The sequence below is a fragment of the Patagioenas fasciata genome, chromosome 2 (assembly GCF_037038585.1).
Source record: "Patagioenas fasciata isolate bPatFas1 chromosome 2, bPatFas1.hap1, whole genome shotgun sequence".
Classification (NCBI taxonomy): Eukaryota; Metazoa; Chordata; class Aves; order Columbiformes; family Columbidae; genus Patagioenas; species Patagioenas fasciata.
The window spans coordinates 62,220,323-62,292,411 of record NC_092521.1 but is presented as its reverse complement, the minus strand read 5'-3'; the positions used below and the strand labels follow the sequence as shown (position 1 = coordinate 62,292,411).

General features: G+C 40.6%; 2 protein-coding genes and 1 pseudogene across 4 annotated transcripts in view; all 3 read right to left on the bottom strand.

Annotated features, from left to right (window-relative positions):
* The window catches only part of ZNF407 (zinc finger protein 407), a 347,047-nt gene extending 333,853 nt beyond the window's left edge, over nucleotides 1–13,194 (bottom strand). Inside the window, exon 1 of the mRNA XM_071804301.1 lies at nucleotides 13,114–13,194. The gene's annotated coding sequence lies outside the window, so the exon portion shown is untranslated. The remainder of the gene's footprint in view (nucleotides 1–13,113) is intronic.
* A 5,865-nt stretch (nucleotides 13,195–19,059) lies between these two features.
* Nucleotides 19,060–32,052, bottom strand: LOC136097761 (beta-Ala-His dipeptidase-like; annotated as a pseudogene).
* A 14,150-nt stretch (nucleotides 32,053–46,202) lies between these two features.
* CNDP2 (carnosine dipeptidase 2) lies at nucleotides 46,203–61,327 on the bottom strand. Of its 3 annotated transcripts, none has more exons than XM_065831789.2 (12): nucleotides 61,242–61,327; nucleotides 58,446–58,535; nucleotides 57,337–57,480; nucleotides 54,648–54,810; nucleotides 52,986–53,074; nucleotides 51,880–52,080; nucleotides 51,278–51,362; nucleotides 50,923–51,083; nucleotides 48,811–48,975; nucleotides 48,136–48,277; nucleotides 47,357–47,504; nucleotides 46,203–46,911 (listed from the first exon to the last, which is right to left on the bottom strand). In XM_065831789.2, exons 2-12 carry the CDS (start codon nucleotides 58,503–58,505, stop codon nucleotides 46,842–46,844), a joined length of 1,428 nt encoding a protein of 475 aa, XP_065687861.1. In that variant the 5' UTR covers nucleotides 58,506–58,535; nucleotides 61,242–61,327; the 3' UTR covers nucleotides 46,203–46,841. The 3 variants fall into 3 exon arrangements, with proteins under 3 accessions (XP_065687861.1, XP_065687860.1, XP_071660405.1); XM_065831788.2 differs by lacking the exon at nucleotides 61,242–61,327 and adding an exon at nucleotides 60,416–60,920; XM_071804304.1 differs by lacking the exon at nucleotides 61,242–61,327 and adding an exon at nucleotides 59,021–59,137.
* Between the last annotated feature and the right edge of the window lie 10,762 nt (nucleotides 61,328–72,089).

The following is a 72,089-nucleotide window of genomic DNA, read 5'->3' as shown; positions in this document are numbered from 1 at the left end:
TATCTGTGTTTTAAATGACTCAAATACCCACAAACATCTAAATCGAACTGAAGTCACTGGGAACAGGGCATTTGAAAGTCAAGGTATTTCTTTAGGTGCTTAAAAAGGATTCAGAAAATAATGTCAGATATCCAGATTTCATTATTCTATCACTAAAACTTGTTATTCAGAATTGAATAAAATGACATAAATCCCCATTTTTGTAATTAAAATTAGGGGGTTTTTTTAATTTTGAAAACTCAGCAATTAAGAATGCTTAGCTACATTAATAACTCATTCTCCAGAATGCTTCAAAAGAAAAATTAAGTTATATTAGACTATTTTTAATAACTTGTAGATTTTAAAGGTGCCCAATTATAACTGAAAAAAAGACTACAGAATAAAGGTAGCAAATGCACAAATTCAATGCTATTAAAAGGCAGACACATGAGATCTCATGTATCTTGTGCCATTTGTAAAAAGGTTGTTTTACTATCAGTGTAACTAATCACAATGAAGCCATCTCTTACAACCAAAGACATTATAATGAATTTTCTTTACAGCTACAGAGAAATGGGATTTGCTGTTCCACATCAAACTAGAACAGGCTGTATAAATTCTTCTTCATATTTATTGTTAAATGTAATTTTTATCTATAAAATCAGCCATGAAATATTAAAAACTGAAACAACAAAATTTATACCCTTTACTTAATTTACTTTAAACGGTCTATTCACTAAAGAGAGGGAAAAAAGGTTACATACGTATTATAGTGCGCCCTCCCCTCTTTCCCCTAAGCATTTCCATTATAAACCTCCTGGTTTTTGGAATTTATAACTCGGTTGTAAAAATTCGCTTCATACTTAGGTATACTTTTCCTTTTACAAATAGAAAAAAAAAATAAATCTGTTGCAGGAGGAGGGCAAGAAAATACGTGAGAGAAGGAAGAAAACAGACTAAGAACCTAATGCTCAGCCACTTAAAAGAGTAAATAGGGGCCATCTACTGTAATTCAGACCCACATTGCACCCCCAGGAACCAGTGGGAGACGATCAGCTGCAGTCACTGTCTCGGGGGGCACAAGGCCTGAAGTCCAGGGATGCTCAGGGCTGCCCCAGGTGATGCTGCACTCCTTCCTTTAGAGGAAGCCAAGGCAATGGTTCAAACGCAGCCTTTATTTAGTCTTTAACTTTATCCATCACAAAAGGAACTCTCATAACAGTTCTTTAACTGAATTAATCTGACACATACAGAAAGCAGAGGATATTTCCAAAATATGTATAAACTAAAAAAAAATCAGTAGAAAGAGATTATTATACTTACATACTCTTCTGCCACATTCTCTAGGTACATGAACAAAAAGAACTACAACGTAAGAATTTTAAGGATCTAGTAGGCATTGATATCATAGTTATTTTGATATAATAATTTTATTTGGAATAGAGATGAATAGTGAAGAGAAAGAATCAGAAAGTTGGTGCTCTGTGACAAATAAAACCTTAAAGCAACCATACTCAACAGCAAAGGCTGCAAATGTAAAATCAGTGACCAACTTATGGAGCTTATTCCAGGTCACCAAAAGGAAAACAATGAAGGAAAAGGGAAGGCTGAACTGATCAACAAGGATGCTCTAAGGCAAGGGTGTCAAATTAATTTTCACGAGGGGCCACATCGGCCTTGTGGTTGTCTTCAAAGGGCCGAATGTAATTTTATGAGCAGTTACATTTACACAGTCCTAAAATTACATTTGGCCCTTTGAAGGCAACAGTGAGGCCAATGCAGCCCCCGGTGAAAATGAGTTTGACAACCCTGCTCTAAGGGTTCAGGTGGCCCTATGGAACAAAAATCCCCACTCAGTTTCAAAAATTCCACAGTCCAAAATTACGTAAGCCTGTATCCACCAGGGATGTCAGGCACTACAGAACTGCTCAATGTCAAGCTTTAAAATGTCTGGAACAGGAAGTGAGAGCTGGAGTCCTGAGTTAGGTACTGGTTATCTCACACACGAGGCACAGATGGAAATAAAAAGCCAGTTCCTGCTCAAGCCACAGGGGACAGCCTCCCCAGCCAGAGGAGACAGAGAGCACAAGTCCTAACCCCAGAAAAGGAGAGTTGGTTGGTACAGCAACCTGGAAAAAGGGAAGAAAACACTGGCTCTGCTGAGCTACTGCTGCACTATTTACCTCTAGGGAACCTGGAAAGCCTTGTTCTTGCACCCCAGTCATGTCAGCTGCCCCGGGGTCCTGAAAGCCACCCCTAAGCAAAGCCCCCTCCTCCAAACCTGCTGGAGCTGCTCCATAACATGATGTCCCCTGCTTCTGCAAACAGCAGAGCTTCAAGCCTGCACACTTCACACAGGGATCAGTGGATGTTCACAATGATTCAGTAATATCCACTTTCACTCTCTGAGTATTTTATTTTTTACGTTAATGAGCACATAGGCACCAAGATTTTCTATTAGCATTCATTACATTCATTTACGGTAAAAATGTATCCATTACAAAAACAGGTATTGACCAAACATAAGAAAACACATACAAGTTGTTCTACCCTTCAGCTGTTAACTTAGTGGAAGGACACCAAGAGTCCATTAGAAGCACTTTGTAGAACTATTCAAACAAATAAGTATCTAAAAGAAAAACCTTGACAACTTTGCATTATATAATAAAGAACATTTTACCAAGTACTAGAATTTGGAGGAATAGTAGTCTTGAAAATGTGTAATAGCTTTAAATTACCCTTATTTAGAATGACTGGCATGACTGTATTATCTCTATGTTTTTACATCACTTTATCCAGCCAGCTGGCTGAATCATTAAAAATATACAGGACTGAGCTTCGCTTTGACCTGCAGTGACTTCTATATGTATTCTCAACATTAACACAAGCGCTGAATGCTACTAATCTTCAGCTTGTAATAACTGATCAAAGAATACTGCCCTGTAATTCACTACAAGCTAAAATCATAGTGCTGAACTGTGCATTTTCAAACAAGTGGTTTATAGCTCTAGATTTAAAATGCAAAGTTTCCATTATATTTAATAATTCAAATGCATGCTGTGTTATGGTTACATTTGGTGACTGGATTAGTAGTGCCCCAACTGAGCTAAACAATGCCTTTTTCCTATTAGAGTTCATATTACCATATTATCTATTTGTTTAAGAAAAGGAAGAAAAAAAGCACAGCAAGGAAGAAGGAATAAAAAAGAAATATGAATATCAAACATACTGAAAGACAGTGAGGACCAAGACAGCAAGAAGGCCTGGTATCAGCAAAATCTACTCTAGCTGAAAGCAGAAAAGCTGCAATATCTGTGCATTTAAAGTATGAAAACTTTCATAAGAAAGATAATATTTTCCCTTTGTCAATAAGGGTTCTCATTGAGTCTGTTTTCCTAGGGACAGTCTCTACAAATTTAGGGAACACAGATATTGCTGTCAAAGAGCGGACTCTCTCAGGCTGTCAACTTCTTAATCAGGGTCTGACTTCAGTAGAAAGTGTGAAACTATGTAATTATTTATGCTTGGCAATTCTGATGGTTTAGACAATTCCAGCACTATGAACATGTTCTTTACAAACCAAATTCTTACTGCAATTTTATTTTAGGGAATATACCACTCTTTTCCTCTGCACTTGCTAGGTGGTGTATTCAAACAAAACTGAAATGTTATGTAAAGTATTTCTCCTCTCTCAAGAAAGATACCATTGAGCTTAGAAATGTAATTTACAAAGATGAAAAATCATTAAAAAATAAAATCAAAATAAAACCACAGTCACAGTGATATCAGCTGAAGTTTCCTCAGCATTGTCAGATTAGTTGTCATTCAAAACTCTATAATTAGAAATCAAATGACCTTTGAGTACTTACAACAAATGTATACATAAAATATTATTTGATCCCATGAAAAGACACACTCCTTACATTTCTGCACTTCCATACAACATTTAAGTATAAACTTCAGAGATTAACTTTGTTTTCATGTAAAGTATCTTAATTATCTTCATATCAGCAGCAGATTTGAAGACAGGCTTGTGTGCCTGAAAGCCAGCCTACTTCTCCATCTTTAGTAGTTGGTGTAATTTATTAGCTCTGCCTGTATGCCACCTCCTAAGAAATCTACCCCTGACAGGGTATTAACCCATTGCATGTAAAATACAAAGATACCCATTCTCTGACAAAAAAAGTTCATTCAACACCGTACCCAAAAATACACTATATTGATACCAGTAACGTCTAAAACCATGACGATGTGAACAACGAAAAAGAACAGGTCTCCCTCCAGGTAAACATTCACCTGCAAAGCTCAGCATGTTTTACACCTGGAAAGGGAAAAGGAGCAGCTCCAACCAAGCTGGCAAAATGCATTGTCAGGTTTTCATTTGTCTTCTCTGAAGAACTGTCTACTATACCTAATAAACTTGTACCCAAGGAAGATTCCTTGGTATTGAGATAAGGAGCTCCTTATGTCTCATCAGGTGTCTGCTTTGGAGCAGCAGAAGGGACACCTTCAATGCCAGACCCACATCACCTTTCTCTTCAGTCTATTCTTCACCTTCCTTCCTCAGGTTGACATCCCTATTGCAAACTCCTTGGGCGACACACACAAAACCAGACAGAGAACAAAGACAACATGCAACCCTCTGCAGGTATCATCAGAGGCACACACAAAGGAGTCAAAGAAAATACTTGTCAAGAATTTTCAAGCTACTTAGACTTAGATTGGCTCTCAAATTCACAAGTCTGTAGCTTTGACAATTAAAGTCTAATCAGAAACAACTTTAAAAAAACAGTTTCTTCATAAAATACATCTGCACAGTTCCAAGTAACGACACTACTACAAAAACTCTGCTCAAAAACAAAGATCTATTTTTTGGAGTAAGATTTGGACCAAAAAAAAAAAACCAATTTTATTTCGTTGGCTTTGTATGCACAAATTAGGAGGTGGAGAGCTTGTGTCAGGTTCTGATTTTGATCATTTTGACACAAATTGAAAAAAATTCTGTTAAAGTAAATGGACATATTCTGATTTATAGCCAAGTAAATAACATCAAATTCTAGTCCCAGGATTTCTTTCCTTCCTGATTAAATTACATTAATGTACACTCAAAACAAACCAACTACTGCTAGTCATACTATTTTTTTTTCAGCAGAATAACTTCACTGTTAACAAAACACCGCATACACGTGAAATTGTGAGGGTTCAGGCCATCTATGCAAAGCTTTGCAATAACAAGGCTTATAGCAACATTATAGTATGTCAGCACCCTAAATGTAGAACAGAAGTGAACCTGCTTCCTGTGAAGATGTATAGGCCACTGTTTTTCCCTAAAATACTTTTTATTAACTTGATACATTGATGAGAGATCAAAAAACACAACACACTGTCTTCTTACATGGAATGTATGAGGAAAAGGCCCAAAACCTAAATCTTGCATCTTCATATTCCTAAAAGGTTTGACATAGTATTTATTGCCACATTACCCCTAATTAGCAGTTTAAGCTTGTTAACAAGAACAGTTCTTTTCATTTAAGGTAAACAGGAATTATTTTTCCATTGTATAGGTAAAACTTGTAAATAGGACAGCTCATAAATTCTAAGATGAGAGAAACTAGGAAATGATTCATTAAGGCTTGAGTTATAAATTCAAAACATGAAGCATAATGTGCTTAAAGAAGAAGGTTTTATTTTTAAAAGCATTCATTAGGCTCTCATCTCCAAGCCTCAGACTTGTAAATAATTTAAAATGAAAATGCAAACAACAGGGAGATAAAAAAACAAATGCAAGTCAAATCATTCCATTGTTGTACCAATAAAACTCAAAACAATAGAAAAGAAGTTGGCATATTTTGAAGATACCATCCAGAAAACATTTTTATGTACTGTATATTTGAACCTAGATATTATGCTAACACTGGATCCAATCCAAAAAAAACTAGCTCTGACTTATAACAAGCAGGCTGTGCCCAGTAAAGGATACACATGCTAAACTAGTAATTTTTTGTATTTATTGCACTTTGTTCTTCAGCTGCCAAAATGAACAAGCAAGCTGCAGCTTATGGATGCTTCTAGATATTTAATTTTTCCATTTTGACTTTTTAGAAATGTATACCTTATTAACAATTTATATAACATAAGGCAAGAACCCCTTCCTTTTAAAGAGTTAGATAAATCTAGGTTTGCCTCACATGGGGAGCATGAAAAGAAACAGCCTTTACTTCACTGGCATCAAAAATAGGAAGAAAACAAAAATAACAAATCAAACAGAAAATGTGAAAGGTGGAGAGGGACTTTTAAAAAGGGCATGCACAGATAGGACAAGGGGTAATAGTTTTGAATTGAAAGAGGGTAGATTTAGATTAGATATGAGGGAGAAATTCTTCATCATGAGGGCGGTAAGACACTGGAACAGGCTGCCCAGAGAAGCTGTGGATGCCCCAACCCTGCAAATGCTCAAGGCCAGGCTGGATGGGGCTTTGAGCCACCTGCTCTGTTGGGAGGTGTCCCTGTCCATGGCAGGGGCCTTGAAACTAGATGATCTTTAAGGTCACTTCCAACCCAAACCGTTCTGTGATTCTATGAAAACAAAACACAAGGATCACTGCTGTTGTTGCTGCATATCCAGTGTCCCAAATCCAATGTCAATACACCCCTGCAGAAGGTGTGTTACACAGCAAAGAACTAGGACAGAGCAACGTTTTGCCTTTATTAATTTATAGTGTTTGCTACCCTTTTCCCAAGTACTTGAAACAATCCAACTTATATGCAACATATGATTTCACTTAAGCATTCAACAGAAGCATGCAACAGGCATTTATTTCTCCTTGTTAACACACCATGTGGGATTGCAAAACGCAAAAGTGCAGTATTTTTATGCCAAGGTTCTTGGGAAGATAGGCATGTGTGCTGGGCATCACATGAACATGAAGACATACTCCTCAGAAGCCTTGAGCTTACTGCCCACACCCCACGTCAGGAAATCTGATGCTTTTCAGCCTCATCAAGCTTCCTGTGTGGTTGCAGACAGTGAGCAGGAAACCACAGAATCATAGAATGTTTGTGTTGGAAAAGACCTTTAAGATCATCAAGTCCAACCATTAACCTGGCACTCCCAAGTCCACCACTACACCACGTCCCCTATCACCTCACCTACACACGTCTTTTAAACACTTCCAGGGATGGTGACTCTACCACTTCCCTGGGCAGCCTGTTCCAATGCCTGACAACCCTTTCTGTGAAGAATTTCTTTCCTAATATCTAATCTAAACTTCCCCTGGCACAACTTGAAGCCATTTCCTCTCAACCTATCACTTGCTACTTGAGAGAAGAGACCAACACCCTCCATGCCAACAATCTCCTTTCAGGTAGTTGTAGACAGTGATAAGGTCTCCTCTCAGCCTCCTTTTCTCCAGGCTAAACAGCCCCAGTTCCCTCAGCTGCTCCTCATCAGACTTGTGCTCCAGACCCCTCACCCTTCTCTGCACTCTCTCCAGCACCTCAATGTCTTTCTTGTAGTAAGGGGCCCAAAACTAAACACAGGATTCAAGGTGCAGCCTCACCAGTGCCAAGTACAGTGGCACAATCACTTCTCTAGTCCTGCTGGCCACACTATTCCTGATACAAGCCAGGATGCTGTTGGCCATTTTGGCCACCTGGGCACACTGCTGGCTCATGTTCAGCCATCTGTCAATCAACACCCCCAGGTCCCTTTCTGCCAGGCAGTTTTCCAGCCACTCTTCCCCAAGCCTGTAGTGCTGCCTGGGATTGTTGTGACTCAAGTGCAGGACCCGGCACTTGGCCTTGTTGAACCTCATGCAACTGGCCTCAGCCCAATGATCCAGCTGGTCCAGATCCCTCTATAGACCCTTCCTAACCTCCAACAGTTCAACACTCCCACCCAACTCGTGTCAGCTGCAAACTTACTGAGCATGCACTCAATACCTTCGTCCAAATCACTGACAAAGAGATTAAACAAAACTGGCCCCAATACTGAGCCCACTTCTTACTGATCACCAACTAAATTTGACTCCATTCACCACAAGTCTTTAGGCCCAGCCATCCAGACAGTTTTTTAACCCAGCAAGAGTATACCCATCCGAGCCATGAGCTGCCAGTTTCTCCAGGAGAATGCTGTGGGAAATGGTGTCAAAGGCTTTGCTGAAGTCCAGGTAGACAACATCCACAGCCTTTCCCTCAACCACTAAGCGGGTCACACCATAGAAGGAGATCAGGTTGGTCAAGCAGGACCTGCCTTTCATAAACCCATGCTGACTGGGCCTGATCGCTTGATTGTCCTGTCCATCAGGATGGCACTCAGGATGATCTGCCCTATAACCTTCCCCAGCACCAAGGCCAGACTGACAGACCTGCAGTTCCCCAGATTCTCCTTCTGGCCCTTCTTGTAGATGGACATCACATCTGCTGACCTCCAGTCAATTGGGACCTCCCCAGTTAGCCAGGACTGATGATAAATGATTGAAAGTGGCTTGGTGAGCACCTTTGCCAGTTCCCTCAAACCACTGGGTGGATCCCATCTGGCCCCATAGACCTGTGTGTGTCTAACTGGTGCAGCAGGTCATTCACCATTTCCCCTTGGATTATTGGGGCTTCATTCTGCTCCCCGTCCCTGTCTTCCAGCTCAGGGGACTGGGTACCTGCAGCCCAGCTGGTCTTACTAGTACAGACTGAAGCAAAGAAGACATTTGGTACCTGAGCCTTTTCCTTGTTCTCGGTCACTATGTTTCCTCCTGCATCCACTAAAGGATGGAGATTCTCTTTAGCTCTCCTTTTGTTGCTAATGTAGTTACAGAAACATTTTTATTGTATTTTATGGCAGTAGTTAGATTAAGTTCTAGTTGGGCTTTGGCCCTTCTAATTTTCTCCCTGCAAAACCTAACAATATCTTTGCAGTCATGAAACTACCCGGCACCTCACGTGAGCTGCAGGTACACAGCAGGTGTGTGACTGGGCTGCAGCACACGCACCTTACAGCCAGATGATGCTCACTAGAGGCACCAAACCTGCCAGGCAGCACATGGGCTGCTGTGGCAGTTGCACCACCCCTGATAACATCCAGAGCTTTCAATACAACAGCTGATGGCTCTTTAGCACCTTTTATGTCCCACCATGGCTGGCCTCACATACTCACCTTGGTCAATGCCAAACATCACATCCTTCCTCCCTGGGGCAGGGTGACTCCAGTCACATACACCCCTCATTTGGGGGAGGAGGAGGGGTGGAACCACTGGTCAACAGACCAGGTGATCAGTCAATAAGGCGCAAGTAAAATAAGAAAACTTCCATGCATATTTAACACAAACACCTAGAATGGGCTATAGACTCTTCTGTAACTACAGACCCTTCACTGGCAGATGGCAGGAAGAGGATCACCAGAAGTCAGAGCTGCAGAGCAGAAAGGTAGGTATGGTTAAACATACAACTTCTTTCTCGAAAGCAAAAGAATTTCTGCAGGTGAGAAATTAGAGATTACAAGGACAACATCTTTACATTTTTTGCTTCTTCACTGGTTTTATATGCACAGGCTAATAAACACTTGGAGCTTATGTCTTAGTACAGGCAAAATTACACAGATAAAGTATCCAGTTTAGAAGAAATTAGGTATCTTTTGTTTAAGCTTTCATATACTTTTGTGTAATGCCATAAAAATGTTTACTGCAAAGGCAGACAGACCACAGATTAAACCACTTGGACATTATCAGAGAGATCTCACATGAACTTTGACACTCTGAGCAAGGCAACATTTAAGCAGTTTACCATGCGACCTCCTGTGCAGCACTACTCCCAATTCATTCTCTCCAAGACATCCATGGTTACTCCTATGACTCTCATTAGCACCAAGCATCACCGGAGAGGCACACTGCTGATTTCCTATACGCATCTGTGTCCACCAAGAACTGCTGTTGTTCATCCCGCTCAGAAGTAAGCGGCGCTTGCGGGCCTGTGCTGCCGATAGCCAGGCTCTGGGCATCTCTGCTATCCAAAACCAGCAAGGCCAACACAAAACAACACCTTTTGGGGTACAAAGGTAACCAAGAGTGCCCCACCGGCTGCCTGCTGACTTTTAACCTGCCAAAATGGAAGTACTGTTTGTGTTGGCTCCTTATGTCATACAAAGCACAGAACAGAGACCACGATGCCAAGTGGCTACTTTTGTGAACAACGGAGCAGCTTTTCTTTCCCCATCACCACAACCCTCTAATAAAAAAGTCACTAAAAGAGTAGTATCCACTACATCTGTTGAATCATGTCAACTTGTCTTCCCTCTCAGGCCCTATTGTTGGAGATGTGCTTTCAAAAGAATCACCTATATTCCAGGATGTGCAAACTAAAAAATGAACCCAGTAATTTTAACATGCACCATAATACCAAGGCATTAATTTGAATGAATGAATGAATGACTAGACCAGACATATCTTAAACCAGTGTTTTTATATGAGTGATGGGATCATCCATTCAGGGCAGCCTTTTTGTTTCCCCAAGAAACAGAATATTTAAATACTAAATCATCTTAGGAAATTTGAATGTAGGAGCTAATGTAGATCACCAATTCCAGTTCAACCACATTTCATATGCCAATCTGTCTGTAAATTTTACCTTGTGCACAAAACCACAAGTGTGTATACATTCAAAGATTAAAAAAAAATAGGTAAAGCTATGCTTTTCTTAATTTTGTGCACACTAATACAAAAATGCTGTTCTTCATTACAAAAGATTGCTTTTAATTGAGTACTATGACTGACATCCGCTTGACACACATTCTTTCTCCAAGTAATGTTTTTCTACAAAAGGAGACAACATACCTTAAGCTTTAAAAACGTTTCTAACAGAGAAAACTTTTGTGCAAATAAATTAGAAATTTTTGATGCTGTTAACTACACAATATTTCCTACAGAAAAATGATAGGAAAGGATTGGCTCAATGTTTTTAACTCAGGTCATTTGAATTACATTTCCCAAAATGCTAATAAAACTGACATGTTTGAACATACTGAAAAAGTCACAGTCCATCATCATGCTGTCACATCAGTGCATTTGACTTTTTTCAAAATGTATGGATTATACAATTACTGCCAGGCTCCATATTTTAAATATAAAAGCTACAATCTGATTATATGTCCATGCTAAAATAATTTATGAAATAAGGGTGGAATGACTGTAGTGTTACTTCTATGATTAATGTAACTTGCTGTGAATAGTCTAGGAGACTGCAGGAGACCAAACAGAAGCCTGTAATTGTCTTCATCTTTCATGAACAGGTGTGACCTGGGAAAAATATAGATCCCAACATCCAAAGTTCCAGCCTCATGTGAACATCTTGATACTCATGTTCTGATATAGGAATGGAAAAGAAAATTTATGACATTCACAGGCCACACCTTTAGATTATTAAGGTAAGAATCAGAGCAAATTACATGCAATGTTTAAATTATATGCTAGTCTATTATTGTTTTGCACCATCAGCAAATCACTCCTGCCACCATTACCCTTGCACTTTTGGATTCTCATTATTTACTACTCCCTAGGTGTTACCATCATGCTTTGTATGATATAGATGGAACATGAATACATGAAAAAAGCCCAAGGTCTTGCAAGTCTGCATGAGGACAGCTACACAAAGAAGGCAAGAGGGTACAGGAAAACAACTACGTGAATATTGAGATCACCTACAGCTACATAATAAAGATGACAAACTAAATGCTTTTTTCTTTTCTTTCTCCTTAACTGACATTATAGTTTAAGATGAACATTATGGTTCACAGGCCACACTAATTATTTGAAGGTGCAACAAGAAACTCGTCGTAACAAGGAAATTCAACCTGTCCCTCAAAGGCTACCTAAAACAGCTAGTTTTGGTTTAATCATCTTTCCCACTGAAGATGCACACTTTTTTTAGAAATGCATGAGAAATTGCCATGCTAGTTATGGGAACTGGTTTTCCTTACTGCAACCTGACAGGTTCCCTGAAAATCTGCCAACTCCCTAGAGAGGACAAAACCACGTCGAAAAACATGAGACCGCAAGACCGCTCTGTTAGGTGATTTAAGCAGAGCAAAGGGAAAACAGCTACAACTGTGTTTTGTTGGTTGGTTGAGTTGTTTTTCGTTGCGGGGCGGAGGTGTGCGGAAAGGGGGCAGGGTGTTTTGTTGCTTAGTTTTTGGTTGCTTGGTTTTTGCTTGTTTTTACCACTTGGCAGGAACTGCTTACAAAGCTCCCACCGTTACACGCGTTGCCACTCACTGGCAGCTGCACAACTTCTCTAGCTCATGTACACCCACACTAGAACAACCTTCGGGAAAGGAAAGTAAGGAGAACAGGAGTTTGACCAGCAAAACCCTTTCCTGGCAGAGCTGCACCGCCCCACAAGTCACACCCTCCTGCACCGCACGCAGCAGCCGAGCCCAGGCCGGGCCCCGCCGCGCCTGCGCACACGCCGCACTGACGGCGGTCACGCATACGCGCAACGGTGAAGGGAGCGCTGCCCAATACCGTCCCGTGGGGCGGCGCAAACGAGCCTCCGCCGGCATCCCCTCATTTCCCCCAACAGCGAGGGAGGTGCGGGAAGGGACCGCGGTCACCACAACCCGGCCGCCACCAGCCCCGCGGCCCGCGCATGCGCAGCGGCCCCGGCCAGCCCCGCTGCGGGGCAGGCGAGGGGGTTGAGAGGGCGCCCCTGGAACACACGTCGGCCGAAGCCGCAATGCAGCCAGCCCGGCGCTCCCCCTTCTCGGCCCGGTGCTCTGCTCTCCTCTCCCCCCCGCCCACCGCCTGCGGCAGAGCGGAAGGGAAGTGCCGCGGACCGGGCCGGCTGAGGCAGCCAATGGGCGCGCGGGGCGTTCTTCCCGCCCTTGGCGCCTCGGCCACTCGGCGGGCAGCGGAGGAGGAGCCAGGGACGGGATTGGCTCGGCAGAGCGCTGCTGGCCGCCCGCCCACCAGGAGCAAAAAAAACGACGGTAACAGAGAGGCCCAAAAAGCCCAAGGGGAGACGGCGGCCACACCGCCGGCCAACCGCGGCCCCGCGGTCACATAAGCCCCCCGCCAGGGCCCGAAGCAGCACCCTGCCTCGCGCCGCTGAGCAGGGGGGCAACGCGGCCGCGTCCCGTCCGGCAACACTTACCGCGCGGGGGGAGCCGTCCGCCTCCGCTTGTGATGATCTTGGTCACAAGTGGCGCGCCGTAGATTCGCCGTCTTGCGTCACACCCGGCGCGGGGACGGAGGAATAGGAGGGGGGTGGGCGAGGCCCGCTCACGTGACGCGGCGCCGGGGCGGGAGCCGTTGAGGCGGCGCTCGAGTGTCCGGCCTCGCGTGCGGCCGCGGGCGCGAGGGGCTGCGCCCGTCGGTTGTCGCGCGGGGGAGAGAGGGAGCGCGCCGCCGCCATCTTCCCCTTCCGGGGCCTGGCGGCGGCAGCAGCGTCGGTGCCCTGGGCGCACCGGTGTGCGGCTGCTGGTCCCCAGGCCGCACGGTTCCCTCGGCGGGCAGGGCCCCGGAGACAGGCCCCAGGGTTTGGCGCTGAGGAGGTGCGCGTCAGTAAGGCCGCAGGCGCGGGTCCCGGGCGGGGAAAGGCAGCCGGAGCGGGCAGGAACCGACAGATGGGGTGTTCAGTTGAAAACTGCACTTTCATTTGCGTCTGGCAAAAGAAGCCTTGTGTACGTGTGGCCTCTGCCATAGCAGCTCCTGGCGTTGGGTTGCACCTTTACAACCTTCGTGCGGTGTGGAGGTTTACATAAAATAAATTGGTGGTTTTACAGTCTGCCTCGGTATGGGTAGTGCAGTGCAAATCAGCGCTAATCCCTGGGATTTCAAGGCGTGGGAAAGAAGTAGATAAGACAGCACACAACAGTTGTTCACTAAGTTTATCAACTGAAGGCCATACAAACTCCAAGCTGCAATTTCTGTATTTTTCAGAGGATGCAATTCAGAGTGGGAATATCTGAATGAGGCAGGGAAAGGGGGGTACCAGGAAAGGGAAGCAATTTGTAAAACATGTTACATCTTCTAAGCTCATGAAGAAACCATAATATTGAGACACTTCATGCTCTTTCCCAGTTTCTTAAACTAAGTCACGTGATCAGTATGATATCAAAACTAAAAGAGTGTAGTCTGAAGAGTGTTTTGGTATCTGTCATGGAATGCAGTTGCTTTTCCACGGTTGCTTATGTTTTTGAAAATGCAGGTTTACCATTTATGTTTTTGTTACACAGTATTTTTTAGTAGATGGAGTATCTTAGTTAAAAAGCATTTTGTGTCCCTCAAGGCTGTTTCGGGGCCCAAGGTGGTCAGTGGAAGAGAATACACTCTGGTGAATACGTTTGGAGTTCACTGACTTTTTTCCTGTTGTACAGCGTATGTAAGGCACAGTCAGGCGTACTAATTAGGCCAAACAACTTGCAGTTTCATTTAGCCAGTTAGTCATTGGCTAATCTGCTAGCCTTACAACACAGCATTGCTGATTCTGGAGTGGGTTGTGAAGACTGTAAGAATGGTTCGAGGATGAAGTGGTCACTGCAGCCTGAGCCATTCATCAAATGAAAATGGAGAACCCAGATAAATGACCACAGTCTTTGTAAAGATTGAAATAAATGAACAAAGTTTAAAACAGAAGTATCCATAGATAAAGTATCACACAGAACATAAGTAAGAGAAAGATATCTCTTAGTCCAGTACCTCAGGGTTATAGTACGTATTTTAGTAGTCCTCTGTATAACAACAAAACTACACAGAGGAGTACTCCTTGATTTGCAATGTTCTATTCAGTTCCATGTATATTTACTTGTATAAGGACATTTAAGAATTTTAATAGGTTATCGAGAGACCATGGAAACTTAGCAGTTTTAAGAACAATCTGATTAAGAACAATCTCATTGTTCTTGATATTTTTCAGCATGGGAAAATAGGTGAAACAACCCCTTGGTGTCCCTCAGGCTCACTTTCTCTGTGGTTTACGAATTCCTGTTATATGCCGAAGAATTTTGTTTAGATCTGGGCCTCAAGTAGCACCTGTACTTAAATTCGTGTAGTATCCCAGTCAGCATGCCTGGGCCTTCAGTTTTTTCATCATCTGCTTACTGAGAGGAAACATACAGGTGGAGAAGGCATGATCATGAGAGCTGCAGTTTTGTAAATTGAAATATTTCTAACAGAAAAATTAAGAGAGGCAACGTTTTTAGGAATAGCCTGAAGAGGGAGCTATTGGTATTGTAGAAACAGCAATTAAGGTAGAATTGCTATTAATAAAATTATATCTGTGACAAAAATAATTAATTTTTGTAATTTTAAGATCCATTTATTAAATGTTTACAGACATATCTACATTTGATATCCTGGTTTAGATACATAATTTCAAAGTCATGCTGAAAATTTAAATGCTTGTTCTTTGTTCTGAAATATTTATACTGATTATACTAAAACACAAACTGAAAAAGTCAATTATTATTTAGTACTAAGCATTAATTAGGTAATAGAGTAGTTTATAAACAGATTGTAAATATAGAATGTATTTATTTTCTAACTGAATATGGCATTAGGAATTATTTCTTCCATGTCAAAATATTGATTTCACTAGAATTGTTGCTTATTTAAAGAGTAGTAATCTTTACTGAGCTGTATAATTTAAGTAGGAAAGGTAGGCAGAGTTTTAATATTCCGTTATCATTCATGTACAGGAAACATACACGGCTTTGTGATTATTGTATCACCAGAAATAAATGATTTAGTGGGATAAAGGCAGTCACAATAATCATACTTAACACCTCTGAATTACGAGTTTTCTTGCACATAAAATTGTTTAGAAAAGTAACCCCATGACCACGGAACTTGATGATGGTTGTGTAATATCTGTGACAGGACCTGCAAAGGACACTGAGTCATATCTATAGGATAGTCAAGCAGTCAACCGTATTGTCCATAAGGATTTCTTATCCATTATTATTTTTTCCCAAGAGTAGTGAGCTTTTGAAGAAAATGTGCTTTTATTGTATGCAATTACACCCGTAAGAAAATACCAAACAGAATAATTGGGATGTAAACACCAAAAACTTTTTTAATGTCAATTACATATGCATATATATACAGATGTATACCTTCCTTTTTTTAATCAAAAATGTTTTTCTCCTCCAGAAAAGGCAATTAAACTGTGAAAAGCCTGAACAAGTGGTGGCTTTTATTTGAAAAGCAAGACTAAATGTTTTTCTCAATGACAAATTATTGGGTGCAATCTTCTTTTGTGTATATTGGTGACTGAATGAAAGGGCTTTACTGTTCCACTCTAGTTCCCTTAAGCAAACACTCTACTGTGTTCTTGAGATAAATGTATGCATTCTTAGATAACCAAACTGAAAGACATGCTAGTCTGAATCATGTAGTACTGTATCACAAAAGAAAAAAAAAAAAAATCAGAGATAGTCCTTGAAAAGTAGAACACTATGCTTAGGGGGTTTTTTGAGGTGCTTGGACAGTGACTGCTGGAAGTGCCAGGGTTTGCGACGTAGGGAGCAAAACGCAAGATTGCAGTTTGAGTGGTCAGCTGCTGCTGCATGCTGATGTCATTTCCCTTTTGGTTTTGGGCAAAAGGGCCAGGCAGCTGCCAGCGTTGTGCTTTAGCAGGGACTGGCTAAGGCTCTGACTCAGGTTTTTTAGAAACAGCAGTGGGTCTGCCCCTGCAGACACTGAGGAGGAAACTGAGCCGGCATTTCAGTCACCACTGTCTCTCATGTATAAAAGGATGGAGAGTGGTGCCTGCACACATCTGCTCGGCCTGGTCCCCAGCCCGTGGCCACGCCAGCTCTGGAAATCAGAGGAGGTGCAGTCATGTCAGGCTATGGCTGCACGCATGTGTGCTCTTTCGTTAAAGGTTTCACCTCATCACGTTATCCTCTGGGTACACAGCCCAGCTGCTCCAGGTAACTTGTTTGAAGAACAAATAGTTAAGTATACAAAATGCTCACCAGCTGCTAGTTATCTTTTGTTAAATCATTCTGTTGTGATGTAGAGAACCTTACACAAACAGGTAAAAATGTGATAAAAATCATGCAGTTTCCCAACTTTTCCTATTATTATAACTGCAGTATAAACATTTGAGAAAAATGAGAAAGCATGTACACAGGCTTTAATGAATGCTTACAAAGATCTGTTTGAATTTCTTATAATTTTATAAAATCTAGAAGAAGGAAATTTTTAAGCAGCTTCAAGAGAAGAAAATAGTTTTTTCAATGAAAAATGCTCTTTATAGCAGTTCAAGTTTGCATGTAGAAGTTACAAGAACTTGAAAAAATGGGATAATGCCTGAAGTTCTGCCCCTTATCCTAAGGCTAATATTGTTGCCAGTAACATTTCAGGCTTTCTATTCAGCTCTTGAAGAAATGGAAGAACTGGACTTGTTCCATCTCAGTGGGTCACATCAGCCTCTTCCAAATATGAGAAGCACAATGTGTGCCTTGCGAAAAGTGAAGCTGAATTTCTACAGGCTTAAAATTTATCTTTCTGCTTTTATAACTGAAGACATAATTGTAGCTAAAAAACCCACTTTTGTATTGCAAAGCAAAGGCAATATTTATGTGGACTTCTCAAGGTTATTTTTTTCTAGCAAAATGATGATGTGATGCTATGAAGCTTGGACTGACAGCTTTAGAAGTTACCGCTACAGTGTATTTATCTTTAAAGTGCTGATCCTGCAGATGGCTGCACAACAGATCCCTGAAGCCTGCAGGAGCCAGGGAGATCTCCATGTGCACTGAGAGGCATCTTTACACAGGCACCTGGGGAGTCTAGTCAGACACTGAATAATCTTGAGTTATGTTTCTCTAAAGCCAAATTAGAGGACAGCTGAGAAGCCGTAGAAGTGTGTAACAATTACGATATGTAAAAGTCTAGAACAGTAGCCAACTGGCTGTCTGCTCAATATCACAAAAATTAATAGCAATAAATGGTCATATAATGAAATTGGATATAAGTACAAACAATTAAAATGTTTTGCTTACACAATATAAAACATGCAAACTAGTGACCTCACTTATGTTTCTGTGGGTATGGCTTTTTAGATACAAATATCAGTATCAGTCTGCCAATAAATCAGATCTCTTAATCTCTGAATACTGAGGTTCCTTGAATCAGACAACAGGATTTTTGATCTATGGACACTGTCTTTTAAGTCTTGAGGCTGTTAGGGAATAGACTGTTGGAGCTTATTGAAGTATTGGTTATACTGCTGCTTACATAATAGAACTTGTTTAGAAATCACATATAGAATTTGCTTAGCATAAGTAAGTTTGCTTAGCATAACAGGCTGGAACTTTTGAGTTTTCTGCTTAGAGTAAAAAAGGCCTCAGAGTCTTTAAGCTACTAGATAATGGGAGCTGTGTCCCTGGAGATAAGTAAAAACAGAATGGTGTCTAAAAAAAGACAAGAAGCAGAAGAATGTTTTTGTTTGCCAAGAACTTCCTTCAGATGCAGTGCACAATAGCAACTGAAGGTCAGGGCTTTGATTGACAGCCCACCTGACGAAGAGATCCAATGAAGAACAGGGAGACCCCAGACTGATTTTGTAATTGACCCAGAGTGATGTGTAAGAGGCTGGGGCTTGGACTGTGGGGGTATAATTGTCCAAGGTGTTTTTTTGCTGAGGATCCTTCTTCAGGAGGCACCCGGATCAAGCTGTTACATGCTGTACCTTGCAAATAAATTATTTTAGAAGAATTTCTGGAATCCATATCTGAGCGAAAATAAATTCTCTTAACAAGGCTATTCCATTTTAAGATAGACCACCACCTGAAGAGAACTGCAGGTGAAGGTTAATTCATTTTTTCTGGAGCCCAAATGCTTCTGTGTGCACATTACAGTGGTGGCTTGGCCAAGGCACCACAGTCTGTCATTGCTGCCTTGTTCACTAGTAGTGAAGCCAGCACCACATCTCTTCATCATGGGTTGGTTTGTTTGTTTAAAACCCATTATCTCTCATTCCACTGCTTTTCAATAAGAAGTGGACTATATGACTAACTTTCAGTAGCCAGAACATGAAAAAAAAATCAAAAACAAAACCAAAACTGATTGGGAAAGGATGTACTTGCCAGATCTTACTAGTCCTTCCACCGTGATTAAATGAAACTCTTGTCATTCGAAGCATTCACAGGAATGTCAGGGTTGCTGCCAGATTGGTGATGCTGACCCTGTGTATAGAATGTGCTGTCTTGTCAGGAAGACAATAAGGCACAGGAGATTATAAAGCAGTATTAACTCTTTAATTTCTAAGGGTAAAAAAAGAGTGATACAAACTTACATGAGATTCATATATGAGGGATCTGCCACCACTTGTTTCTTCACACCAGGAGGCTGCATGTCAGCAATGTGTCATGTTGAAAATTTTCCAGTTTCCCAGTTTGCATTACAGAGATTATAGTTTGAATTCTAAATTCAAGGGGGAAAAAAGAAAAAAAAAGGAAAAGGAAAAATAGCCCAGTTCAGTTCCAGAAATAAAAACACATGGCTAGCATGATTCTTGAATTATTCTTACAGATATATATATATAAAAAAAAAAAAAGTAACTGCATCTAAATGATGAGAAACATGCAACTGGCTGGCACTTCATGTTATTTCACAGCGAGAGATTGCTGCAATGATTTTAAGACAGGTAGCAACATTGGTATTATTCACGCATACATACGCAATGTCTGGTTTCTTTTAAGTACAGCTATATATAAGCCCGTCTGGAGGCTGACAACGCCAAAAACCTCCAAGGATTTGTTTTTGTTGTACTGTATTTTTTAAAGAAAAAGGTAATTCATTGCAGTAAAATGAAAGAGATTCATTTATTACCCTGTATTATCTGTTATGTGTGAAGATGTCCAGCTTGCCAGTATTTACAGCTCTGCCACTGTATAATTCATCTCTCGCAAACCCACAAAGCAAGTTTGTGAAGACAAATATCTCAAATATAAACATCAAGTCTGGTACATTATGCATCAATATAGTAACTTTAAGATTTAATGTGGTATCAGATCAGATAGGAACTTGCAAAGAAAGTCAAGCTACATGAAATACAGATTTAATCCTTAGTTTTCATCTTCACTAGGTCAGCATCTTGTCCACCTGGCATATGCATCCAAAGTCCTGTTACAGCTACTGAAATAAGGACATGTAAAAACTGTCAGCTTTATGGGAAGCGTTTCCTAATTATATTCTGAAGGTCTCAAATGCTCATCAGGTAAGGAACGTGACCATTTGTCCTTGTTGACAAGATGCACCTTGTGCCGTGCGTGCTTTGAAGTTTAAGCAAGGTTTTGTTGTTTGGGGGTTTTTTTTTTTCCACTCCCAAGGGTAAAGTTTCCTAGCAAATAGAATCCAAATTCAATGCCTAGTTATGTTTTTGCAAGCACTTTTACACACCTATTTAATTTAAGTCTACAAAATAAAATTAGAATCACGAATAAACACAGCTGTTGTTCTTGCCTTGAGGAGCAAGTATGGCAAGTTTCACACAAAGAACCTGAGAGAAGTACTATAACAAAATGCAAACATGCTTTCAGGTAGTATTTGCAATTTCTAAAACTCAGAGAGTAGATGAAGTAACTAGAAACCACCTCCATCGTCCTCCATCTCAAACAACTCGTTCCATGTGGGTTGCAGAATCAGCTGAAAAGCTTTGCAAGAGCCGTTGATCCACAGGCAGGGCTGGAAAACCTTGTTAAAATAGTCAGCAGCTCTTTCACCTACCTCCTTAGAAACCACTGGAAAGATTCAAATGATGTCCAAATGTCTTGAGTTCAGTTCAAGCTCATGCCTTGGCTGAAAAAAAATCTGCGAAGAGCTTGCAAAGTTGTATACCACTGTGCTTGCACTGTTAGCAAGTCGGTTTGAATTTCATGGTCTATTCTTATGGAATCAAATGTAGCGGTATCTCAGGAAAAGCATTTACTACATATTTATCAAAACAATCTGTAATGTGAAGTTGTTCTTATGTTCCTGAAGAATGCAAATGAGAAGGTCACTGAAATATTTGGCAGTAGAGCTAGGTAGACAAAAATGCACTCTGTTAACAAGGAACTGGTCTTATTTTTCTATTTACGTATTTCTGTTTAAAATATTTATAAAATTATTTACCTCTTAAAGGACATGTGTGCAGCTCAAAACACAAACAATATATGGAGTTGGACTCGATCTTTATGGGTCGCTTCCAAGTCAAGATACTCTGCAATTCTATTATATTAATTTGATTATAGTATTAATTTTATTATGGTATTAATTTGAAAATCAATTAAGCTTCCTCTTGGGGCAGTAAGTATTGGCAAAGTACCACATTTTTCCCTGTAAGAGTGTAACTCACACCAAAACTACGGTAACGTCTACAGTTCTGACCAATTCCGGAGCCAGCATCTTTCTAGAGGAGAAATCTAAAAGCAGGTGTATTTGAGAAAGCATGTCAAAGGGAGAAGGGATGAGAAACTGCAGATTTTTTAGGATCCTAGAAAATCCTGTGGTAGAAACCAGCTGGCAGTGTTTCTGTCAGCAGAGGGGACAGACTCTGGAGGTAGGTGAAAACAGGAGTGCGCAGTGACATACACTTAACCATACAGGAGTTCTGCACACACAGGCACCCCTCACACCCTAGTGTGTAATTAGTAGGAAAATATGATCACACCCATGAGCATTTGATTCCCTGCAACATGTATGTACGTCCTACAGGAGGCAAGACTTGGGACGATGTACCAGGGAGACAGGCAGACCTCAACCCACTATGTTACAGCACCCAGTGCTCTGGGGTGCTCGATTCAGCTGGCTGCTACTCCACTGGCTGTGTTCACACAGGGCTTGAGTTGCATCTGCCATCCGTGGGGCCTGTTTCTCAGGTATTATACCACAGAATATCCCCAATTGCATTAAGCATCCAAGTCTTTGAAACCTCAGCCAAGCTGTCAAAGGTATAGATGCTGCTGTGGGACATCCTGGCAAAGTTGTTTTCTTACTACCTGGGCAGGTTTAATCGTCAAATCATCTTCACCCTGTATGATTATACAGAATATGATATGAGAAAAAAACAATACTTAGGTTTCATTCTGAAGAGGTACCCTGAATGAAACACAAATTAACACAAGAGCTTCATCATAGTTTAAAAATGAGTCCAGGATAAAATTTATCCAGTCCAATATACACTGAAAAGTCCCTTCTTTTTGGTGTTGCTTTTCTGTGATTTTGTGTAAACTGTGCTAATAACCGTATTGTCGTATATGTAGTTTGAACTTGTAGAACTATTAACAAGAATTTTGCTGTGACATGGGATATGGCACACCTAGAATAAGGCTAACAAACAGAAGCAAACTTGAATCCTATTTCTAATACTGTTAATTCATTAGCTTCTCACACATTGTTTTAACTTGACAGTAAGTGGCTATTTCAGAACTGAACCTTCTTTCTGTGCACTGATGTGATAGTTCCCATGCTTATAAAATGATGCTTTTTTGACTTTGTATTTTATTTGGCATTCCAAAGAACAACACAAAAAAGGATAGATTGGAAATTTTGCTTTCTTGTTGGCACAGCAACAAGTTTGCCAGAGACAGTAGTTTGCAACTGTCCAGTGGAGAACAAACCTTCCCATCTGGCATTGCTTGTGCATTCATACCCTGATACTTCAGTTCTCCATTCTTTTATAGCGCAAATGGACAAATGAACGAAACTGGCTTATTTTCTCATTCTGGGAGTGCTCCCCATCATCAGCTGCTCCAGTCATAAATATCGTCACACTTTTCAGCATTATAGTCTGAAACATTCTGGCTGCAGGAATTCCTGAACCATCCCAAATAAAATCTGGATTTTCTCCAAAAGCTGAAGTATATGGGAAGAATGAAATCATTATTAAGTGAAGTAAAGGTGCTTTGTTCTGCTACCATTTATTTGAGCAGATAACCAGTATTAAGAGTTTCTGAGTAGAAATTGTTTTGAGTGCATAGCCAATTGATTTCATGAATCAGCTACACTCTACAAACCTCTGGCTTCGATTCAGTACACAAAGAAACTAAATGAGGTCTTTTTGCTACTCTTATTAAATATACCCCAACTCAGCAAGGTGTGGAAGAAGATGTGGCTGAGTTGTTCTATCAAAAATCAGTGAGTGATGGGGGTGACAAGTAGCACTGAACTGGGAAATCCCTTTTGCTCTCTGGATTAACACGATATCCCTGCACACTTGCAGGCACATTAGGAACCAAAAAAAAAAAAAGAAGGAACATGCCTGGTTTTATTGCCCTTCTTTCTGCTTTATATGGTGGATCATTAATACCAGCGAGCCCGGGCTTTGCATGCAAAGACATAGACAGAGTTGGTTTGGATGGTTTCTCTCATAAAAGACACTCTCCAGGTGCTTGACCACCTGTGGGCAAAACACGTTACGCTCAAAGTGTTCAGCTTCTTGCAGTTTAAGCTGACACCCGCATTCCCACTTCAGCTCTCAGAAACAGGTAAATGCTAGAAATGTTCAGTTTACTACTTGGGTTGTAAATTTGCAAGGTGCAACTAGTTTACACAGTAGAGGCCAAAGAAAACATTTGCCTCTCACCTCTTGTTTCACAACCAAAAGGTCCATGTGAAGGACCTGGTGGATTGAGAATTTGCCAATGACTGTTATAGTTCTCGGTTCATGAGAAGCTCCTTCAATCCCATGAACAGAAAGAGAAGGGTAATGCCACAGGTGTAGGAGTATTTCTTCCTTAAAAAAGCTGATGTTGAAAATATAAGGGATGGCACTAGAGCCGTTCACAATTGTTATTAATTGATATGAAGACACAGCCTTTTTCCATCCTAAAATTTGTATTTGAAGACCTCTGTATTTTAAAGATGTTTGATTTGTAATTTAAACTCACACTTATTACTTTTCAATTTAAAAAATGTTACTTCTTTTAGTCAACATTTGTCTTTAGAAATATTTGGATGAGAACAGCTTTTCATGCACAGCAAGAAAAGTGGAGCATTATTTTGAAATATATTGGAAGTAAATTTTTCTAGTGCAAAGAAAAATCAGAACAACTTCTGATCTGACCATCTGGTAATCTCTGAACTTCTCAGAGAAGAAACCTGTGACCAGTTTAGCCAGACCCCTCCCAGATGATACCAGGGAAGACATTCTACTAATAAGCATTAAATAATACAAGCAGTAAGATAGTAATGTTCACTAACAAAGTTGATTTTATTTTTCTGGAGAAGAAGGGTTAAAAAAATATTCTAAGGAAAAAAGAAGTAGTATATAAATTATAAATTGACCTTCATGCAGAACCCCAGGGCACTGCTTCCTTCCTTCCACTCCAGTTTTATGAGACTCATAACATTTGCACCACTTCATCCTCACCTAGGTAAAGCATCAAAACTTACATAGTGTAGTTACATTATACTTCTGTATTACTGATTACTACACTACAACTTAGATTAATTCAAAGGCTTTTTCATGGAAATAAAAGCACCCATGTTTAGAGCTTATACCAGTATGTTAGTGATAAGAAAAAAAACAAATAACTCTTTTCTCCCAGCTGCCACTCTTGTGCAGGGAGATCTTTCTGAGCCAGGCCTTACCTGCTGGTTTTTATTTAGGATATAATTTTTAAATGCTGGCAAAGAGAGGCTTACAGCTCTGGGTGCTTTGTTGGCATACTCAGCAGTCATTAAAATGTGAATTAAACAAATAAAAACCACCCCAAAACACATCTGCCTAAAGCTGCCTCCCATTTGTCAGAGGTGAATACAATTTCTTTCCTACTATGGAACCTATATCCAGGGTTTTAATGCTTATTTTGTTTGGCTGGTTAGGTGAGGGGGAGAAGAACTGCAGTGCAAGAGAGGGGGAGCAACAGTGTTAGTTTTGCATTATTCCTTTTCATTGATTATTCATATTTCAGATCACTTTCCCCAGATGCAATAGCTTACATTTTCAGCAGATTAATTTAATTTACCTTTTAATGCTCTGTACTTCTTTATTTTGAGTTTACCAGTTTGGCTTTATACATAAATGCTACAAATGGCTGATTTAAATTCTTTCTGCTGAACATTTATACAGATTTTATGTTACCTTGGAGCCACAGAGGAGTTTTTTCATGCCACTATTATTTCTGTGTTCCTCTAGATCAAATTCAATCAATTCATACAGTTTCCTATCCTCCTCCATCAAGGCAGAGACACTACCATAGATTCCAGGGATCTGAGTACAATCTGTGGGATCCACAGGGCTTTCTACAAAATAAGAAAGAGATCCCAGTAGAAGTGAGACCTGTTTCTCCCCCTGGGCAATCACAACCCCTTTTCCCTTCTACCTAACTCTTTACCAAAGGAGAAAGCCTGACAACTACTAACAACTGCTTGCATCTGTAAAGTTGTGGCGCTTAACCTGATGTATTTTCACATTTATTGAGTAAACCATTGAGCTGCTGTTTGTGTGTGATGTGTCAGCCCATGAAAACATCATCCTCCTGAGATACAAATCAGCATTAAAAATTCAGGTTTCAATACCCACTTATGTATTCAAGTTGCCAGCAATCCAAAAACATTCTTGATCAACACATGACAGACAAGAGCACAACAGACCCATCTGAGGCCCTGGCCTTACCAGGGATGTTCCCCTCCTCAGCTGCTGCCACCATGGCCATGCTGAGATCTGGGAACCTGGGAATCTTGCTTCAGTTAGACTTGCCTTACTTGTCAGTTAAACATGGCAGTGATCAATTAGGCTGATTGCTAGACATTGCTGCTCGGTTACTCCTGAGCAACAATGCATGTTATTACCCAGCAGAGCAATCCGGTCCATCAGCAGCTTATGAATGATACCTCCAAAGTTCAAGCACGGGGGTCCTTGCTTCCACATTCAACCTGCACCAAAACCACTGGTTACATATAACTACTCTCTACCTTATTCTTCCATGCATATTTGTTTTCCACAGTGACTGATGGCTTCAGGTTTTTAAACGAGGCCACAAATTAATAGAAAACTATTATGTGTTTCTGTTTACAAAATGGAAAACATCATGTCAGAAACAATCTGCTTCAATAAAGAGAAGACAGGGCTCTCTTGTTAATCACTAGAGAGAGAAACTCAGCTGTCTATAGTACTTACGGGCATTTGAGAGCACAGGTCCCTCTCCATTCCCTCCTTTGCTTCAGTAAGATTAAATGCATCATAAGTTAAACACTTGTATATTGCTGTTTCTAACATTGCAGAATAAATTCTTCAAGTTCCCTATCCTTTTTATTTAATGCAAAATCTTCATAACAAAGGCAAGAAAATCTTACTTCTTCAGCATTAAGAAAATATATGTCCAACCTTAATTCCAGATTGCATCAAATAAGAATTGAGAGGTCTCTTGAATCACACAGCTTTAGAGTAGAGAGGCATTTGGTTTATTAAATGGGTTCTTCTTCCAGACACATTTTTATACACAAGTTTATCATAAACTATTTTCCTGCAACAAACTTGTTTATTCTTCTCAAAACCTCATTACAGCCAACTGTCTGGTAGCAGGCAGAGATCATTTTTGATGTTTTAATAGCATCATTTTTCTTAACCAAGACTTAGAAGAATTGAATCAAGGCAGCCAAAGCTCTTTTAGTTAAAAACAAATTTCATTCTTTTTCAGACATAAAGGTTAATGCAGATTTTTCTTTAGTTCTCTAGTTCTTTAATCTTCTCTCTGAATTCATTTTATGCTTCATCAGGAAGTTTCCAGATGAGAAACTTCTGCTCTTCATTTCACAGTAGCGTATGTTGGATGCTAAATATACTACAGAGCACTATTTTCTGCCAATGATTACAAAAACTTTGTGTGGCTTTTAAACCCAGGGATCCAACTAAATTGAGTCCCTTTAGGCAGATACATTGCACTAAGCAGTATCTGCTGCAAAAGGGCAGAGTAGCAGAAGAAATAGTTTTGGAGTGAGAGAGTCAGGGGTTTAGGGACAACGCTGCAAGAGAACAGAGTTGATGTTCGGAGGAGGTGATGAGGAAAAACTGGGAGAGTGCCAGGAGAATAATGGGATAGGAAAGGGATTGAGGACAGAGCATAAGTGGAGAAATGAAGATTGAAGAAAAGTTAATGAAAGTAAATAAGGCTAATTGAATTGAAATGAGGGGGGAAATTGCACAAGCAAGAAAGGATATGGAAGAAAGTTCTATATCTATAAATATTAAGCTTTTTCTCTGTCTCTCTCTCTGCATGCAGATACAGATGTGATCACAGGAACATCACTGCTCTCTGGTCAGGGGACCAGCTAAAAAGAATCTTGTGTCCTTTACCTCCCAACTCCCATAGGTAAAGGCAGGCTTCTTGTTGCTGAGCCAGAGGTTGTCTGAAATCACAATATATTCGACATCAGAGAAAAAGCACTGGCTTTCAAGTAATTTTTCTAGCCTCAAGGACCCTGCTTCTTCCTTTGCCTTCAATTATAAACTTGAAATTTACTGGCACAGCCTAAATGAACATTAGAGAAGTCTGGGTAAGGAAGAAACATTTTCAAAAATTAAAAAAAAAAAAAAAAAAAAACAACCACACAAACAAACAAACAAAAAAACACCAAAAAACAACCACTTCTTTAAAATCAGACTGGAGTGCAGTAAATGTTGTGTTAAGAAAGGAAGGGCGTAGGATATACAGCTTACTTCAGTAGAAAGGGTGATAAATAGACACATAGTTTCCCAGGAAAACTTGTTTATCCTCATGCTTTTATCTGCTTTTCATTTTTGAAGGAGAACAAGTGATATCTCTTTTTATTCTTTGTGTTTTCAGAAAACTTGCTGGACTGTCTCATTAAATGGGCTTTCTCTTGGTACTGTTAAATATTCTAATTGCTTTGGAAAGTCACACTGTGTAACCGCAATCGCATTTTCACAGAAAATTTCCTGTCTTTTATTTTTCCACTGTTAGTGCCCATGTGGGAACCACTGGCAGAGGTCCACTGCTGTGGTCTTCCCAACATGTTATCTATCACCAGAGTTGCTCACACAGTGGTAAAAATGCTGATGGTGATTCTACTATAATTGTCCCTTTAGCATGCAGAAATCTGTTTGCCTGCTACTTCATAAGGATGTATTTCCAAGGCTAATTAAAAAACCTTTTTTATGGAATAGTGAGAGCTAGAAATGCTGATACATCCCATAGGAGAAATAAATTTGAGGTTAGTTTCCCATTTCAATTCATTTTCTCATTACAGGTTAAGTCCTTTTCTCTCTTGATTCAATGCCCAGATTAAACCCAGGAACAAATGTGTAGAATTAAATGAAATTGTATTATGGATGGGTTCACCAATGGTTCATCAAATGACCACAAAAAAATATAGAAACAAACTGTTCATGAATATTATTTGATGGCCTGTGCTGTTTTCTAGGGAAAGGCTTCAAATGACAAAGATTTCTTTTTGCTTGCTTGTTAAAATGCCAAAATAACTATCAGTGATTTGAAAAACTGGAAAGATGCAGACAGACCCATAACCATATGCACTGACAGCAGCTAATGTGTAGGCAAATAACATGTGTGTTTGCTGGCACTTCAGAGGCACTGAGGTCAATTCAGCACTACTGATGCAAGAAAAACACTGGTTTTCCAGAAAGTTACAAAAGGACTCAAGTCAAGACTTACACTCAGTTTGTGCCGTAATGTCATAAGAGAGACACAAAACTGTTTCTCAGCAATCTAACAAAATGTGTCATGCAAATTCACCTTAAAGGATGCTCATTAGCCAAGTTAAAAGCTTAGACTGTATATTGGTTTAGGTTTGCATTAGGGATACAACTAGCCCAAAATTATTAAATATGCAGACTGATTTAAAGGTAAGTATGTCGATCATTGTAATAATTTAGGCAAAAGTTTGATTCTTAGAGACATGTGAGGCTATAAGTGAGTATATTTGTATTTGGTGAACACACCCATTCAAAGCATTAATTTTGACAAATCTAATACATTGTTGAAAGAATGGCCCATTATGTATGAGCATTTTCCGATATTTGTTCTCTTCCTGCATACACATAAATTGAAGGTAACTTATAGGTAGACAAAACCAAAGACTGGCAAAATGTCGCAGTAGAGATGAGCCTTAATGACTGATCTGTGATGTACGTTATTTTACCATTTTAAAAGCTCTCAAGAGAATAGGGTATCAAAGCTGGTTTATGTGTGTAATATACGTTAAATCCTTCTCCCAGTGTGTTTTCCTCTGCAGAGCAATGACAGCAATACCGGACTGCATAAAGACTGCTCTGTAAATTATGATCAGATACATGCCAGAAATTATGACCAGATACACACCATTGATTTTGGTCATTGTGTAAGGGTCAGTTTTCCAGCCATCTTCCTTTTTGGCAGGCTGCACATCCATGTGACCATAGAAATGTACAACAGGGTTTTGTGGATCCTTCCCCAGTTATTAACTTTTATTTAAAATACTTCTACATAGTTGGCTTTGATTGGATCAGGTCCACAAATCTGACTTTGAATCCAGCCCTAACCTACCCAGAGAAATTAAGATTTTTTTTCCTTTCCAATTGTTAGGCTCTGCAGGGACTTTATGGAACTCTTCTAACATTTTAATGTCATAAATGCATTTGTTACTAAACTCCTACTTTCCAGCATTGGAGAAGCCAAAGCTGTGTGCTGTAATGACAAAAGCACATGTGACACTGAAATAGTGAAAATAGTCAAAAGCCACACAAACTAATTTGGGGTTTGGTTTTGCCACAGAGAGATGGCAGGAGGCCTGTAACTTCACATACAGAAAGGCAATAAAATGAAGTTTTGCTGGCAGGATGCAGCAGCAGCTATTTCAGACTGTTTATAAAACAAGTTAGGGTGCTAAACTAATCTTGTAATGTTCTGCTGTGCAGAACCGACCTCCATATGGGCCAAGAAAGGCTGGTTGTCTCAGAGGGGAGAGAAATAAGAAGTGAAGGAATGTGTGTACTCCCTTGTGTTCACCAATAATGTCAGTCTGCATTTGCTTCTTGCCCAGCAATCAAAGGAAAAAACCCTTTTGTGAAACAATATTTTGACCCCAGGCAGGAAAGAAAAAAAAAGTATCTCTGGTCTCCAGTCCAACAACAGGTAATCAGTTCCCCCCGTTATTGCCAAAATATACAGCAACAGTCTGTGTCAATCATAACTGCATGCCCAGGTGCATGCTAGCATTTTAATTTTAAATATAATCACTACAACTATTACATAACATAACCTGAAATATTAAAATATTGCTGTTCTCCAGGGTCCTTGTGCTAAGACTCTTAAAATCCTCTCCAGAAGCCTCAGAGGAAGCAAAAGGGAATCACCATTAGTGAACTTTTGAATTCTTGTTAAAGTAGAAATCTGACAGCCCAGGGCAGGAAAGAGCCCCCAACTACAGTAAGATAAGTAAACTAGAGACAAAGATTTCTCAGACATTAAATCTTGCTTTTTGCTTTCCAACAATCATTAAGAAAATGGCTTGAAGTGTTTGTCAGAAGCTCCCAAACCTAAAGCTGATGCTCAAGATAGTCCTTTCTGTTTGGCAATATTTTCCTTATAAAAGCTACCTCCTTCATATAGAGTCTTTAGGGATGAACTGATGCATTAGCTATCATGCTTCATTACTCAGAAGAATGTGAAAACAAGCCCTGGTAAAAACACAGACCTTTTACTTTTGCAAGCTGCTTTCCTCCAGTTAAAAGTGTCAAATTATCCCTGCTGTGCAGAGAACATCTATTTGCATTTGGATTGTCTGTGTGGTCTCGCACGTCCGTTGGCAAGCAGTCCAAGGAGGGACTGAATTTGACAGGTATTCTGTGCCTCTGGGAGTATTGAGAAATTGTTACTGAGCCACCAAAACTATCATTGTCATAACACACACATGCAAATACAGAGCACTGAATGTAATAGGTAGGCCATGTGTACAGATACAATGTTTTATACAATGATGGGACAGGCAGCTGATGTGCCCCTGGGTTTACTAAATTAACAGTGGCTCCCAACACTGCAAGTCTATCTGCTGCCAACACCACCATTTGTATTGCTTCTTTCTTCAGATCTGGTTGAACAGAATCACTTTCCACAGCCACCCATCCTTTAAGACCCTCCAGAGGAAGGACAGAAGTGCAATTAAACCACCCAGGATGCTGCGGTGCTTAACTCTTGAACATGACAAGTGTCACATTAGAAGATGGTTTCACTTGTATCCATCAAAGCAACACCGTGGATGCTATAAGGCTTCAGAACTGAGAGGAATTGCTTAGATGGGTCCCCAGGGTTGAGAGCCCTGATTTCTAAATGGGGAGGGTGCCCACACTCAGACATTCACACTGTTAACCACAGATCTAAAACCCAGTGGAAAACGAGTTGGACTAGATGCTGACCAGTTTGCGTTGCAGAAATTGCATTATGTCCAAATTACCTTGGTGATCCTTATGAGGTTTCAGAAGTGCTCACAGCTTTAAAGCATAACTGATACTGACTGGACTGATTATCTTTCTGCCTTTTCACAGGGAAATGACAAAAACAAAAGCACAAACCAGAATGGGATCAAGACTACTCTCCTTGTCAAGAGCAAACCTTCAAAAATCAGTTCTTATGACAAGCAAGTGAGAGAGCATCTTCTCTGGCTTGCCTCTCCCATGCAGGTGCAGTTTGGCTCAGTGGAGCCTCTCTCTGCACATACTCCAAGGATGCCCAAAACATCTGGTTTGCTGAAGTCCATGAAAATCTCTCTTCCACCCGAAGGTCCCCAGCACAGACTGTCCCCAGCAGCCTTGCTTTATGAAGCACACGTGGCACACCTGATGCCAGACCTGGAACTCTGCTCATTACCTTAGTGGCAAAAACTCACGTGGCATGTGGAGCACAGGCCTCCGAGGAGCCAGTTCTGCACTTGTCATTTTACTGTGATATAGCTCGTACCTCAATGAAATCACTTCAATGTACCACCAATGTACTGGAAGATCTCCATCTCCAATGCTGAAGAGGATGATGAGGACATTACTGCCCTAGAAAGCAGCACAGGGCTGAGATGGATGCTCTCTGAAAGGATGAAATTCATTGTTAAAGACATCCTGCAATATGCACTTATTTTCAGTGCTACAAAGCATAGACAACCGCAAAATGCTGAGCCTATTAAAGTCTCAAATTATTTAAGCCAAGAGAAAGTATACCTGAATTATTTTATCACATAAAATCTTCAGTCAACTCATAGTCAAGTTTCTGAAAGAAAGAGAGTGAAAGAGACCAAAGAGTGAACAGCTTTTCAATTTCTGCTTTATAAGTAAATTAGGGGAAGCATTTTCTAAAGAAATGTTCATACCATCAATCTTCAATGCACAAACTTCATCCCCAGGGCAAGATTTGCAAATACCAACACACACCAATGGCCCAGGGAAATCACCTTTCTTTTCCTTCATTTCTAGAAGGAGGGGAAAAAAAATGGATTCACTGACATATGTTGCATATTTGGAAAGAATAAGGGAAAACAATCTTGACATGAGATTATTAAACAACAAATAGCTTTTGTGCCTGAATAAGAACAGTGTCAATACTGAAACACTTGATAAGCACAGAAGTCATTTCGTACTTGCAAACCTTCCTGCCATCTTGTTTTTGACAAGATAGGTGAAGATTTGAAAACGACAACATTACTGTTTAAGAAAGTGAAACAACAAAACTAAAATGCTGTGGAGGAAAACAAAAATATTATAACAAGATAAACATCCTGGGAATATTTGAAATAACTCTGTGATATTTTTGAAACAGAAATAGACTTCAATAAAAGATTACAGAATATCACAAAAATAGTTGCTTTCATAAACAAAAATAAGCATGAACAATGGCAAAGTCGGGAAAATGAATGTGAAGAGATACTTACGCAGTCATCCGAAGTAGCAAAGTGCACTAAATACTAATAATTCAAACAAGAAATCAGGTAGCAGCTATGCTGTGCCGTACTTGAGGGAGGAAGAGGAAGAGCAGGTGGAACTTTGTGTTAGTGCAACACGAACACACAGACAACACAGCTAGAAAGCATTTGGATCACAACTGGGAAAGTTTGTGTAGAAAAGGGAGTTGGTTTAATAAAGCAGTAGAAATATTTCAGGCAAGCCTAAAATAGCCCAGTGTTACGAGAAGGGGGAAAATTATTTGAAAGAGTGCTAAAGCTGGGGCGGGGGGGGGAGAAGGATATCAAAGACTTCAGTGTTCAATTTCCAGGGTATTTTATTTGATCTCTTATTAAAGAGCAGTTGCTGCTTTATAAAAAAAAATGTAGCATTACTATTTTTAGAAATAATGCATGACAGTCACAGTTTCTCGTCCTTCATTCCTTAGTAGGAAGAACATTTAGTCTCTCACTTCCTCCCATCTCCGTAAGTGCCATTAAAAGAGAGCATAGCATTCTTAGGTGGTAATTTTATGAGAAATCAAATTTGATTCTTTAACTAGGATGGTTCTCTGATAAAATATCAACTAAACCTACAAACATTTAAGCAGCAGCTCTTGAAGATGGTTTGCTGCCCTCCTTGCCATTCCTGAAGCTCATGCCTCATGTGCTTTCCTTCCTAGGATGCAGCATTTGAGTTGTGTGCATGAGGAGGCATGCCAATGAAAACTGAACATTTTGCCACCAACTCACAGAAAAACAAAGTCAGAAGTTGCCTCGTTTGCAAATAATATAAAGAACATTTGAGATGAAAAGCGATAAAGATGTGTATGGCAGTAGGAGCCAATTTATGAAACCAATGGTGAGATACATTGAAAGAAACATTCCCTCTAAGCAATCACCATCAAAGAAGGTAACTGAGGTAACTGGGTAATTACTCAACCTCCTTTAACAACATTCACTAATAAGTGGCCTGCCTTTAGTGGACGCAGGCAATCAAGCCTTCAGCAGACTAAGTGAGACCCTTGGAAGAGGAGGAGGATGACTTTTTCCCATTCCAGTTCCAGGAAAGCCCTGACCACAGCACCGCTGTGCAGCCACCGCTGTTGTTAATGTCCAGGAGCTGCCAAGATCCAGTCACATGTAGGAGGATGAACACCTGCTCTCAAGGCCTGACCGCATTTGAAGACAGTGTAAGAAATGGCATCAAATCCAATAAATCGTATAACAGCAATGAAAATGTTTGTTGGAAAGCATAGGTAAGATCTAACACGGTCTGGCAGACGACATTATGCTGCCCAGTGATGTTTACAGCGGTGAATTCTTAAGTATTGCAATTCAAGCTACCTTAGTGCATTTTGGAGAATGGCAGTGACTGGTTCTGCCCTTCTTGCTAAGCCTTTGAGAAAAAAGAGACCTTGTTTGTCAGTTCTGCTTTGCTATGTTACAGATGGTATTAGAAAATCAAGTCTGTACTTCTTTGTGGTCTTGTTTTGCCACTGCCTTTATGGCTGGTGATGAGAGCTTGAACTGTAAAAATCTTCTCTTCCACTTGCTAAACAGGGACATTTTATCTCAGGTCATTGGTATGTTTCTGCAGTTACAAAGGGTTACTTTTAAGATAAACTTTTGGTTTAGAAGCATAAGTCTGCTTCTCTAACATATAATAATCCAAAGCGAATGTCTGAATCACTGCCACATCAAGCCATGAGAAATTTCCCCATCTCCTTTTCCCCCTACAAGTCCTAGATCCTGCAAGGAATCCCAGCAACAAAAGCACTTGAGTGTTGCCACTTTGCAATGGTATTTTAGGGGACTTCGAGTAAATAGATGGCTTTTGTTTGCTGCTTGTTGACTTGAAAACTGGGAAAGAAGAAAATACACTTCTGTTGAGATAAAGAATTTCTCCCAGCAATTAGTATTTCATCCTGTGTCCACTGAGAAGTAATTCACTACTTACCTAAGAAAATTTTCTGAGCTTGACCACTCATTGGTTTGCAAACAGATAATCACTAGCATAAAAAGATTCTTCTTGGAAAGACAACTACATTGTCTTTTGTTCTTTTCATAGCAAAAAGTTTAACAGGAAAGAACCATGGAAGGTACAGCTAAATACCAAATTATGTCTGCTAGTATGAAAGGCTGAGCTACTAATCTGGTTCATAATGCCCTTAAAAGACATTGAGCACCAAAATAAAAACTGCAACATACATGAAGAATATTTACTATGTTCTGACTTGCTGGGATGATATTTTACACCTATGTTGTTGCACTCAGATATGGATGAGTTTCCTGCAAGAGACTTTGGATCCACTTGGGAGTGATCTGACACCAGGCCTCTGGAAAGGAAGAAAGCAAGTTGAGATACAGCAGGATGAAACTTCAAAATCCTAGACAAGCAGTATAAAGAATTAGGTATGCACATATAACCATTTCACCAAACATACATATAATCCTTTACTTGTTTTCCCTTACCCTCTATGTCTCTTAGACAAGGAACCATTGATGAAGTCTGGGACTAAGTTTCAATCCAGCCACACCGAGACTCCACTCTGAGAAGGAGTCTAGAAAGCAAAGGGGTCCATTCTGAACCTCATGACTCAATGGGAGGGCCTCCTTCTACCCTTTTGCATCTCCTGTCCCCATAGAAATCAATCTAAACCAACTCTCACCTGATTCTCCTTGGCATATTTCCTCCATGCAGTAATAGGGTGAACCCTGCCATTGAACTCTGTTAAATCACACTTCTCTTTAAGTAATCTAAACACTGCTCTGTAGCAAGACCCTAAATCACTCATCCGTGGCAATCCTAACTTTAATTCTTTCGCACTGGAGTTACTCCTGAGTTGCAGTAGTAGGAGTAAGATTAGAAATAGGTCTACTGAATTTAGTGATTCAGCTATTTGCCTTTTTATCATTTTATACTATTGAGAAACTATACTGTTGTGGACAGAAAAGAGTGATGATTACTTTGTAGCTTATTTTATTGCTAATTGCTCCTTTTTTATAACTATAACTTGGAACAAGGTTTAGAGTCCACAATGTAAGAGGTCTTTTTTTATGGTCATTATTCCATTTATGGAGTATCATAAACACTGCCAAAATTGTTTAGAAGCCTTCTAAAATGCAGTCAGCTTTATCTCCTTCATAAAAACACTTTGATGGTAGCTTATTAACTAAAAGAAAGGCTAACTTACAAGGAAAGATTAAAGAATCAACTTGAATAGTTTGGCTGAGTACTGGCACAGACAACTCCTCTTCGTAGTGCAGTAAATGTTTAAGCAGGCAAAACATCAATTGTAGGAAAATAAGAGAAGAATTTTTAAAAGGCATAAAGAAGAAAAAAAATAATCTATGTCTTTGTTTCTCTTGTCCTTTGAAAATGTAAGCTATCCAGGGCAGAGATGGTCTCCTACTTTGTGTTTCTATTAGTACATCAGACCAGCAGCCTCAGTTGGTTACAGAGTCATGGTACAAACAAGAGAAACTTTATTTCACTAACACTTCAGCAAAATCAGCATGCCTTCATTGTTACCTTCATTTAAAAATATTTTAAGTACAATATTAAGTTAGAGTGAGCAAATAAGTAAGAAATACGCTGTTGGTATAAATATTTAATTGCAGAGAAATGATATGAGGGTTTTCAGTGCTACCTTACACACTAATAACTTTTGTTTTGCATTTATTTGCATGGCTATATTGTATTCTTCAGTTGTTTCCTACACACTGAGATAGACACATTCAATGGTACTGCTGAATATCCTTTATCTCAATCCATAACATGCAATACATAGAAACTTCCCCTAACAAAACATTGAGAATTTAGAGGTAGCATTTTTCTTAACTTCTCTATGTGGATAAACTACAATAGCTGTGTCTTTTGCTATTCCTCTTTATCAGAACACAAACTTTGAGTTTAACAGGGTTTTGTTTTTGTGGTTTTGTTTTGTTTTGTTTGGTGTTGTTTTTTGTTATTTCTTATGTCATAGGGCAATGTCTTAGATTACAGAAATGCATATAAGAACCAAACAACATATTCTGATGTCCCCTTTCTTCCCCATGGTGCCTTCCCTCATTAAGACTACAGGGACCAGGACAATCTGTTTTAATATTGATATCTACTGAGAAACTGGCTGGACAAGTAGATTGCCACAACAAAAACCCACCTGAGGAGCACACACAATAACTTATGCAGGTAATTCAGCATATGAAAATGAGGACTGAAGATAATGGCCTAATGAAATGGGCCCAGCTTTTCTGTCACATTTAGAGCAGTACAAATGTACTTGTGTCATCCTTAGTTTCTCCACTTGCAGTAAGTCTGCTTTCATGTACCTGATCATTCACTGTCGGCATAAAGGAAAAGTTATTATTAAAAATACTGCTAGAGGCAGCACATACCTCCATTTCCAAAGCAGTAATTACATGAAGAACTCATACAGAATAATTGAACTCTGGAACATTATGGACCTAGGGAGTTCAAACTGTCCATTTAGTACCTTGTTAGTGATTTCAGCTGAATCTAGATATGTCGAAGATGTCAGATCCTTCATCAGCATGCAGCTTTCCCAGCCACATATAAAAACACTTTCTACCTACCTAGACTTGCTCTTTCTTAGCTGTAGAGCTATTAGAAAGACACAGCTGAGGCTTTAGGTAAGTCCCGCAAGTAAGGAGAAAAAGTGTCTTTTTTTTCCTCAAACAGTTTTCAGAGAGCCACATCTCAAGCAAAAGAAAAAAAAAAAGTGTCAGCCTGAAGTAGTGTGACTGATTCCTTTTGAATTATCTCAGCATGGTGTCATTTTATCTGGAGATTTCATTCATTCCTGTGACTAGTAATTAGGCTTTAAAGCAGCTAACAGATTTAGTGGCATCGAGCTCTCAGATTCAGAGCACTGTGAAAACAGAGTGTTTTTGATTTTTAAACTGAAAGATAAATGTTATCAAGGTGGCACATGCCACTTTAAATACTGAACTAAGGGGTTTACAGAGTGGGCTTTTTGGCATTTGGTGTGTTCCTTTGCTAATACTAAGATAACATCGCTCTGCTCCTGCCAATCTTGAAAACTCTCTGCATACTGATAAATCTGTGAAAAAAGAGCGACAGACCATGCTTATAAATTTATGCGTCATTTGCCAACTTACCTGGCTTACCTGAAGTAACCAGTTGCAGACTACAAGAAAGAGGTTTTTATACCATTTCACTGTTTCTTACTAGGTTTAAAGGACTTAGGATGACACATTAATTTATATCAACACAGAGAAAGTATTTGGAAGACAATTATAATCTGTATTTTTGCATTATAATCTTATGTGAAGTGTGTGAAATTAAAATTTACTGTCTTGCTCTGTTATAAAGCAAACAAGTTTCTGAACATTTAACAGTTTGGAATCACCGTATCCTCTACTTTTGATTGAGACCCAAACTTAGAGCAGGCTCTCATATTCATAGGTCACTTTGTTATTTTATCATCCCAAATTCTTACATTCAGTAATTGAAAAAGCCCAATAAAGAGCATGCCAGAATGTTAAGTATTTGTGATGGGTGCAGACTCTAGCCATTCAAATTCAAAAGCAAACAATTGCTGTGTATCTAAGTTTATTAACAGATCACCATGCATTTCTGGATATAGTAGCCTCACTTCTCTATTGATATCTATGAATATAAGTGGATTAAAAGACTGTTGTACTGCAGACTGTGTGCTATTGAAAAAAATAGAACATTTTCCTATTCTGGCCCCCTTTTTAATTTTAGTGCTAAGTCTAATTATTTTCAGAATCTTTCTTCTACATCCTGAAGGTCTGCTGGTTTGTTAGTGGCAGGGATTGTGTCATTAAAACTTTCTTCCATGTAAATCAAATTCTTGGAAGGACCTAGAGGAGCATTTATTACTGAGGTGCTCTCAGCTCCCTCTGATGAGGTCAGAGAAGCTGAAGGTTTTTTTACATTTGGAACAAATAACGCTAATCAGCGTTACTGAGTACAGGTACAAGGTAACTGGTGTGTCCCGGTAAATCTGGGTCATATTCACATGTAGGTAGATGTGGAACTACAACGCATTAAGAAAATGGAATGCATCATCTCCAATATTTTATGTTGCTGACTCAATTACCTGTCATGTCCTACAGGAACAGTTTCACAGAGTGGGCAATGTAATACAGCACAGTTTTCTATTCATTTAATACTCAGTAAATCTGATGCACTTGTTTTCCATTGAGGGGGGGAGAAAAACACAACAAAATCACAAATACAAAACCTCAAGTAAACAAAAAAAACCCCTCAGTTATGTTTGCTACTTTTTAGTGTATTTCTATTTTAACTTAATCAATGCATGAACTTATCTGTAGTTAAAGATAATATTTTATTCTCCCATTTTTCAAGTCCCTTTCTCAAAACTCTTATTAACTTCAGAAAATAAGGACTTCTGAACTGGTCTCAAAGTGTTTAAATTCCATCTACAAGTGTCAGACAACTCCAAATAAAGCTTGAAAAAATTATTTGCAGCTTTACAAAGTTACAAAAGTTCACAATCAGCCAAATTCCATTATATGTCATTACCAGATCAGTGCAAAGCAACATAAGCAGACTAAAGCCTGGAAGCCAATAATCTCTGGCTGTCCATACTCTAATAACATGTATTATACATTCACTTATACCTTTCTCATGAAGCCTTTTACTTTAATTTCGGAAAAACTTCTCTACATTTGTCTTTCTCCCTGGTCTCTCTGCATTCAAGTTATGTTTATTCACATATATTTACACCAAAATTCTGTTTCCGGACAGCAGAACTGGTAACCAACCTGTGCCTGAGCTCCTGCTGCAGTCTTCGCTTTCTTGATTTGTACTTCTGAAGCCACCTGGTCAGAATTAAAACTGCCTTAAAATAATCACAGACAGCACCGTGCGTCCTTGTACAAAAGTTTAAGATACAGCTGACAGCACATTACAGGATATTTCTGAAATACTAACAAGATTCAAAGCTGTGCAGAAATGGCTTTTGCTTTCTTTTTGTTAATTCTGTTTTATTAATTCCAAAAATGACAATATGCAGCCTGTACCATATTTTGAATTCTTATTGTATTCTTACAGCTTTGAACTTGAGTCCTCCAGCTAAGTGTTCAATACATACAGCAGAAGAGCCTGGAACCATTTCTGATCATCTTTTGTCTGATGCCTTTAACTTCTTGCATTTCCATAAATTAAGAAGTATGTTCCAGTGGACTTGCAGAAGCAGCTGCTCTTCTGCCAGAATTTTTACAGGTTGCTATTCACTCAAATAGTAAAGAGGTTAATGAAGAGGAACTTTGAAACCAAAAGTTACCTTCTCCCACTCCATTTACCATTATTATACTGTTGTGCCAGCTTCCAAAAAACTGAGAACTATTGCAGTGGCAACTACAGAGTAAACTGAAATTAGAAGTCATTGCCTGCTAGCACTTTCCACGTTTGCATAAGAACTGCAGTCAATACAAAAAAGCTGAAGAGGCTCAGTCCAGCCAACACCCATGTACCACATTGTGAAGTGAAAACCTGGTCATATTCCTGGGAATCTCCACGGGTCCCCTTGCAGGATCAGCTCCCCTTATGTGGAGGATTACAGAAAATAGCAGGGGTAGGAGCAGAAAGAGCAGCAGTAGTAGAGAATATGGGAGGCCAAGGCCAGATTTTCTGTATTCTGCATGTACTGTTAAAAAGTCCATCAAAAGAAACAGAATTTTTTTTCATTTAAAAGGTTTCTAATGATGCACAAGTACACAGCTGATAATGGAAGAAAGACAGATGTCAATTCATTATTAATACAGCAAGATAGTCTGGAAAAAACACCTTAAGGACATTTTCATAAACATACTTTGTAGCATTCCAGCTAGCAAAAGTCTTTTGTGGCTCTTCCACTATTTTAACACTTAGTTTAGTTATATTGTTTTTCAAGTTGCTGCAAGTCTAAGGAAGAGTTTAATAGGCTTTAATAGGCTTTCTTGAAATTCAGTAGCATCTCAATTCTCCCTACTATCATTTAAAACACTCCAAGAGAAGACAGCATTTATTCTCAAGTCTCTAACCTTGACTCCAGTATTTGCTACATGGACATTAAATCCATTAAGTAGTTCAGAAACATGAGATGTAATTTCATTTTACAGCTCTTACAGCTTAGAAGCTATCTTCAAATTCAGGAATTGGCTACAATTTTGCTACAATGTTAACAGCTCAGATTTGCAATTCCATTTACCAAAAGAGCAAGAAAAGTCCTCCAAAGATGCACCTTTACATCAACACATTTAACATTTTTATATATGGTTTTATTCATATATATAGCCAGCAACAGCAGCCTCCAAAGGCTCCTTCCTTAAATGTTATTGATGCACATTGCTTATAGACACAAACTTTATTAAGGCCAGTCTTTCAGTACAGACCAGTGTATTGTGATTGACAACTGTAGGAGACATGTATTCACAAGGAACAGCTAACACAGATGTCTCTGTAGAGACTTCCTTGAATATCTAAGAACTGAACATATTTCACTTTCAAATATTTAGCACTTAGTGCTGTGGGTCAAGTTTGTTGCTACAGATTATAACTACACAGTTACTCTTAAAGTTATCTTGGTGGAGTTAGCTTTTACTTTTTGTGAGGAGATCACACATGTCTGAGGATGCAACAGCTCTCACAATGCAAATGCACCACACACAGGACAGCTGCTTTTCCAAAGGAGAGCACAGAACAATAATGAGGACAAAAGAAGCTGCTCAACTGTATTTGTTGTCTCATTTTTTCAGTCTAAAGGGCAGAAATAAGATGGCCATGACTGATAAGAACATAAGCCTGCCCAGGCAGGAGAAAGACACTACACACCATGTCAGCATCAGCTGGCACCTGTCATTGGCATGCTTTTTAACTAGTCCTCAAGAAATCTCAGAATCACTAAGGATATGCAAAACTAATAGAAAGATGAATATTTAAAAGTACTAGAAAAAATATGTCTTAGCATTCAGGGGTTTTTAACCTAACGTCATGATGCAGCATGGTATAATCAAGGTAGCAAGGGACTAGAACCAAAGTTATCCACTACTAAGCTTTCCTGTGTAGCCCAAGTAGATTCTCTGAAGAGAGATTTAAAGCCTCTGCATACCTTTATTAATTACCAGGAAGGCGATTTATTCAGATTGACTCCTCATAATGTAAAGGCATATATAACACATTAATCTACCCTATTTTAATTGAATGAGTTCAGATGACACTGAAACAAAGACTGCAACGTTAAACTCATACCTTGACAAAATGAACAAACTTGCATGCTTGATCTAGATTAGCTCTATCTTATCTCCACTCTTCACATTGCTTCAAGGTCAAGATCACAAAGCTGAAGTTCTTGAAGTTAAGACAGTCTGTAATGTACCTTTATGGAAAAATAAGTTTTGGGTTAGTTAGTACATCCAAACTCATTTTGCTAAACCAAAGTCTGCTTTGCCAGTTAAAAAGCAGTTTCAAATTAGAAAACATTGTGCTCAATAAGCCTAAAATGGATTGCCACAGTTGAAAAATCAAGACTGTATTTTTAATATGCATGCTATTGTTTCCCAGTACAGCAAAAATAAAGAAAAGTGACATTCTAAAAGGCAGTTAAGGACTCATTCATTTAAGGATAATAACTTGTAATAACTCCAGCTGCTCTTTTAATTATATGTTCCATAACAAGATGCACTGTCATGGATTCTGCTAGAACATAAGAAATCTAGTGAGCAACAAGATATTACAAGCCAGAAGTCTGCATTCTGTAGTTTCACCCTGTGGAAAAATTGTAAAATGCATGTTGTAGTTCTCCCTCCATTCTTGGAGTGGTAGAACTGGAAGTTCAAGCTACTTAAAGCTTGAGAACAGCAGCATGACACTGACCAAGGGACTTCCCAGTTTCCAGTCAGGAATCAAACTATTATTCTACATTAGAAAACAGCACAGAACAATGCGTTTTGCTTTTATGCAATCGATATAGATATTCCTTTTCCCCAGCCGCTTATTTATAAAGTCACCTTTCCTTCTGGAAGTAATCCTGCCAGGTCCCCAGAATTAGTTTCTGAGAAACCACTGCTGCTGACTTAAATTTCTTAAGCAAGTGAAAAAATAGTTATGGGAGGATATATAAACCTTCTCAGCACCTTTAATAAAACTCCAGCTTTCAGATAAAACAGAGTTGGGTAGTTCCATCAAGTTTGACTGGAAGGGAATCTGGACAAGAAAAGCAAAATTACCTTGGAACTGGGAGGCACAGAGAAGGTACAAAGCTGACCCAACTACTTTTACTTTATTTTTTGAAAGCTTTTAGCATACTTTAACATAATTCAACTAAACAGAAGTTTAAAAAAAAAAAAATAAAAAAAAACACACCACACCTCAGTGATTTACAGCCACATGCTATTTGGTGACCTGGCAGTAAGCTGGGCTCCTACCTGGTTTACCCCTGAACAGCCAAGTAGTAGACAAGTAAAAACTGGGCATGAAAGGAAAAGAACATCTTAAACCAATAGTCTAAGCAGTAAATAAGTCTCAGCTAAGCAGGTATGTGTTGCTAATCTGATAGGCCCAGCCAAGATTCAGACACTTACCAGACTAAAGAAGCTCATAATCACATTCCTTCTGATAGCCTTGCTTATGCTTGTTTGTGAACAGACACCTGGCACATTCCTTCTCTGTTCAGGAAATCTGAAGATTGTTCGCATTTGTAAAGCTGTTCCAGGCATAGCTCCAATCCAGAGCAGCTGAGGTGACTGCAGGCAAAGACAACAAAGAAGAAACTGTAGAACAGCAAGAACACTTTCCCAGTACTTACCATCACATAGGAGTTACTTGGCATGATAAAAACACACAGCAGTTACCTAGGCTAACCAAAACCATCTGAAACATCTGCAGTCTTGCCCTCCTCATGCAGGTACATCTCCCTAACCAGAGACTGGCCTAGCAGTCAAGTCAGTTCACTTAGAAGTATTTTAATGAGCATCTATAGAATCATAGAATCATTTTGGTTGGAAAAGACCTTTAAGATCATCAAGTCCAACCATTAACCCAGCACTGCCAAGCCCACCTCTAAACCATGTCCCTAAGAACCTCATGTACACATCTTAAACCCTTCCAGGGATGGTGACTCCACCACTTCCCTGGGCAGCCTGTTCCAGTGCCTGACAACCCTTTCCATGGAGAAGTTTCTCCTGGTAGCCAAACTAAACCTCCCCTGGCACAACTTGAGGCCATTTCCTTTCATCATATCACTTGCTACTTTGGAGAAGAGACTAATGCCCTCCTTACTACAACCTCCTTTTATCTATCGAGGGATATGAATTATACAACCTTTCATGCTATATATTAAGTGAAGTCGGTCAAGCCTTTCAGAAAACTGTAACAAGTAAAGATGATGCTAAAATGTTCCGTTTACCAAGCAGCCTTTGTGCACCCAGCAGATGGTGCTGTCAAGTTCTGTGCTTCACTGATATATTTCGGTTTTCATGTTTAGATGACATTTTAGGTTATGTCAGACACTTCTGTTTTGTACAATAGAGCTGTTATTCAAGCACCTTCAAAGCAAACTCCTCATACAATGCTTGAGCATTTGAAGATGTAGCAAATGAGATCTCTGCAGCAGATCGTGGTTTTCTAATGATTTGGCAAACTACAGAGACCTAGAGCACTGATAGTTCGTTTTGCCTGCGTTGTTCATTCAGGCCAAGTACTCCTGGTTTTGTCACCTTAGGCAGGGACAAGAGAGGTTACAGCTAAGGCAAGCTCTACAAGGTAACAGATACTGATGATTTGCAATTCTGAAATTATACATCTGAACAAATCCAAATCCCATATTTCCATTGTCTAACCATCAGGATTCACTCCCCAGCCTCCTCTACAAACCTCTTAAAGACACTTTCTTCTGCTTTTGGCATCCTTCACAATTCTGCCACACTATTCAGGAAGTGCAGGACCTAATGCAGTGTCTTCAGCAGAGAACTTGAGCCAATTAAGTAATTCTCAAGCAATTAGTTACAAATGAAGTAGGACAACTGCAGATGTCCTCACCTTCTTAATACAGTTGATGACATTATCAGCTTCTCTACTGCCCAAATAAGACTATTTTCTTTACACATTGTGAGAAACTAGTATTTCCTCAGTCCAGGAAGTAGATTTTTTTTTTAATTGTTATTTTATTAGTTTTGATGTTTTTTAAATTGAAAGGTAGAAAATGAATGTAAACTCAAAAGCCAGGGAATTGTCTTTTCAGGTAAGTTACCCCAATTTAGACAAGCCTGAGGTGTCAATTCAGTAACCAAGGAACCTGCTTTAAACACACAGACCCCTAGAACTAGTTACCCTGCATAACTAACTGATCCCAGAATACAGGTGACCTTCGTATTTTTTAGGCATGCCAGTCTTGTCCTACATAGAGACTGCATGTTGTAGCAAAGCAATTCTACCATCACAGAAAGGTGATAATCAAGCATCCCACTACCAGGTGTTTGTGGTGCTAATAAGTACTAACCCAGACACATGACCCAGGTCTCAGCCTCTATCCCAACTGCACATACAAGTGCAGAGTTCAATGGTACCACATTATCTCTGGCCATCAACTTCCACACCAACCCAACAGGACAAAATGAACAAGGCAGAGAAGCTTTAAAGTCTTCACAGTGAGAACAGAAAACTACTCCTAGCCCCAACAACCATTCACTACTAACATTAGGACCCCAGATCAAGCAACAGTGAAAACCAGATAGACAAGACATTCCTGCCTTCTGCTCCACAAGGAAGGAAGCATCACATGCCATTCACCTACCTGTCAAGCTACAGGACTGCACCATGTTCTCAGAGCAAAGCATCATCACCTGGAATACATGCCTAGTGCTGGTCAGGGAATTCAGAAACAGTGAGCCAAATCCAGTTCAGATGAGCACACATTTAAGTTTTTTGGTTTGTTTTTTTAAACATGATACCAGTGGTATTGGAGTTGAATGTTTCCACAGGACAGCTTGAAGCCAAGTATCAGTCAGTAGTTACAAGGAGTGATGCTCTCCTCTCCCCACTTATGCTTACAAATTCCCCACATTCCCTTGCACTATCAGTCATACTACAGTGTGATGACCTGGCTTAGACACCCATTTTTGGTGCTTGTTTCCCCCAGGAGAACAGGATTTAGCAACATCTGCCTCAAGTCAACACGTTGTTATCAAGCCAGAGCCTAAGGAATAAAGATTTGGATTCCCAGGAAGTACAGTCTGTGTAGCCATGTTGCTCATGTGCCTCTACAGCCGTAGAAGAGTTCCTCCCAGGTTACCTGAAGTTGCTTTTCCCTCCTAAGTCATTGTTTAATCCTCAGAGACAAAGAGCCAAACTCTCAAGCATGATTATTTATTGTCCTTTTCAGGGAGTACAAAGGCAGTTTTACAAAAAGATGGCCAGTAGTCATTACCACAGTGAATTTTGCTATAACATAACTCACTGTAAATGGAAACCTGCAGGCAGGTATAAACTCTAAGAGACAAACTGCTCTTCCAAATCACTCAGCAAGACAGATGCCTCACTACAGCTTGAACACATTCCAGTACAGGCCCATAATCTGTCACTTTGACTACTTCCAGGACATCTCCAGGAATAAGAACCTTAAACTTGGCTGGCAGTTCTGCAACTGATGTGGCTGCTTAAACAGTCAAGAGCAAACCGTTCCTCCTGCTTTACAGGAAAAGTAGATGAATACAGCAAACCACAACTTTGACATGATAGAGGGGACAAAGATGCAGTTCAGAACTGCTGGCCAGATAAAGAGTAGTCTCTGTCATTTGAAGTAAGCATTTAGAGAAATATTTTTGGTATACAGTGTTCTTTGTCCAGTGGAACTGCATGCTTCCCTCTCCCCCACCAAAACAGTGGAGTGTTGGTAGAAGAGTGAAGCCATGAAAGACCTCGTAATTTATGACATTTTGTAAGAAAATTCAGACTTCTTGATCCATGAGACAGAAAGTAAGGTGTTTAACTTAGTCCTTCAGCTGGGAGACTTCATAGAGGTATGCACCAAGCATCTTCATCCCCTGGATGTAGTTGTACCTGGAAAGAATAGTTTCCATTAGCATTGCCTTAGAGTTGTATTCCTGTAGCACATGTGCATCTTGCAATATCAGTCCTATGCAGGCAAGAGATGTTACAGGCACAGCTGTTGCAAGCAACATGTTCTACTCCCAAGGTCCCTGGCATCTCCTCTGACAAAACAAATGCCACCCTTGGGGTAAGGGAGTAAAGGAGAGTAACCAAGCTTTGAGACCAAAGTATAAAAAGTGCTTTTGGTTTCAACTACACAAAACCAGAAGCAGGACTGGGATCAAGGTTCAGCTACAGAGCAGTTACCTAAGCAGTCATCCTCTACTGGGGAAAAATGGCACTTTGCCTTCCAGAGACATGAAGCAAAAGCATAATTCTTCTTGGACCTTTTTTATAATACATGCCAAGATCCACAGCACAACTCAGCCTGGCCCAGAGATAAATATTCTCTTACCTATTTAGTTTCTCATTTTGAGAATGGGCACCATCATCTGCAGCTCCAACAGGAAGCAACATAACATTCTTGCCTGTTGCTTCTTGAAAAGTAAGGGTAACAGGAATGCTTCCTCCCTCCCTTGTCAGATCTGGTTCCACTCCAAAAACTAGAACAAAGTGATACTCTAGTCAGTTTGGAACTGTATTTGTTTTTCCAACACAGATCCTTAAGCAATCAAGTACCAACCACTCCTGTACCATGTGCTGGACAAATCTTGCTGTTTTAGTCAGCCAGACTGCAGAGGTTGCAGAAATGTGGCATTTCCCTCCCCCTGATATAGTGCTGGGGTACTGTCACTTTCAGAGTTCAGTTCAAGCATTTACGCAAATAATATTTCATTGGAAAGCCTGTTTGTCCTCCAACACAGAAGTTAAAGTTACTCTAGTTGCCCCAGCATAACTGATGAAGAAGGATGCTAGGATGACTGAGCTTTGAGGGCTTTGGCTAAGCCAGTGATCTGAACTACTGACAGTCTCAACCTTATGTAAAAGCAGCACCATACCAATGGACTTGTTACGATATGGTCAGAATAAGCTTGATATCAAGTTTCTTTCCTTCCTCTATCCCAGAGGTGAGTTTAAGGATTGCATAACATGGTTCATTACTTAGAGAGCCAAGCTTATTACATAAGTACAAAAACTGTAAATATTCTGCAAACACCATCTCCTCAGTATTTCTTGAGGTACTAGAAAAAGAGCTCTTCATTCCTCCCAAAGCCAAGTGGAAAAGCCACTGACCTGTCTTCATGGCCCTCCTCCCAGCCATGTAGTGGGGATGGTCAAAGTCTGACACCCAGGGCTTTCCACCATGGCCTAGGTATACTCTGAATTTGTTGGGGCTCTGCAGCTCTGCAAATTTTTTGCTCAAGTAATCTTCAACCTATAAGAAAGATTGAAGAGTCTTATCCACAGTTAGCATTTGTATGAACACTGAAAGACAGTATATAAGAGCATCTTAGAGACTTGAAGGTCACTACTACTGTGCAGCAATAATTTTCCCATTACAATTACTCCATATTATTCCTGTGTACCTCTGCTCTGAAGTCAAAATATCTTGTACATGCAAATTGACAGTATACTGTAGAACTGTTAGCCAAAATGTCAAAATCTTACTGTTTTGAATATGCACTTCTGGCAATCCAAATGGCCTATTATTAAATTAGCATTTACGCCTGAGCCCTTTCTTTGAGTTAGTTGAGAGAAATTGAACAGCCAGGCCGCAACAGTCCAGTGTGGGACCATAAAGCAATTCCCTTGATTATCTGAGTTGAAGTGCAGTACAGGGAAGATGATATTATAGCAAAGTAAATAAAAGGAACTGCTTTAGAAACCAGAAATACTCTCCCCCAGGCATGGAAAACAGAAATTTCAATACACAACTTATTTTGATACCATCATTCCATCTCAACATACGTGCTTTGTGACTTCTTCAGGAGTCATGTTTGGGACAAGCCTGATTGAGAACTTGCCAATCACTTTCCTAGGAATCACAGTCTTGGCTCCAGAGCCTGAGAAGGCTCCTTCAATTCCATGAAGAGACAAGGAAGGGTATCTCCACCTGTGCATAAGGATATCTTTCTGCAGAGGCAAACGGAAAAATGCAAGGTTACATACAGTTTGACAGAGCTCCCCAAAGTAATAATTTCTTCAATCTAATAAAGAGTTTGCAAGAAACAGTGCTTTCTCCCATGGAGAAAGGCAGCTCATTCAAGACCAACCAGTTGCAAGGAGAAGCTGTTACTCCCATTAAGCACACATTTTGATACAACAGCTGAGTTTTTAGCACCTTTACAAATTCAGTAGCTCTAGTTTGACTCTCTCCAAGTTCTATGGAACTTACAGGACACAACCAGTCTGCTTCTGACAAGGACAAACACACCATTTACAAGATGCTGAAGCACAGTGTGTAGGAAGTACCTTGGAAGCTCTGGTCCCCACTGCCTCAAGTCAGGCAGGTGCTTTCATCACTGAATCACATGCTTATGATCACAAGTTTTCTAAAAGCCTCACCACTTTGCAGACTAAGGCATAGTGTGCCCCTGCTATTTATATCAGTTGTATTAAACCAACTGAACTCTGGGTTGATTAGAGTCAGCACTATTACCTTTTTCAGATACACTTCTTCATTTCTTTGTTTTCCCCACAGTTGTTCAGTACACTGAATACTGAATTCAGCACATTTGTGTCCTGTGACCTACTGTATCTCAAATTTGAACTTCACAGATTCAGGAGACTTAGAAATTTTGTGGCCTTTATGTTACAGTTTGGTTTGTTGCAGGTAAAACCTCCCTCTAATCTCCTCTCAAACACAATTAAACTATCGCTGTTCAAATCTTTCAAGCACATTGTTTCTCACCTAGAGATTACAGACTTCTCTCCCATCTCTTCTTAGGCCTGAGACCCCTTTTTGCATGCGTGCGGCTTAGTCAGAACTCTTGGTAAGTTAAGTTAGGATTTCAGTCTAGCTAAGACTGAACAGCTTTAGGTCAGTATCATATATGAAGAGCATCTTGCCAGCTCTTCCTTACATACAAGCTATATTTCATCCATTACTTTACAGGACAAGGCTAAACAAGGAAGGCCGTGTGCCCCCAGTTGATATAAACCTGAGCATGTAAAGACAAGGTTGAAGATGTAATATTTATACCTATTTAAGTCTGAAGTCTCCATCTGACAGTACTAGGACAGAAGACAGACCTGCACATGTAAACTTGTCTTTTACAACACTTGTTTCTGCTTTTTATGATGGGAGATGTATTTACATCAAGGGTTTAACGCTTCAAAATTATAATGTAATACCTATACCTTCCAAGATTCAATGCTGTTAAAAGCATTAATTTGGAGAGCTCCCAGGATGAAGGTTTGAGAAGTTCAGACAAGAGTTTACTGAACTTGAGCCTGTTCAAAGATTTGGATGACTGCCTAGTTCATGGCTACTAAATAGTCCTTGCTTGCCAGGTCTAGGCATGTGTTCAGTATGTCAATCCTTAAGTTCATTACAGCTAGATTGATCTCAAGCTGTTTTCTCACCTAATGAGAAGTCATTGCTATGAACAACTACTTTATTTCTGATAACTCATTGAACAGATTTCGAAATCAGATGCTTCATGTAGATGTGGTATCTGAGCTTTGGAAAAGTGCTAGCAGCTCTTATCTAGCATTAGGAGAACAGCACTAGATAAAGTAAGTTCTGTACAAGTTTGGAATGCTACTTCTACATAGACTTAGGAGCCAATTTAAAGTTGCCTAGACTGCTTGTCTTAAACATGGGATAACCCAGACTAAGTTTCCAAGCACTTAACACTTTGCAGAGGAACTGCTAATGCTAAGTACACAATCAACTGTACAGCAGGTGAAATTATCTTCAAGACAATCTCAGCATTTTAAAGATAGACAAATTCTCTGCCTCCTGAATTACTTGGTAACTACACAAGTATCCACAGAAGCTTGTTTCTGCCTTCTACCAATACAGATGGCTTGAACTAACACAGCTGACCAGGGTAAAGAGGGAGTAGGACAGTGTACCTTTGCATCATGCAATAGCTTTGTTGCTCCTACATCTTTTGCATATTCTGACAGGTCAAAATCAATCTTCTCATACAGTGCCAGCTCCTCATCAGTAACAGGTGCCACTGCTTCATTAATGCCTGGGATGAGGATTTTCCCTTTCTTGTCTATAAGTGATCCTGCAAACAAGAAGCACCCAGTATCAGGATTCAACCAGAAGAAACAAGATGTCATTGCTGGGAACACTTTCCATGGGAAATAAGAGTCATTGCTTTCTGAAAACTCTTTGTAAATGTAATTAAATTCTGACCTCTACCTTTAATGGCTCCCACTCCCATTTTAGATGCATTCAGTGAAACCTGCTTTTCCTTACCCATTAGAGTAATAAGATCTGTCATGGCCTCATGTACTGAGCCACCATAAACTCCAGAGTGAAGGTCTTTGTCACTACATTCCACCTGTTTTGAAGTGAATCAAGATTCAGGTTAATTTTAGCATGAATATACTGTCAAATACACAGAACAGACTTTTACAGCTTTTTGCTGCACATACTTAGAGAACATGTCTGCTTATGAAACCAGACCACTCAGTTGTATTACATTAAAGCAGATCTGCTTTTTTTTTACTCTGAAGTACAAGTACTGACTGTCCCAACCTTGGGGACTTCAGGGGTGACATCTCTTCCTGCACTCAAAGAAATATCTGGATTAAGATATCTATGCTATGAGGTAATCCTCCAGTGAAGGTACTGGCTTATCTTGCTTCATCCATCTAAAAGCTACCCCTCCCACCCAATTATCGTATAGGATAGTAAAAGGAAGATACTTAGAGTTAGTAGAAACTGTTCTATTTAAGCAGCCAGTTTCAGCTTTTCTGAAGAAAAGCTACTGGCATGAGAAAGTCAGAGCTACCACTCTTCTCCAGTAGAAAATTTAGTTTGGTAATACTGGTTTTGCAGGCTATTTCAACACTTACCTCTATGAAGTAGTAGCAGATACCCCTCAAGCCATAGGTGATACAAGGCTTTTTCTTGCCCAGCCAGTAGTTGTCAGAAATGCAAACAAAATCCACATCTTTGAAGAAAGTGTCTCGCTGAGCAAAAATCAGTTCATCAAGGCCTTCAGATCCTGATTCTTCCATACCCTCTAGGCAGAACTTCACATTTACTGGAAACTCCTTTGAAAATTAAAAACAAGAACAGATTAAGTATGTGAAAACACTAGACTCCTTCAGCAATCAGTAATTTTTATGTCATGTCCAAAGCAGAAAATTGAACATGGGTAAGTTAGTCCTATGACAGTAGAATCTGTTAACTATACACAGAGTATTACAAAGTTTGGACTGTGCTTACGCTGAGGACACTTGTGCCACCCTTCATTTGATGGAATTTAAACTCCCCAAGAAATTTTAACTAAGCTCTAGAACAACTTGTTCACAATCCTCTTCACTGTGAGAATGCAACAGAAATCTCTTGCCAAAGGTAAGTCGCAGGGCTAGAAAAATTAATATTAACCACAGAAATTGCATGCCACAGCAGGAGAATCAGAGCTACTCTATCCAGTCTACCATATTTATGCCTAGGTAGCACTTGAGAACAGGTAATTCTTCTCACAAGTAATAACTTGTCTGGCAAGATAGAGACATTCTGCACCATTTCTGACTGCACTTTTTCTTGAACAGAAACAGCAAGTCTCTCAGTTTAGTGTCACTAAGTTAATCTCTTAGAGTTCAATGTCAGTGAGACATTAAGCTTCCTTAAGTGAAGCTAATTCGACATCCTTACATGAAATTAATCACATTTGATTATTCCTCCTGCTCCAGATACTGGCATATGTATTTTCCTTCCCACAAATTGCATTAAAGCAAAAAGGTTCAAAGTGCAATCCAAGCATCTACAGGACTAACTTGTCAGCACATCAACTCAACCCTACTGAGGCTTCAGGGACTTTACAGGGCTATTGCATCATTCCTCCCATCAGCTGAATAAGCAGTCTTGCCTCACAAGGGTTTGTGGCTTGGATAACATTTATTGCTAGACTCAGCTGTTATGTAGAAAAGCAGGATTCATTTTGGGCACATACCTGGTTAGTTTGTTGATAAGCCTCCAAGGCATTCAGCCAGGCAAGCACTGGACCTTTGTCATCTGTTGATCCTCGCCCATACAGCTTTCCTGTAGAAAAAAGATACAAAGTAACCAGTGTAGAGAAAAATTAGAACAGAGTTTCAGTCATCTCTTGCTTGCAGAAGAAAACACCCTTTCGGATAAACTTTTTATTCCTGCTTATATAACTTTCATTTCCAATTCTTCTGAAGTAGCAGTTTTACATTCCGCTCCATACACTCATGCAGGTAGGTGCAGGACTGCGATAGTTCTCTCACTTAGGAGCTACCCCACCTCTTCCCCCAGCTGCTCCCTGGATAGGAGTTGAACATAAGCCTGGAAAAGACGCAACTGCATTGGGTCGAGTCATTCCCATATCCTTCACAACAATATTTTCTACAAACACAGCAATAAGGGTGTAGAAACAAGATACCATATCTGAACAGTATTAGCCTCAGCTGAATAATTGTTTGAATAGTATGACTTCAGTAGCTAGTGACCAACCACTTCTCTGGATGCTCCAGATACAAGTCAATCTCACCAGAAAAGGCTTTAGTTAAATACCAGTTTTACAAGCTACAGGGAAGTCCCAGGAAATGTAGCACATGCGATCACAGTAAAGGCAGATATTGCTGCAACTCAGAGCTGTTGCTACAGCCCCTAAGCACAGGGTGTAACCAGAGTGAGAGAACAGCCCAGACAGTCTGCAAGGTAAGGAGCCATTGGTAAATATGTCTCCTACACTGCCAGGCTGCACAGAGATAAGCCACAGCCTAAGGCAAGTCTAGCTCTTGCTATCAGATGAGATAATCCAACTTAGTAACTTGGACTCTGCTGCCTATGACCAAGTACCCAGGTAGAAATACTAGTTACCACAGACACTTATTTTCGTAGCAATGATTAACACTTACGCAACAAGCATGTTTAATGCCGTATTCAGATGACCCTTTAACACTTAACACAGAGCAAATGAAACAATGAGGAGGCTGCTGGTAGCATCAGCTTTAAATAGAGAAGAAAGTTTTACTCTCCTCTTGGCTACTGGCAATGTGTTGTTTCAACAGGACTTACTGTATGATTTCTTCATCCCCACTTACAGGAGAGGGACACTTGTCTGGGCACCAGCTCTCTCAAACACAGCTTCTGCAGTGCTCAGTGTAGCTCAATATGCACACACAAGGAAACGCAGGTAGGCTGTTGTACTACTCCTGTCTCCAGGCACAAAGAAGCTGTGTTGGGTGTTCATCCCCTGTAGTGGTTCAGAGTCCCTGCAGTCTGATATGACCTTATACACTGCCAGTTCTGAACAGGTCAAGAAGTTAGCTCTAGAAAGCCTTCTGACAACAAATTGAATCATGCAATGCAGCATTTAAGACTTTTCTGTAGCTACAAGGAAGATAATGCACTTTGATAGTCTAGACTATCAGAAAAGGAAACAAGTCCTTGGAGCAGCTGAGATTTTGCAGCCCTACTTGTTTACCATTTCCCCTCCTGCATCTTATCTCTACCATATTAAATAAACACCCACATCTGTTCCTACTCTTCTTCCCTCTTTCAATCAAGGGTACAACTTTAGAACAGTTGAGAAATACCACACTTTTTAAAGAAGTGCTCCTAAGTTTGGGAAGTCCACCAGTGTTACCTTCTCTTTCTACCAGCGTGAAGGGCTCGCTATCCCAGCCATCCTCCAGTGCTGCTGGCTGAACATCCAGGTGACCATACACACACACCGTCTTTTTGTGTGGATCTGAGCCCAGTGTTCCCAGAATAATTGGTGGTAGAGGGATCTCTGATCCATCAGGCAGCTAGAAATAGGAGGCAAGAAGATTTATGCAAATGTGGAACGTCAGAGAAGCACATTTTTATCAGATGAATTAATTACTTTAACATTACGGAGGTTATGAGATTAGGGGCACAGAAAGCTAAACAAAATTAAGCTACTTAAACTGATTGCCAGAAGCAATGTGCCAATGAAGGCATGATGGCACTATGCCAGCAAAAGTTCCCTGACAAGTCCCAGTGATAGTCAAAATGCTCCAAGCCGCTCAGAACCGTTAGCTTTAAACTAACAATCCCACATCAGATTTTAGCAGAACAAGCTGTCTGCCTGTCAAACGGCCATATCTAATGCTGACTTAACTGCAAGTGAAAAACTCCCTTCAATATTGCATTCTGCATGGCTTGTTACTGCACTTTCATCCTGTCCACAGTGCAGCTCTCTAGACAGAAATTTCCTGACAGGGGTATCAAAGTATAACACATGCCTACACCCAAATAAAGTTAGCGTAAGTTATATTTCACTATATCAGCCTATGCTGTTAAGCAAAGGGCAGGATAGTGCTGATGAACTTAGATCAAGAGTTCAAGAGTTTAACTTGGCTTAATCCCTTAGAATACCCTGTAAGCAATTATCATATGCCATTCCCAGTCAGCATGTATTTCTCTTCCAGTGAACACAAACTCCTAGACACTGTTCAACAGATCACGATCAGCTTTAACTTTTTGCTCATATGGGCTCCAAGCTCTGATTTTCTTTTTTTTTTTTTTAAATCAACAAGTTACATTGCTCTTGGCCAGCTGCTGCTCTAAGTGATTAAAGCATTATTGCAAAAGTTTGCACTTACAGTAATCAGTACGCAGCACAAACTGCAGTGCAGCAGTAAACCAAGTTTAATCACACAAGTTCACCAGTTGCTTTACATTGTCCTTTATTGATATACCAGCAACATCTGTAATACACTGACTAGTTTTGTCTAGACTTAATATAAAACACTAAAGGTAACTTTAATCCAGGTGCTTGAGTTTTCTACATAGAAATAGTACTTTTAATAAACTCTGTAAAATCAGTTCTTCCCCCCAAAAGTTACACTGATGAAAGGAACAAGTTTGTCTCTGAATTAATTGAAAGACTTTTGACAGGATTTTAGGCAGTAGGTAGCAGCAGAGCGAGAATTATCCAACAGATTGCCTCTCAAGAGGGCACATGAAGTCAACCGCTTCCCTGCTGGAACCTGCAGTGCTACAAACAAGTGTATTCCAGTTGCTAAAACCAATAACTGCTCAGAGGGCCTTGATAGACACAGATTTCACCCAACAGTCATTAGCACCAATTACAATGACAATATTCTAAAACTAGCAAACACTCCAGTACAACAGGATTTTGAATGCCACTATACAAATGCTAGTCTAACAATTCTGGTATGAGTCTTATTCTGTGACACGTAGTGACTATGTACTAGGAGCATATTAAGTAGATGGTTCCCTACTATGAGATTATCATTGTTGTTCTCATAAGGACATTTCTCAGGTGAAGGACAGCAGTCCAGCTAGCTAAAAATAAGGAGGGGACTCATCCTATTAAGGATCCTTCTGTATCTGGTATGGGAACGGTGCAGTCTTGTGACAATTGCAACACTTCTGGAAGAGTTTTGGAAGATTTACTGAAACTTCAGTCAGTATCTTTACAGTTTATGGGTCTAAGGTCCAACACCAGCCTGCTATTAAAAATGTGTAACATTTTTGTTTGCAGGTGCTCTGTTCATGTTCAGTTAGAAAATTATTTAAAATACATTTAATACACAGTCCAAAATGTAATACAACATGCTTAACTGATCTGAATCCCAAGGTTTAATATAAACAAAGGTTTTAATCAGAAGCTTATCAGACTGTGTGGCAGGAAAGATATTATCCAACACCCCAACAGGCTATAGCCTTTCTAGACCACTGCCCACAGGACCCTCGTGTGGTAATCCTGACCAGAAGACCATCGGACATCAAGGAATTAGTGATCCCCATTAGCCTGAGTGCACCCCAGCCTGTGCTGCACACTCAGCTTTGCCTCCTGCCTTGTGTTGTGCTGTGGGTGTCCTTGGGTTGTAGGATAAACTTGGCCAGTTGACTGTAGCACACAGGCAGTTCCCACTTGGTACCAGCAATTCCACCACCTGCATGTCCTTGTCTTCATCTAAAAATGCAGCAAGAAGTTCTCATGTGAATATCCCCTTTGTTTGGCAGTGGAATCAAATAACTTGAATTAATAAAATGTGGTAACATTTCCATGAATGGGATCTACACAGTGTGCTGCACACTGATTAGATGCTTCCTAGATGCTGCATAGCTTGAGGTTCCCAGTATCTGAAGAGACATAGATTATCGATAATATCCTCTCCCTTTATAGTAGTAGCCCTAATAAACAGCATTTTAAATTTTACTTTCTGGAGTCTAAACATCTTTCTTACCAGGATCATAAGAAGCCAGCACCTCATAGTGCAAACCACCTTATCTTCTAAAGAGACTTTTTCTACTAAGCTGGCATGGAGTTGCTCACATACCTTTTGTTTCCCAATATCCACAAGTTGGGTTGTGCCTCCCAGTCGCTCAATATCCCTCGCAGCAACCTCCATCATGCGCCTGATCTCAGCCCTCTTATCCGGCCATGCTGACACACTCTGGATTGCCACCCATTGAGCCAGCCGCTACAGAAAGACAGAAAAGCTGAAGGTTTTACTACACATGAATTATGGCACGGGAGGCACTACACAAATACAATACCTTGCAACTCGACTAATACTGTTTTAGACAAGCTTAAACTTGAGGCAAATCAGCTCTGTCTTCTACTCAAAAGAGTACTCTAGCAATTAATACTAGGTTCAAAATCTCTCTGAAACCTCACTTCCTACAGCTGCCCCTGTAGTGTAACAAATTCTGCAGATAAATATGATATGTTTAAGGGTATGACAGCTTGTGCATATTGTGCCTTTCTAGTCGCCATTCTTTAAGTATCCAGAACTAGCTAATGTCTTTCAGGCTTCTCAGAAAGGCCACCTTAGCTTTGTCCCTGCCATGTGAGAGCTGTGAGAGTAACTGGCAAAAGTCCAGTTCAACACTTTGCATAGATCTTGCCTGGCAGTTTACAGTGCTACACCACTGATTCCTTCATAGGCAAAAGGGATCGCAATACAAGGTGCAATTAAACAGTGGGTTAAACAACAAAGTAGAGAAACACTCTCCCTCTGTACCCCAACATGAACAGTTTCATTTGTGAAAGCTTTATTCCAGCCTTACTTATATTTCACCTCTTTCATCTCAAAAGGGAAGTGACAGTATAAACCCAGTTTGGCATTCAGGAGCCAGTGTCAAACTTCTTGTACCTCTCAGCAAGTCACTTCTTGCACTATACAGTAATACAGCATTTCCTAATAAATCTACCATAGAGATTTAGGTCTTTAAACAGAACTATGCCTAAATTTAAGGAACAAAGTTTTCTGGCTTGACTCAAATCAGTCACACCTGCTGCTTGCTCTCCCCTCTCCCCAGTTACTTGGCATTACTCTACTATTGGCCATATACATAAGAGTAACAATAAACTTGAAGCTGACCACCTAACTTTTAATATCCCATAGCTGTCTGTGCTGCAGGACAACGCTCAAAAAAACCTTACCTGAATATAGAGGTCCTGGTGTTCATCAATGTATTTGAAGAGGGTTTCAAGAGCAGACATTTTCTGACCAGAACAGTGCTGCTGAAGAATCTGTGACAGAAAAAGAATTTAGCCTTTACAGTTTTCAAATACAATAGTCAGTACTCAAGCAGCCACAGAAGACTTTCACCCTTCAGTTGCTAACACCACACACCAAGCCACATGAATATAATAACACTTAGGGCTACTCCCTCTCAGAAAATCAGAGTCAAGTGACTACACAAAAGCATATTTAATCTAAACACCACTGTTTCTGCCTCTTCCCCCAAAATAACTCTGGAAATTAAACTGAACAAGCTTGTCTGTAGAGATACTTCAATCAAGTAATGTACTTTACCACAGGATTATAGACAGAATTCAAGTGAAATCTACTCTTTGAAGTTGCATTTTCTTATTAGAGCTCAACTAATAGCGTGCCATAGGCTTGAATGCTAGTAGTTCGGTCAAAGAAAGCACACTTTTACTTTGTGCTCTACAAAGGAGGTTAAAAGCAGACAGCTTAAGAATTACGTTTTCTTCAGCTTTAAAGTCCCAACCTGCCACTCAGATCCCCCAAAGGAGGTCAGGGAAGCCATGGGAACAGAAACCAGCCTCATCAGGGCAAGAGCAAGTGACTCGGTGACTAGTTCTGTGCTACCACTTCCTTGTTTGGTTTTACTTTCAACCGAAGTTCATGTGAGAAAATCCAAGACCTCACCCCTCCTCAGTTTTCTGCCTTCCTTGCTAGTCCAATGTTCACATTTAAAAGACACACTTGGCCAGTCAACCAACAGAACAAACAAGCTTAAGCTTGGTTCTCATTATAACTCAAGACACAGCACCTCCTCTAAGCCAAATAAATAATGAGCTTTACAAACACACCTCTGAAAGTGCCAGAACCATAAGAAAAACTCCAGTGTCCATGTAATACATGGAATATGCATGTTCAGCAGCACCGACTGTTGTGATTCAGTATTCAGTCAACTTTATGCCAGCTGCTTTAAACCCTTCTTCCACTTCTATGTGGAAGTCACAAGACAAGTATGACAGTTGTTCAAACACTTGACTTTTTGTCTTAGGATTCCTTTAACAGCTGACTAGTCTACATAGCTAAAATTAATACCTTCAGGCTGCAGGTTGCCCCACAGAATATACTGTGATGTAAGCACATCCCACCACATCAAATTTACAAAAGACTTGCAGAATGCATTTTCTTTCAAGCAGGGTTGTACTTACACAGATTACTGGTGTTCAACATACAAAAAGGCTTTCACTCACTGCAGATGGTCTCTATTTAATTTACAGCATCCATCAAGTTTAAGTTTGGATAATAAGTTCTAAATACCAATCAGAACAACCCCAAACTACCAGACACCTGAAATATTCTCTTCAATAGCCATGAATAGTGAAAACTGAGCAGCTTGAAAAGTATTACACAGACTTAAAGCAACACTTCTCACTAAAGCCTGGTTTTCCTACCAAAGCAAGCATCCTCACATGCAGGCAGAGCTCAGGCATGATTCACCTCAAGCTTTTCAGAGAAACCAGCACATGGGCATCAGTCCTGCACATCTGACCCTCCCCTTCACTCAACCAGTTCCTATAGCAACATCAGCAATTTAGCTTCACAGTACAAAGTGCAGCATATTAGATGGAAGACTGATGATATTTTGTTCAACATAAACAAGATCTGAACTACTGGCCAAGTCAGGGGCTACTTTATGCACTGCCTTAAACATCGTTAAATATTCTTAAAAATTAGTGAGGCATTGAGTCAGTCAAGTCTCACTGTAGACCTGCAAAATAGTCTTCCCCAAAAAGCTTCACACTTGGAAAAGTAAATGCTGCTTACTGCACAGCACAAGGCTGGACGTTATTTCTCCTCCTCTCTTAAAAACCAGGGGTAGAATTTGTTGTAGGGCCCTTAGACCAGATAAATGAATCCCTTTTACCTGCATGGAAGAGGCTCCACAGTTCTACCTGTTCACAGCATTGTAACAGTTGCATTATCAGATAACCCAAGGGACTATCAGTGCACATTGCCCTCCTTCCCCACAGGCAAGGTGAGCACCCCAGATGAGAGCACTCAACCACGTTAGGGGAGGTCTGTGGGCACCACAGAGCACTCAACGCCTCCACAAGGCACTGAAAGCAGCAGGGTACAACCTCACATCCACATCACAGGCCCTGCTTTCCGGGCTGAAGTTTACGTAAAAGGCAAGTTTGGGAGCAAATGCGGTTTTGCAGCAAAAGTCCGCCGTGGCCCCTAGCCCTGTGACCGCAGGCAGGTAACCCTCGGGGCGGGGGCAACACGCTGCAGGGACAGGGGAGGCACAGGGGGAGAGAGAACCAGACGGGGACAGGGGAGCAGCCGCAGCCTCCCTGCGAGGAGCAGCCAGGCGCTGCTGTGGCCCGGTGGAGCCGGCCGGGGCGAGACACGAGGCCGGGCAGGCGCTTCCTCCCGCGGGACACCGGGCAAGGCCCGGCAGGGCCGCCGCGCACCCGGCACCCCGCAAGGCCGCGGAACGGCCAGGCGCGGCCCTACGCTCCGGGACACGGCGCCGCAACGCGAAGGAGTGCGGCCCGGCAGCCCCAGCCCCAGCCCTCACTCACCCTCCCCACGCCGGCCCTGCCAGTCACAACTACTCGCCGTCGCCCCAGCCCCAGCCCCAGCCCCAGCCCCAGCCCCAGCCCCAGCCCCAGCCCCAGCCCCAGCCCCAGCCCCAGCCCCAGCCCCAGCCCCAGCCCCAGCCCCAGCCCCAGCCCTCACTCACTCACCCTCCCTCCCTTCGCGGGCCCAGCCAGTCACAAGTACCCGCCGTCGCCACGGCGCTTTAACTGCCCCCTCCGACCCCGCCCGCTCCGCAGGCGGCGGTGGCCAATCCGCGGGCGAACAGAGTCCTCGGGGCGGGGCTTACTGCAAGACGGGGCGGGGCCTTCCCGCCGGGGAGGGGCGGCGGTCTCCAGCGCCCCCAGCGGCCGCACCGATGTACTGCGGGGCCGCGGAGGGGGCAGGGGGGTCACCGATGGTGACATGGCCAGGAGGTCTGGGCTCTGTCGCGGGAGTGAAGGGTGCCTGCCCTGAGGAAGAGTTTCTTCTTATGGTTCACCACTCGGTTTAGCACAGCATAGATTTCATGCCCGTGCAGAATATTCTGTTCCAGATCTTTTTCAATCCTTTGTGCATCACCCCTTTCACATATACATCTCTAATAGCATCAGATATATCCTTGTAAAGATGCACCTGGTTAAACTCAATGCCATGAGTTATGAAGTAATTAATGACTGAAGAGAGCAGTGTCATTTCAGGAAGAGAAAAAATGTCCATAAACTGCTTATAGTGAGGGACCTTGCCATAGAAGCCACTCATCTGGCACAGAGGGATGTGCTGCACACCACTGTAGAGTTCGATTACCTCTCCATCAGGCACTGGTTCGAGCCCTCTGTATACTGTCCCCAGCTGGGCATAATCAAAAGCATCAGTCTTCATCAGAAGACTCTTTCGTACATCAGAGTGGAATGCATGTATGGCAAACTCTGGAATGTAGTCATACTTTCCAAGCCCTTCTGGATACTTGAATTGTTCTATGAGGATGTCTCTGGAAGTGTTGAAAATCATAGAGTGTAGTAAATTAGAATGTAACATGTAATTGCAGTCAAAGACATATATCTCAATATCTCCCAGACTGATCTCATTGTTAGCGTAGATAGTGGTCGGGTTGAGGAGGTTGCAGACTCCTGGTGAAAGGAGATCGTAGACCAGCTTTTTCATCTTGTGACATGTGTGTGTCCAGAGTGTCTCAGCAAGCCACCTGCATCTTGCCAAAAAAGTACATCAAGTGCAGGTCATAGCTGTGGAAAGAAATACACCATGTCTGTTTGGCTTCAACGCCCTTGCCTCAAACCAACAGGGACATAAATAATACGAGAGAAATCTGAGAAATAATAGGGGAGATAATAAGGGGGAAATGTAATATGGGCAAACATAATATTGACAAATACAATATGGGAGAAATTTGGGAGATCTTGGCCAAAGTCTGACAGAACAACTGAATTATTCTGGCCAAAGATGGGAGCATCTTTACGACCTTCCTACATTTGTGGCTTAGATTAGATAGATTTAGATAGATTTACATGTGTTTCTATAGATTAGATAAGGAAAGTGTAGTATGAACAGTAAGATGCAAAAGTGAAGTAAGATCACCTGGTAAAAAGTTTTCTCAGCTCCTAGTAGTGGCAGAAAGACATAAAGTCATTCCACACACAGAAAAATAAATGTTCAGGTGAGACTTGCTGTTACCCTGCACCTGACTTAAATGAAGTGAGACCTTTTAAGATGGGCACTGCTGAAGCTGCTTCTGTTCATGAGTACTGATACTATAGCTCTGAGCTGTGGTACTATAGCTGTCAACCATGTTTGGATATAATAATTTGGTGACTAATATTTTTTTTATGGACATTCTTAAAAGAGCTGTAAAAATGGGGGTTGGCCTCAGGCTGAAGTAAAAGTATTTTTTTACCTGAATTGCTGAGGGAGGTTCACCATTCAGTCAAACCTATTGGGCAATGTGGTCCTCTGTGCCACAAATATTAGGAAATGTGCTGGTAATGCTGTGGGAACAGAGTACGCTACTATTTGTATTGGACTCAGCAAAAGAGGATAAAGTTTATGGGCCAAATCCAATAATGGAGTCAAACCCACTTCTGCCAGGTTTGCCTTTGTTGACTAAACGTGAACAGAACTGCTTACATCTGGAAATCACCTTGCCGTTGACATTCCAGATATGTGAACATCAACTATTACCTCTGGCTTTTCCAAACCAAGTGGTAGGAAGAATGTGGCCTCAGAGGCCAAACTCATTTATAGGAATAGCACTAAACTAAAACATCAAGGTACCATTTGCTGTCTTTCTTTTCCAGTCAGCACTATGGCTCCAGAAGTAACCATGCTCTGACCTCCAAAATAAGCAGGGCTGCTTACGTGACACATGTGATTTCAGGGTGCTGAATATTTAGGTATGCTCACAGCCTTCCTGCCATATAATAATTAATGAGTTTGATCCTCACAAACATCCTCCAACAAAAGATGTTCTGTTTTCTTTTTTTTAAATAGGTAATTAATCAAAGTACAGGGCAGATTACACCTAACCTGGGTAGCAAGTGTTGATGTTTATGCGAGAGAGCACGGTGTGGGGTGCCTGTGTCCCTGGTCAGAATCCTGTTGTAGTGTGCCATGTCCCTACATTGGACTATGCATCCAGCTTTTGCTGTTGTGGACAAAGGTGTGGAGCCAGGGGAATGCTGCAATTGAAACAAGAACTGAATCTTAGTCTAGAGTCCTGTTCCTATGATCCTTCTTCCCATCCTTGCACAACAGGGCACCAGTAGCAAATAGGGCCCATGTGGCTCAGCAGCCCACAAAATAAAAACACTAATAAACACTAAAGGACCCTTATCCCTCCCCCTCCTCCTTCCCTTCCTTTGCCTCACCACTTGCTGGTTGCTCTTTTTGTCATCTCTAGTGTCCTCTCACTATACTGATCCTGGCAAGTGAAGGTTTATACTCCCAGGGCACGTATCACGTTGTGGCTCCACACAATCCAGCTCAGAACAGACCTCTGCATTGACCTCCCATGAGTCCTGCAGGTCAGGCCACTGTGCAGCACGTCGCTGCTGCAGGCTGGCTCTGGGCTGCTGTGCCAGGTTGACTTTCTGGTTTGGCTGGCACAAGCTTGAGGAGCTCTGCTCTGTGCCCTGCAAGGGTGGCTTGGATGCTCAGGATGGTCAGGGTTCTCAGGGTTCTTACTCTTCCTCACTGATCCTACAAACCTCTTCCTGTCTCCAACCTCTTGGCTCAGTGGTTGATGCATTGAACCTTCCTGCAACTCCAGTAGCCTCTATATCAATAAGGGTGTAACTTTCCTGTTAAAAATCACACTCTGAAGCTTACTGTGACTTCAAATCCTCCAGTGTCTTCATAGAGTACCAAAACTTAATTACTTCAGTAGTCAGTAGCTGCTTAACTAAGCCAATTCTGGACACCATAGATCTTGAAGTCTCTTCTCTTAGGCACTAGATTTATCTGCAAACCATGAAAACACAAAGTAGAATACAAGGGTCTTGCTGTGCACTGCTGAATAACTCTTCACTCCTTTTTCCCTCTCTTTATACAAGATGGTTTGCTTTGCCCTTCCCTGTATGTGCTCTTTTGGTGAGTCTGCACATTATATTGCAATTTGTGTTTTCTGTGTCCTCTTGTCAGGATGCAGCAGTGACACGTTGGAAATATCACTGTCAGGAACCTAAAATAAACCTGAAGACTGGCTAACCTGTATAGAGGGCTGGAGAGAATGGCTCTAATTAGAGCAAGTGGCAGAGAGACAGACAAAAAGAAACTCTTGAAAATTTAATGTGCATATAGCCCAAATGTTAATGTGCTTTTGGCAGCATGCTCACCATTGCACTGCCCTAACGTTGCCCATGGACAGGCAGTCTTTCTATTTCGGGGATCTGAGGCTCAGAGAGGGCAAGTGCTGTTCCCTCTTCTGCTTTTGAGGCACAAATGGAAGGGAGAGGCTGCTAATAAATTGTTCTTTCCCAGTACCTTGGAGGACTGGCTTGCAAACTGTGGAGCCAAAACCTCTTGGAAAGTCACTGAATGGGAATACCAATTGATTCCTTGCTTGCTGAAGTGTTAGGCCAGCTGTGCCAGTGCTCTAAAAGGAGTGAAAAATGCACCTACATCCCTTTCTTCAATATCTGCTCCTCTGCCTAAGAGTCACCAAAGCACTCTGTGCTTTTGTCAGCTTGTCCTGATACTCTGCATTAATATAACAAGGCAATGGCTAAAATTGGAAAGGTGAGACTTGTGTCATGTAGCAAGCAGGTGTAACAGACAGGCAAGCAAAGGGTCAACAGCCCAGCTAGATGAGGCCTGGCTGTAAGTGAGAACCACAGCCCTTGGAAACTGCTTCAGTCCAGCACTTTTCTTTGGAATGACCACAGAGCCCAAATGCCAAAGCCTTTACCCTTTTGCAACTTAATCTCAACTACTCTGTATTTCCTCCCAACACCATGCACACTTTGTCCATGCTGAAAGTACATGGAAGGTGCTGTGTGCATGAATAGATGTCATTTCCAATTTCTCCTTGAATATATTTTGGAGCATTTGGAGACTTTATTTCAGTCTTTTATAAGTTGTTGATATGCCAAAGTGAAAGAGAAATATTAAAGAGACTTGGCCAGCTCTGTATGATCTCCTGGAGGAAATGGAGATTAAGTGTTTCCCCAGCTGGAATTTTCCTCCAGGGTTGCAGCTCTGCAGGACAGCTTTCCAGTGTCCACTGTGGTTCCATCATGGTTCCTTTCCCCATCCTTTTGTGGATCTCTCCTCTTGCCAGATTGAAGACCATGTCCAGAATAATGCAATCCATGTTTTTAATTTTGAGAGACTTGCTATGAGTTTGTTTGCTAAGAGTATATGTGTGTGTATCTCTACAGCAAGAGCTGAAAACACTATTTAGTGATATGCAAGAAACAGGAAGTCGCAAAAGCAAGGAGTATTGAATATTGTCTGGCAATGGCATCTCTGTGTGTTCCTCCTTTTGTAGGCAATAGTGTAAATCAAAAGTAATTCCATTGATATTGAGTCAGAATTAGATCTCTCCTTGTCTGAAGAAGCCACTTGCTAAGGATGTGGAAGAACTTTCTTCTGCAACACATCAAGTCCTCTGAGCAGAAAGATGGCTAACAAATGCTGTTAGTGGTAGATAACTAAGGGCTAAGTAGGATAGAAAGGGTAAATAAATGGAGAATAAAGAGAACTGAAAAAATGTAAGTAAGGAGGGTAATGGTATCGTACTGAAGAAAAATGAATGTCAGACAGAAGGATGACAACATGTCATGTCACAAAAAAACTAAGAATAGCAATGCCAATTTAATCATAAGAAGTTCTGTAACAGAAGCTTCATTACACAAAGGCGTTTTCAAGCTTCTGTGAAGTTTTGCTTGAAAGAAAAAAGGCAAAAGTTTTATTATCCATCGCACAAGTGCAGATAAGGACAACTGGGTAGCTAACTTAAATGGGAATTTTGTTATCACACATCCTTAAAGCTGAAAGATACTTACACTGCCACAGCCAACTGAAAATCATGGGATGACTCTCACTAACTGCAGTGGCCATTGGCTCCAGCTTATATCAAATTGAGTTGGTTCAAAAGATAGGTTATTACCTTATAAAATATTTCTCAGTCAATTTAGTTTCTCATCAAAAGACAGCTCACAAAAACCAATGTGGCCTGGCAGGAAGAGTTGACTCGATGACAGATTTTAAAACAGAATGGGGAGCAATGGAGAGGTATGTTACATCTCCTGAAAGACACATCCATGAGTAAACCGTACACACCAGCTTGACTTCGGTGAGGAGCAAATTTTTCCCTCTGTCTGTTCTTTTTGTGTGAGGAAGCGCATTGCAAGTAGGGTACAAAGATTGTGCCTGAGGAAGAAGCTATGGAAATCAGCTTCTGAGGTTTCCCAGCTACAGACAACTCTGCTCGAAGCAGGAGGCAGCGCCATGGCACTCCTGGTTTATTATACTGGCTTTGGATGCCTGTGTGGCAATGACCCCCTCAGAAACAGGCCTGACCGCCAGAAGTACTCAGGTTCCTGGAGGATGCTTCTATGTAACAAGAGGAATGTCACACAGCAGTGGCTCTGAGCTGCTGCTCAGGCAACTGGACGGGATCACACATGCAGATTTCTTGCTCAGTAGTAATACAGAAGAGTCATTCGCACTAATGGATATTTAACCTTTGTGTAATTACGAGCTGTATGTTGGAAGCAGTACAGCAACTAAGTTGTCTACTCTTCCCTAAACGAATGTCATATGACATTGGATGCATGCAAACTAACAATACATTACCTAAAGAAAAGCTAATTACTTGCAAAGACTGATGGAAAATTGAATTCCACTAATGGATTGTTTTGCAGTTTGCTCCATGCCCAGCCATTCATCATTCACACAGAAACTGCAAATAACAGCTTCAAGGAAATAACTGAAAGTAATTCAGTTTTTCAGAACTGACACAGAAAGTCATCCATGGTCTAGCTAAATACTCTTTTTTTTTTTTTTTTTTTTTTATATTTCAGGTTTGGATTTTTAGAACAGAAATCAAGAAATGGACATACCCACTTGTAAATGGGCTATGATCTATCATATGCAATGGCTACATTTAATTTGTTTTTTCAACATGGAGTACCATAGTACACAGCATTTTAGCCAAAAGAACAAAGCAAAACAATCACAGAAATGCTGTAAATTTAGATTTGCTTATGTAAATGGAGAAAAGCAAGACAGATTCTCTCTAGAATGTCTATTTACAGTTTGCAAAACCTTTCATGTGCAATATCAAAACTATCCACTTGGTGGTCACTTGTGCCTACAATGGAGACGCCCTTTCCTATCTCCAAGAATCAGTTACTTGCTTTCCACTTCTCTTCTAGCAATGGAGACCTCTGCAAACAGCTGGGCTGCGTTTTAAACATTACGACATAACAAGATGAAAGATCAGGCTGCCAGTGAAAGAAATTTAAAGTCAACCTGGTGAAAATTCCTAACATAAACTAATTTCAGACAGTCCGCAACCATTAGAGCCAGACCGATTTTAATCTATATGACAACATGGTAACTTTTCTGACAGTATCAGCCATAGAAACATCTTCTTAGTCAACACACTGGAATGTATAATCTAATTATTGTACTAGAAAATATGACACTTAACTCTCTTACCCTTTTGAGCTATCATGTCTAAAGAATCACAGCCCTGTGAAAGCCATATGTATGTTGCATAAAATAATCTGTCTGTTTAAATGACTTCAGATCACTCATGTAAGTAGAAGCACAATGCAAGAGGCCACAGGGAATTAGCTTATGAGATGGTGGGGATTTTTTTCTTTCTACATAACCTTAGTGCAACTTCAAAATATTTCTGGAATTGCTTCAGACTCTCATAAAGGGAGGCTACAAAGAGCCAGATTCAGTATTGGTATAATGACATCACTTGGCCTGAACTTGGTGCACAGAATAGAAACTGCATATAGAAAGACTGGAAAAAGAATTGCAGCATTTTCCCTTCTTCATTCTCCCTTTCACACAGTGTGGACAGACATACAACATGCCACACAGTAGAAAATTCCAATGGAGAACATCCTCTTAGGCTAGAAAAAATGTTCTGAAGTCACAGACTCCAACCCCAGGCAACGACAATTTCACTTATAATTCCACTTACAAACTGATTAAGCTTCATCTTACAGGTAATTAAGCTATTTTTCCCTGTTGGTGTCTGGTAGCATGAATAGACAAATAATGCAGCAAGGAAGCAATATAGGTGTTGGGCATCATTTTTTATATGTGAACAAAATTTCCAGAATATTTTTACATCTTGATTGTTCCATGTCATCTGAAGAAATACAAGTAAATTGCAATCTGCCACAGTCGTTGCCAAGGTATTTCACTGACTTCTCCAGATGATACTGCTTCCAACTGAGAGGGAAAAGTTGGCATGATGTTAATAGAGAGATTAATTGGGAGGGGATATATGAGAAGAGCAGGACAATTAAAATTGGAAGCGTGGAATCTAGAAAGTTGAAAAATGGAAGAAGAAAACAAGTAGTATCTTTGGCTCTCATGAGCAACTATGCCTAAGAAATATATGCTGAAAGTAAAAGAGCAAACAGTACAAAATATATTACATATTCTTTATTCTATATATACATGGGAAAGCTTTTTTTCTGTCTAAACATTTTCTCTTATTTAAATCAGTGAATTCCTTTAGGCTTTTCCCTTGTCCACAAAGCTCTATTCTGTATTTTGTGTTATGCCATTTTTGTGCTTCTGGTTTGCAACCTGACCCAATAAACTCACTGCACACTAATGCAGTAAAACTTCTGTGAGCAGTTTGCAACATATTCTTTTTGATTAATGGCATAAATGAGGAAATACATTTGGATTCCTCTGGTAGACTCAGTACTCTGCAGGGGAATTTCGCAGCCTAAAGGACATGTTCAAACATGTCAAACCTTGTGATGTTTTTTAGTAACTCAACTTTGCTACAGGAAATCAGAAAGAAATATTTATACATTAAAATGTATTTTCAAGGTAGCTTTGAACAGCACTTGAAAGTTTCCTGAGCTTCTAGAAGGAAAATAGGAGATTCATTTGTGCGCTGTGAATGATTAGCAGAAACATATCGTGTTTCCATAGACAACCTTGTGCTAATGACAGAAGGCGATGAAATCAATTGAATAAAACAATAACTCCTAATGAACCAGTTTTACATTTCATTAACTTGAGTGCCAAGCTAGTTCTTAATGACTGATTTATTTTGTTTCTTTTAAACTCTCATGAAGAATGAAGTAATTAGGAAAATATGGACTAACAGCTTAATACAACTGGGGCCTGTGCGACACACTTTGTGTTTGAAGGCAACGAGCAATGTGTGGGCTCAGCAGCTCCTCGAGACGAGGTCTCCTCATGGTCCTGGCTCCAGGAGCTGCTGAGCCCACACGTAGGTGGACAGCAGAGGCAGAGCCCCTTCCAGACTCCTGCAGCTGCCTCTGCCAAGCCATCTTGCTCCTGGCTGCTGAAGCCTGGGGTTATTCCAGCTCCGAGCTGTCACCAGCGATGTGCAATTTTGTGATGTGCCCAACACAGCAATAAAGAGGAGACCCCACCTCGATGTTGGCACCATGCATTAAGCAGTAATTCAAACCTTGCAGCAATATAATTTGGTAGGAACTAATACATCTAGTCCAGGATTATTTTTACTGCCCTTGATGCCACTTGCTTTAATTCAACTTCTACCAACTAATTTACATTAAGCTTAATTCTCAGTTAAAATGAGAATAGGGATATAGCTTCCTTTAGGAACACAGTAAGGCAACATGGAATAGTCGCATTTTTATATATACAGGAAGCAAATTTTGTCTGATGCAGAGGCTTTTTTTCTAGGAGAAAATGCTATGGGACAGAGAGACACTTAGATATGTATTTTACAATGGATGGGCTGGAATTAAGTCTGTAAGTCTAAAGATCCTTGAAGTTTAGGGAAATCTAAGACTAGCTTTGAGTTTTGCAGCTGGCAACAGATTGTTGTTAAACACTAAACCCCCTGATCCTAAAACACTCAGGCTTTTATCTTTTACTGAATCCCAGCTTTCTGGGTCAGTTCTTGATCTGTTCTGAAGATGTCTATGTATATGTGCATATGGAGACACGTACGTATGTGAGGCTATGTGTACGCACACACATATATTTACCAGAATTGTCCAACTTTTCACTCTCACTAACTTCAGTGAGATATTTGAAAGTTCAGAGACTGAATAACTAGATGCAAATCCTTTCCCCTGTCTGCATGATATATAAAAATCTCCTGGGAAGACAGTGCTTTACTCCCTGCAAATGCCTCTTGTGGGCTTTACCATAAAATGAAACTTTTAGACCTAGTGTGTCATGCAACTTGCATTTGCTTCGTCAAATTCCTTTCACTTTGTACTCTCATTTTTCATTAAAACTATTTCTTCTTATTCCATAATTTCAAAGCATCAGACACCTGTATGTTAAAGGTAGAATTGCACTTGCTATGTGTAGCAGCTGTTCCCAAACCAAAGGGAAAGGTTTGGGCTCCTTGCACACCTCAAAATCCAGCAATTTTTAGCTAGTACCTTGGGAAGAAATTAAAAGCACATTCAGAAACCTACAGGTGCTGCTGGCAGTGCCAGCTACCCTGATCCCACTGCCAAGGAAGCAGCAGGTGGCGAGGGTGAAAATGGGGACAGGATTGGCCTTTTCAACAACTGTTTACATTTAGATCGCCTTGCCCGTAGTCTCACATTGCATTCTGCATGTGCAGAGATATGACACCACTGAGCCAGCGTGACAGCTCTGTCCCCAGCATCCCACAGAAAATGGCCCTGCAGCAGCACCGCCAGAGCACCTGGCAGCATCCGCAGAACTTTCTTACCTCTCTGAAAATAATCTCAGCAAAGAACAGCATTACAGTTTTCTGCTCTGTTAGTGAGTTGAGTAAACTTACTGGGCAGTGAGACAGATCCTTCACTGGGTGAAGGAACTGGACTACTCAGTCAAGAACAGGAAGAAAACAGGGAAGGAATGGTGGAGGGTGAAGAGGAGGGAACATGCTTCTTTCAGTAGAGATTAGAGCAGCTCATCTATGACACCTAACCAGACTTGAAGTCTTCATACTTTGTTCCTAGCTCAAAGTCAGCAGTAATTCAGATTTGTTTTCAGAAGTATAGTTAAAACACAAATTATACATATAGAGAATCTCAGGGACATGAAATAATAATACATAATATCCTTTGGGGAATGCTGACACTTCAAGAAATATAGTGTAAAATATATATAGTTTTGGTGGTGCCTTAACTACTACCCAGACAGCTTAGGATGAGATCTTCTGATACCTGAGTTTCATACACCGTCTGTGTCCTTCTTCCATGTGGGACATATCTCCACCTCAGAATTGTTCCAGGCATTGTTACAGCAGATGTGCAGTTTTTCCTCCCAGGTGGCAGCAGCAGCTGGCAATGGTTGGCTGTGTTCAAGCCTGG

Excerpts from the sequence above, each read along its gene's own strand:
- CNDP2 (XM_071804304.1), bottom strand. The coding sequence starts at position 59,080 with ATGAGGCTGGTTTCTGTTCCCATGGCTTCCCTGACCTCCTTTGGGGGA. Across the intron at positions 54,811-57,336 it reads TGGATATTGGGAAACAAAAG|CTGCCTGATGGATCAGAGAT; the intron begins GTATGTGAGCAA and ends TCCTATTTCTAG. Across the intron at positions 46,912-47,356 it reads CAAAATGAGAAACTAAATAG|GTACAACTACATCCAGGGGA; the intron begins GTAAGAGAATAT and ends TATTCTTTCCAG.